The sequence below is a fragment of the Coregonus clupeaformis genome, chromosome 5, assembly GCF_020615455.1.
Source record: "Coregonus clupeaformis isolate EN_2021a chromosome 5, ASM2061545v1, whole genome shotgun sequence".
In the NCBI taxonomy this organism is placed as follows: domain Eukaryota; kingdom Metazoa; phylum Chordata; class Actinopteri; order Salmoniformes; family Salmonidae; genus Coregonus; species Coregonus clupeaformis.
In genome coordinates this window covers 10,911,603-10,983,691 of record NC_059196.1, presented here as the reverse complement: position 1 = coordinate 10,983,691, position 72,089 = coordinate 10,911,603, and the positions used below count along the sequence as shown (strand labels likewise).

The window sequence follows — 72,089 nt, the reverse complement described above, 5'->3', positions numbered from 1 at the left end:
GGTGACCAAGAACATGATGGTCACTCTGACAGAGCTCCAGAGTTCCTCTGTGGAGATGGGAGAACATTCCAGAAGGACAACCATCTCTGCAGCACTCCACCAATCAGGCATTTATGGTAGAGTGGCCATAGGAAGCCACTCCTCAGTAAAAGGCACATGACAGCGCGCTTGGAGTTTGCCAAAAGGCACCTAAAGGACTCTCAGACCATGAGAAACAAGATTCTCTGGTCTGATGAAACCCAGATTGAACTCCTTGGCCTGAATGCCAAGTGTCATGTCTGGAGGAAACCTGGCACCATCCCTACAGTGAAGCATGGTGGTGGCAGCATCATTCCTTGGATGTTTTTCAGCGGCAGGGACTGGGAGACTAGTCAGGATCGAGAGAAAGATGAACGGAGCAAAGTACAGAGAGATCCTTGATGAAAACCTGCTCAGGACATCAGACTGGGGCAAAGGTTCACCTTCCAACAGGACAATGACCCTAAGCACACAGCCAAGACAACACAGGAGTGGCTTCGGGACAAGTCTCTGAATGTCTTTGAGTGGCCAAGCCAGAGCCTGGACTTGAACCCAATCGAACATGTCTGAAGAGACCTGAAAATAGCTGTGTAGAGACACTCCCCATCCAACCTGACAGAGCTTGAGAGGATCGGCAGAGAAAAATGGGAGAAACTCCCCAAATATAGGTGTGCCAAGCTTGTAGCGTCATACCAAAGAAGAATCAAGGCTGTAATCGCTGCCAAAGGTGCTTCATCAAAGCGCTTAGTAAAGGGTCTGAATACTTATGCAAATGTGATATTACTCCCTTTTTTTTGTGCAAACAAATCTAAAAAACTGTTTTTGATTTGTCATCATAGGGTATTGTGTGTAGATTGATAAGGGAATTAAAACATAAAAAAGGCTTTATCGTAACAAAATGTGGAAAAAGTCAAGGGTTCCGAATGCGCTGTATATTCCGGTCATTGCTCGTTCTGATATTTCTTCATTTCTTTCTTTTTATTTTTGAGATTTGTGTGTACTGTTTTGTACTGTTAGATATTACTGCACTGTTGGAGCTAGAAACATAAGCATTTCGCTGCTCTTGCGATTACATCTACAACATATGTGTACGCGACCAATAAATTTAGATTTGATTTAGATTTCTTGTCATCACATGGCTGGAGAGTTATTTATAAACTAGAATCCATTCTTCAATGGAAGCTTCTCTAACATCTGGACAGTGCGGTGTCCCTCGGGGCAGTTGCCTTGGGCCGTTACTCATCTCTATTTTTCCAAATGATTTGCCACTGCTCTTACACGAAGCTAGAATGACTATGTACAGTCGTGGTCAAAAGTTTTGAGAATTACACAAATATTCATTTTCACAAAGTCTGCTGCCTCAGTTTTTATGATGGCAATTTGCATATACTCCAGAATGTTAGGAAGAGTGATCAGATGAATTGCAATTAATTGCAAAGTCCCTCTTTGCCATGAAAATGAACTTCATCCCCAAAAAACATTTCCACTGCATTTCAGCCCTGCCACAAAAGGACCAGCTGACATCATGTATTTAAAAGGAGGGTGGTGCTTGAAATCAATGTTCTTCCTCTGTTAACCATGGTTACCTGCAAGGAAACACATGGCGTCATCATTGCTTTGCACAAAAAAGGCTTCACAGGCAAGGATATTGCTGCTAGTAAGATTGCACCTAAATCAACAATTTCTCGGATCATCAAGATCTTCAAGGAGAGAGGTTAAATTGTTGTGAAAAAGGCTTCAGGGCGCCCAAGAAAGTCCAGCAAGCGCCAGGACCGTCTCCTAAAGTTGATTCAGCTGCGGGATCGGGGCACCACCAGTGCAGAGCTTGCTCAGGAATGGCAGCAGGCAGGTGTGAGTGCATCTGCACGCACAGTGAGGCGAAGACTTTTGGAGGATGGCCTGGTGTCAAGAAGGGCAGCGAGGAAGCCACTTCTCTCCAGGAAAAACATCAGGGACAGACTAATATTCTACAAAAGGTACAGGGATTGGACTGCTGAGGACTGGGGTAAAGTCATTTTCTCTGATGAATCCCCTTTCCGATTGTTTGGGGCATCCAGAAAAAAGTTTGTCCGGAGAAGACAAGGTGAGCGCTACCATCAGTCCTGTGTCATGCCAACAGTAAAGCATCCTGAGACCATTCATGTGTGGGGTTGCTTCTCAGCCAAGGGAGTGGGCTCACTCACAATTTTGCCTAAGAACACAGCCATGAATAAAGAATGGTACCAACACATCCTCCGAGAGCAAACTTCTCCCAACCATCCAAGAACAGTTTGGTGACGAACAATGCCTTTTCCAGCATGATGGAGCACCTTGCCATAAGGCAAAAGTGATAACTAAGTGGCTCGGGGAACAAAACATATACATTTTGGGTCCATGGCCAGGAAACTCCTCAGACCTTAATCCCATTGAGAACTTGTGGTCAATCCTCAAGAGGCTGGTGGACAAACAAAAACCCACAAATTCTGACAAACTCCAAGCATTGATTATGCAAGAATGGACTGTCATCAGTCAGGATGTGGCCCAGAAGTTAATTGACAGCATGCCAGTGCGGATGAAAAAGAAGGGTCAACATTGCAAATATTGACTCTTTGCATAAACTTAACGTAATTGTCAATAAAAGCCTTTGACACTTATGGAATGCTTGTAATTATACTTCAGTATAGCATAGTAACATCTGACAAAAATATCTAAAAACACTGAAGCAGCAAACTTTGTGAAGACCAATACTTGTGTCATTCTCAAAACTTTTGACCACGACTGTATGCAGAAGATTCCACACTCTTCATGTCACCACCCAAAGCCAGTTAGTTCACTGAAATTCTAAATAAGGAGTTACAGTCAGTCAGTATCAGAATGGGTGATTAATAATAAACTGGTCTTAAATACATCTAAAAGCAAAACATTGTATTTTGTTAAAAACGTTCTGTAAGACCTCAAATGGAGTTGTACATAAAGGGTGTGACCATTGAGCAAGTTTACTCCTAGGTAAGCCCTTTGGTATTCTGTAACATTGGATGGTTATGTTTTTTTTTTACACAGAAATCAGCTGTTCTAGTTGTTCAGGCTCTGGTCTTGTCCCATCTTAATTACTGTCTGGTATGGTCAAGTGCAGCAAAGAAAGACACAGCAAAGCTGCACCTTGCCCTTAACTCCACATAACATCAACAACATGCATGCCAGTCTGTCACGCCCTGGCTCTGGGACTCTGTTATGTTGAGCCAGGGTGTGTTGTTTCTATGTGTTTTGTGTGCTAGGGTTATATTCTAGTTCATTTGTTTCTATGTTGGCCGGTGTGGTTCTCAATCAGAGGCAACGTGTATCAGCTGTTGCTTGTTGTCTCTGATTGGGAACCATACTTAGGCAGCCTGTTTTCCACAGTGTGTTGTGGGATCTTGTTCCGTATTGTTTGTATTGTAACCAAGGACTTCACGTTTCATATCGTTTGTTGTTTTGTTCGTGTGATCATTCAAATTAAAAGTATGTTCGCATTCCACGCTGCGCCTTGGTCCTCTGTGTCCGACGAACGTGACAGAAGATCCCACCATAACTGGACCAAGCAGCGTGTCCAGGAGCCAACGCCAGAGGTGACTCTGATGAATATCAACCTCGACTGGGTCAAGCAGCGTGAGGAGGAGAGAGGCTGGACTTTGGAGCAGAGGAGCGAGAGCCTGGCGAGAGCCATGGAGGCCTGGCCCACGGGGAGGAGAGACACCCAGACATTTTTTAGGGGGGGGCTCACGCCGTGGACGACGGGGCAGCAGGAGGCCGGGATAGAGTGGTTCAGCGGGTTGGCAAAGGAGGCCGCCAGGTTACGGGAGTCACTAGTCACCAGGGGGAAGGAGAATGTAGAGGCACGGCGAGAGGTACTGGGGTGTGTTGCCAGTCCGGTCCGGCCCGTTCCTGATCCCCGCGTAGGGCCAGTGGTGTGTGTCCCAAGTACGGTCCGGCTTGTTCCTGTCCCTCGCACCGAGCCTGTGGTGCGCGTCGCCAGCCCGGTCCGGCATGTTCCTGCCCCTCGCACCAAGCCTGTGGTGCGCATCGCCAGCCCGGTCCGGTCTGTTCCTGCTCCCCGCACCAAGCCAATGGTGCGCGTCGCCAGCCCGGTTCGGCCCGTCCCTGCTCCCCGCACCAAGCCTGTGGTGCGCGTCGTCAGCCCGGTCCGGCCTGTTCCTGCTCCCCGCACCAAGCCAGTGGTGCGCTTCATCAGCCCGGTTCGGCCTGTCCCTGCTCCCCGCACCAAGCCTGTGGTGCGCGTCGTCAGCCCGGTCCGGCCTGTTCCTGCTCCCCGCACCAAGCCAGTGGTGCGTTTCGTCAGCCCGGTTCGGCCCGTCCCTGCTCCCCGCACCAAGCCTGTGGTGTGCGTCGTCAGCCCGGTCCGGCCTGTTCCTGCTCCCCGCACCAAGCAGTGGTGCGCTTCGTCAGCCCGGTTCGGCCTGTCCCTGCTCCCCGCACCAAGCCTGTGGTGCGCGTCGTCAGCCCGGTCCGGCCTGTTCCTGCTCCCCGCACCAAGCCTGTGGTGCGCGTCGTCAGTCGGGCACAGCCCGTGCCTGTTCCACCGGTGCCTGGTCCGGCACCGGTCAGCTGCTCCACTCCGGAGCTAGAGCAATCCCCTCCACCAGTGTTTAGTCCAGCTCCGGCCAGCAGGGCCAGACCGGACCAGGGGCGCTTTGGGGGGTTTGTTGGAGGGTGGGGGTCAAGCCCGGAGCCGGAACCGCCTCCGAGGAGGAATGCCCACCCGGCCCTCTCCTGTTCGGTTTATGTTTGGCACGGTCGCAGTCCGGGCCTTTGGGGGGGGGGGTAATGTCACGCCCTGGCTCTGGGACTATGTTATGTTGAGCCAGGGTGTGTTGTTTCTATGTGTTTTGTGTGCTAGGGTTATATTCTAGTTCATTTGTTTCTATGTTGGCCGGTGTGGTTCTCAATCAGAGGCAACGTGTATCAGCTGTTGCTTGTTGTCTCTGATTGGGAACCATACTTAGGCAGCCTGTTTTCCACAGTGTGTTGTGGGATCTTGTTCCGTATGGTTTGTATTGTAACCAAGGACTTCACGTTTCGTATCGTTTGTTGTTTAGCTCGTGTGATCATTCAAATTAAAAGTATGTTCGCATTCCACGCTGCGCCTTGGTCCTCTGTGTCCGACGAACGTGACACAGTCTTTCCTGGTTGAGGGTTGATGAGAGATGAACTGCTTCTCTTCTAGTTTTAATGATAAATATTATTGTGTTGAAAATTCCAGATTGTCTGCATAATCAAATAACACACAGCTCAGACACCCATACATACCCCACAAGACATGCCACCAGGAGTCTCTTCACAGTCCCCAAGTACAAAACGAATTCACGGCAACGCACTGTATTATACAGCACCATGATCGCATGGAACTCCCTTCCATCTCCAATTACTCAAGCAAATAGCAAAATTATATTGAAAAAAATGATAAAACAACATCTCATGGCACAATAGGGACTGTGAAATGACACACTATCAGAGACACACTATCACAGACACACTCTTTCACACTCTAACACACTCAATCTACACACACATTATTCTTTAGTTATTTGTTTGTATATCATTGTATTTTAAAGTTGTTTGACTGTTCTTGTCGATCAGTGTATCAGTGGTTTGTTACTTGTCTTGTTTTATGTTTTTGTGTGGACCTCAGGAAGAATAGCTGCTTCTTTGTAAAAAGCTAATGAGGATCCGAATAAACCAAACCAATACGGTGATGGAGTAGGGTGGCAGCAGGATGATTAGGTGTTGGAGAGGGTTTGATCCCTGCCATGACCAACTCAGTCATGGCTGAGTCATCCAGTGAGTACTGTTTTGGTCTGCTTGGAGGAAAATGCATGACTACTCCAATATGGTTTGCATGAGTAATCTTGTTATTACCCCTGACCTTTTGAACTTTCAAATGTGAGTTCCGACTCTTTAACTCTGCTTCCCCTAGTCTCTTCTCCATCTTCTCTCCTCACTCATCACACAGTCACTGTGACCAGCTACTGTCACTAATAAATAGACCAGCTACTATCACTAATAAAAACAGAGAGCCTTCCACCCTTGTCCTGAGGACAACTCTCACAAGATGCAGACAAAACAAATGGCTGGTCCCAACCATGACATCCCACATGATGAAAACCTAGACGGTCACATACGCTGATCTATTTTCCGCAGAGTGCAAATATATTGTGTTGGGATCTTTGCACAGTGTGATGGCTGGCTTCACTTTCGACACACTCACTCACCTAACAGGAAGGCCAGGCAGACCTGTAGCTAGCCACCTGTCTGTGACAGCTAGTGAGTCCTCCCCTATCTCCCACTTGCCAAAAGGATGAGAGGTTGAATAGAATCGGATCAAATCTGTCCAAGGACAACCTCTGGGAAGGTCCCAGCTTAATTTGTCTTCCCGCGGTGCAGCCATTGGCCTAATGCCATGTTTAAAGTGAATCTGAACTTTTACTCAAAACGTTCTCTCTCTCTCTCTCTCTCTCTTTCCCCTCCACCTTTTTTCTTTTAGTATTTAGGAAGGGGAAACACAGCGGATACAGTTGGTTTTCCTCAAACTGGGCAACCAGGAGATTGGCAGTGACAAAGCAAGCCATTAATGATTGCAGAGGAAATAGAGAAAGCCCAGAAATTACTTCAAAAAACAAGCTTCCAATTTGATGTTAAAATATTTACTTTTGTCCACCCGTGGGAGGTCTCAGTTTCCCGTCCTGCTCTGTCTCTGCGCGCCAGCGATAAATTAAATCCTTCTTCGTTGCATTAATCTGGAATCCCAGACACATTAGACCGGCCTGGTAACTGTTTTCAGTCCTCATACAAACGCAGGGGGTCACGCACGACATGTCAGATGGTGTTTATGTATCGGAGACAAATCTAGTGAACTGTTCTAATGTGGGGTAATACACTGGCCTGACCATGTGGGGAGGCCATGACGATATTAACATCGCTCTGAAACTCTGTGTTAGAGTCATTAATGGATATAGGCCTATTCCTTCATAGTGAGGCATACATCCATCAAAAAGACAGGGGGATGTCCAATACTCTATACCCTGCATTGTAACAGACATTAGGCAATCATTCTTAGCACCTCTCCATTACAGTTGTCTGTGTTGTGTTCAGTGCTTCACGCTGGTAATGGTCCAGATGATGTGAGTCAATATGTAAAGCTCTAGGGGGGAGCTTGTGAAAAGCACTTCAGAAATGCATTCCATTATTAATAACTCATAGCTGTAGTCCCCTGTTTTTCGCTTAAAAATCAATCTGTGGACACCTTAGGTCGAAATGGCTTGCATTGAAAAATAGCCCTGGTTCCCACGGACATAGTAGTATATGTTTTTAGCCTGTGTGACATAGGATGTGAAATCTGAAACCAGTTGAAGCTGGGATGTCCCTCCTACCATTTTATTCGCTCTTCCGACTGTCCATCAACTCCTGGCTGAACCCTACCTCACAGCCACTGACAAAGCACATGCCTGCAATCCTTACATCATAGCGCAGCAGTAGAGAGTGGTTTCAGAGATCAATTTACAGCCATTAATCTAAAATAAATTATAGATTTTAAACCAAAAACAATTTCTGTTTGTCATAGATGGACAATATTAATATGAGATGAAAGGCGAGTTCCTAACGAGTTATGTGAGACTTTCACAGTGATGGGGGTAGATGCTTTGATCAAGAGAGACCTTTACAAAATATGTACATTTTCTCTAACACTCAACATACAAATACTGTATATTTTACAGTTATAAGGAAGGTGAAATCTTAGTTAGTCATTTTAATCCTTAGTCATACAGTTTTGTTGAATAGGAAATATTAAATACTTTAAACTTTCATATTTGTATAATATTTGTACTGTGTACTTGAGCTTGTGTCCTCAAAAGTGACTAAACCTCAGCCATGTATAGCCATTTTTACCAGAAAGTTTAGATTGTAATGTTCTTGGAGTGTGCAGCATGAGTAGTTATTGTTTATGGCCCTCTCATGATAAATAATTACTTTTGGGGATCACATACGTTACATTTTCGATTACATTTAACTGGTTTTAATCAAACAAAGCAAGCAGCATCTAATTTGTGATTACACACAACATGAGTAGGGTAAATAAAGCCATGAGTGGAGTATGTGTTTATAGTGTCCTAACATATTGAATTAGGCTACATAAATCCACTTTCACCATAAATAAATGTTTCTTTCTTTTTCTTGGCATAAAACCGCCCTGGGACTTACTGCCCTCTTGTGTTAGGATTGGTTAACACACAATCATTTTGCTGTCAGGGTGGTCGAAATCACACTACTGGTATAAGGTATTGTATTTCAGGATTAATGAGAAAAGTTGTAACAAAATGCGGGAAATGTTTCACATACAGTTGTTTGTGTACCTTGACACTGTGTAAATATCTCAAGATGAAGAATATGCACACCTGCCAATCAGGGTTGGATAGCTTACATTCTACTATAAATGTAATCCATTAGTTACTACTTACCTTTCCAAAATTGTAATCAGTAACGTAACTTTTGGATTACCCAAACTCAGTAACATAATCTGAAAATTATGAAACACAGAGAGACGATCCATTTCTGATTGTCATTGGGTATAGGGTCTATGTAACTACAGCTGACAGACCTGAGTGGACCCGAATGGATCTGAAGACCGCTCTGCATAGCCTATAGCATATTTATTTTACGCTAATAAGGTGAATTTATTGACTTATAGAAGGCCTAGCCAACCTGTAAAGACCTATTTGTTAAGAATAATAGCAACTTGGCTGATAAACATACTTTTTTGGTCTGGTCGGGTCTAGGTCTGATGGTCGTCGGGTCCATTCAGGTTCGGGTCTGATTGTTCTCGGGTCCGTTTGACTCTGGGGCCCCCTTTTCTATGATAGATCCTTTCGGGTCCGGGTCTGATTGTTCTCGGGTCCGTTCGGGTCTTTTAAGACCCGATAAGACCTCTATAATAGGTTGATTAGGTTACATGCTTAGGTTCCGTGATTGCCATGGTGCCATGTGGTCGCCTAGGCAGAGAACTCTGCAATTTTTTGTATATATTTCATTATTTGTTTATATTATATATGTTTTTAATAAAAATGCAATTTATATTTTTGTTAACTTATTGAGGGTTGAACTGAAATATCTGGTGGTAACTCATGGAGAAAAGGCCAGTTTATTTGCTAGCTAGCTGGCTAATGGTATTTGAATGATGCATCACAGCACCAGCTTTTTGTTCCATATGTCCAAGCTCCTGCAGGATGTGGACTGCAATGTGAAAGAATGGCAGAGGCTCGACTCATTGGGGACTGTTCAAAACTACTTTCAAGGTGTGGTGGTCTTTTCTGGCACTTTTACAGTTGCCGAAGCATCACCCAGCCTAGCTGACAATCCAGCCTACCTACAGAGGACGAGGAAACTGCATGCCTGATGAAGAGTGCCGGGCCTGTCTACCCAGCTAACAATTCTAGGGAGAGAAAACGTTTTTGTGTGCAGTTTTCCGTTAGTTAGGGGGACACTCTATGTATGTTAGTAAAAACCTCCCGAGAACCTATTTAGCATGTTTTGGTGTTAGAGTTAACATTCCCTAAATGTCAAAAAGAACTTAGCCAGAAAGTGGTTGCCATGTTCTCAGAATATCCAAGACAGGTTTCATTGGAAAGTTGAAAGAACATTGCTGTGTCCAGTTTTCTGAGGGTTTGGTATTTTGCTATTGTATTAGGATCCCCATTAGCTTTTGCGAAAGCAGCAGCTACTCTTCCTGGGGTCCACACAAAACATGAAACATTACATATTACAGAACATTAATAGAAAAAAACAGCTCAAGGACAGAACAACATACATTTAAAAACGGCACACATAGCCTATATATCAATATACAGTTGAAGTCGAAGTTTACATACACCTTAGCCAAACACATTTAAACTCAGTTTTTCATAATTCCTGACATTTAATCCTAGTAAAAATTCCCTGTTTTAGGTCAGTTAGGATCACCACTTTATTTTAAGTGTGTGAAATGTCAGAATAATTGTAGAGAATTATTTAATTAAGCTTTTATTTATTTCATCACATTCCAGTGGGTCTGAAGTTTACATACACTCAATTAGTATTTGGTAGCATTGCCTTTAAATTGTTTCACTTGGGTCAAACGTTTCAGGTAGCCTTCCACAAGCTTCCCACAATAAGTTGGGTGAATTTTTGCCCATTCCTCCTGACAGAGCTGGTGTAACTGAGTCAGGTTTGTAGGCCTCCTTGCTCGTACACGCTTTTTCAGTTCTGCATACAAATGATTTATAGGATTGAGGTCAGGGCTTTGTGATGGCCACTCCAATACCTTGACTTTGTTGTCCTTAAGCCATTTTGCCACAACTTTGGAAGTATGCGTGGGGTCATTGGCCATTTGCGACCAAGCTTTAACTTCTTGACTGATGTCTTGAGAAGTTGCTTCAATATATCCACATAATTTTCCTTCCTCATGATGCCATCTATTTTGTGAAGTGCACCAGTCCCTCCTGCAGCAAAGCACCCTCACAGCATGATGCTGCCACCCCCGTGTTTCACGGTTGGGATGGGGTTCTTCGGCTTGCAATTACCCCCTTTTTCCTCCAAACATAACGATGGTCATTATGGCCAAACAGTTCTATTTTTGTTTCATCAGACCAGAGGACATTTCTCCAAAAAGTAAGATCTTTGTCCCCATGTGCAGTTGCAAATCGTAGTATGGCTTTTTTATGGCGGTTTTGGAGCAGTGGCTTCTTCCTTGCTGAGCGGCCTTTCAGGTTATGTCGATATAGGACTCGTTTTACTGTGGATATAGATACTTTTGTACCAGCATCTTCACAAGGTCCTTTGCTGTTGTTCTGGGATTGATTTGCACTTTTCGCTACAAAGCATGTTCATTTCTCGGAGAAAGAACGCGTCTCCTTCCTGAGCGGTATGACGGCTGCGTTGTTCCATGGTGTTTATACTTGCGTACTATTGTTTGTACAGATGAACGTGGTACCTTCAGGCATTTGGAAATTGATCCCAAGGATGAACCAGACTTGTGGAGGTCTACAACATTTTTCTGAGGTCTTGGGTGATTTCTTTTGATTTTCCCATGATGTCAAGCAAAGAGGCACTGAGTTTGAAGGTAGGCCTTGAAATACGTCCACAGGTACACCTCCAATTGACCCAAATTATGTCAATTAGCCTATCAGAAGCTTCTAAAGCCATGACATCATTTTATGGAATTTTCAAAGCTGTTTAAAGGCACAGTCAACTTAGTGTATGTAAACTTCTGACCCACTGGAATTGTGATACAGTGAATTATAAGTGAAATAATCTGTCTGTAAACAATTGTTGGAAAAATTACTTGTGTCATGCACAAAATAGATGTCCTAACCGACTTGCCAAAACTATAGTTTGTTAACAAGAAATGTGTAGAGTGGTTGAAGTGTATGTAAACTTCCGACTTCAACTGTATACTGTACAACCAAAATATCTAGGTCAAATAGGAGAAATATGTTGTGCCGTGAGGTGTTGCTTTACCTGTTTTTTGAAACCAGGTTTGCTGTTCATTTGAGCAATATGAGATGGAAGGGAGTTCCATGCAATATTGGCTCTATATAATACTGTACACTTTCTTGAATTTGTTCTAGATTTGGGGACTGTGAAAAGACCCCTGGTGGCATGTCTGGTGGGGTAAGTATGTGTGTCAGAGCTGTGTGTAAGTTGACTATGGAAACAATTTGGAATTTTCAACACATTAACGTTTCTCATAAAAAGAAGAAGTGATGCAGTCAGTCTCTCCTCAACTCATAGCCAAGAGAGACTGGCATGCATATTATTTATATTAGCCCTCTGATTACAATGAAGAGCAAGACATGCCGCTCTGTTCTGGGCCAGCTGCAGCTTATCTAGGTCTTTCTTTGCAGCACTTGATCACGTGACTGGACAATAATCAAAATAAGACAAAACTAGAGCCTGCAGGACTTGATTTTTGGAGTGTGGTGTCAAAAAAGCAGAGCATCTCTTTATAAGACCTCTCCGCATCTTCGCAACCATTTAATCTATATGTTTTGACCATGACAGTTTACAGTCTAAGGTAACACCAAGTAATTTAGTCTCATCAACTTGTTCAACAGACACATCATTCATTACCAGATTCAGCAGAGGTCTATAACATAGGGAATGATTTGTACCAAATAAAATGCTCTTAGTTTTAGAGATGTTCAGGCCCAGTTTATTACTGGCCACCCATTCCAAAAACTGACTGCAACTCCTTGTTCAGGGTTTCAGTGACTTCATTAGCTGTGGTTGCTGACACGTACACACCTAGTCATTCAAGGGCTTTTCTTAATTTTTACTATTTTCTACATTGTAGAATAAAAGTGAAGACATCAAAACTATGAAATAACACATATGGAATCATGTAGTAAACAAAAACGTGTTAAACAAATCAAAATATATTTTAGATTTTAGATTCTTCAAATGGCTGCCCTTTGCCTTGATAACAGCTTTGCACACTATTGGCATTCTCTCAACCAGCTTCAACTGGAATGCTTTTCCAACAGTCTTGAAGGAGTTCCCACATATGCTGAGCACTTGTTGGCTGCTTTTCCTTCACTCTGAGGTCCGACCAATCCCAAACCATCTCAATTAGGTTGAGGTAGGGGGATTGTGGAGGCCAGGTCATCTGAAGCAGCACTCCATCCTTCTTGGTAAAATAGCCCTTACACAGCCTGGAGGTGTGTTGGGTCATTGTCCTGTTGAAAAACAAATTATAGTCCCACTAAGCCCAAACCAGATGGGATGGCGTATCGCTGCAGAATGCTGTGGCAGCCATGCTGGTTAAGTGTGCCTTGAATTCTAAATAAATCACAGACAGTGTCACCAGCAAAGCACCCCCACACCAAAACGCCTCCTCCTCCATGCTTTACGGTGGGATATACACATGCGGAGATCATCCATTCCCCCACACCGTGTCTCACAAAGACACGGCGGTTGGAACCAAAAATCTCATATTTCCAACGGTCTAATGTCCATTGCTCGTGTATCTTGGCCCAAGCAAGTCTCTTCTTATTATTATTGGTGTCCTTTAGTAGTGCTTTCTTTGCAGAAATTCGACCATGAAGGCCAAAAGTACTCATTACATTTTGAATACTTAGCAGGACAGGAAAATTGTCAAATTCACACACTTATCAAGAGAACATCCCTGGTCATCCCTAATGCGTCTGATCTGGCGGATTCACTAAACCCAACACACATGCTTCGTTTGTAAATTATGTCTGAGTGTTGGAGCGTGCCCCTGGCAGCGTTCATGTCCGGGATAAGTTGTACTCCGGCAGCGTTCATGGCCAGGATAAGTTGTTTTCTCTTCTGACGCACAGCTTCAGGATAGTCCTTGTTGAGGATGATATACGTTCCTCTCAAGTCCTTGGCTCTTTCCAGAACAGCTACCTTGTCCTTGAACCTCACGAACTTGACCGCTATCGGCCTGGGCCTGTCACCTGGGCCGGTTGTGGGTTTTCCAGTCCTGTGGGCGCACTCCACCTCAATCTTCCTGTGGTCCATCTTCAGTTTCTCCAAGATCATTTCCCTTCGTCCAGGTCTCGTGGAGGTTCTGCAATTTCAGCCACAACCATGTTGTTCCCCCTTGATTATCCATTGAGATAATCTGATTTCTCCATCATTGTTTTCATGGATTCAAATACAGAACTGATGTCCTTGCTCAATGACTTACAGATTGCTGTCATCTTGACGTTTTCCTGTTTAAACTCATCAAGCTGACCCTAGGAGAACTGCAAACTGTTCTTCAGGTCTTGGACCTCACTGGTCTTTTATTATACTGAACAAAAATATAAACAAAACAAGCAACAATTTCAAAGATTTTACTGAGTTACAGTTCATAGAAGAAAATCAGTCAATTTTAATAAATTAATTAGGCCCTAATCTATGGATTGGGCAGGGGCGCAGCCATGGGTGGGCCTGGGAGGGCATAGGCCCACCCACTTGGGAGCCAGGTCCACCCACTGGGGAGCCATGCCCAGCCAATCAAAATGAGTTTTTCTCCACAAAATGACTTTATTACAGACAAACATACTCCTCAGCACCCCCCTCTCCTCAGATGATCCCGCAGGTGAAGAAGCCTGATGTGGTGGTCCTGGACTAGTGTGGTTACACGTGGTCTGCGTTTGTGAGGCCGGTTGGATGTACTGCCAAATTCTCTAAAACAACAACTTATGGTAGACAAATGAACGTTTAATTCTCTGGCAACAGCTCTGTTGGACATTCCTGCAGTCAGCATGCCAATTGCACATTCCCTCAAAGGTTGAGACTACTGTGGCATGGTATTGTGTGTCAACACTGCACATTTTAGAGTGGCCTTTTATTGTCCCCAGCACAAGATGCACCTGTGTGATGATCATGCTGTTTAATCAGATTCTTGATATGCCACAATTGTCAGGTGGATAGATTATCATGGCAAGTGAGAAATGCTCACTAACAGGGATGTAAACAAATTTGGGCAAAAATTTGACAGAAATAAGCTTTTTGTGCATATGGAACATTTCTGGGATCTTTTATTTCAGCTCAAGAAACATGGGACCAACACTTTACATGTTGCGTTTATTTTTGTTCAGTGTATATTTATATTCCGAACTCTTGACATTGCTCATTCTGATATGTCTTAATTGATGTATTACAATTTTTGGGACTTATGTGTATTGTTTTGTATATTTTTTGTTTTGTTTGTTTTTTCACCTTTATTTAACCAGGTAAGCCAGTAGAGAACAAGTTCTCATTTACAACTGCGACCTGGCCAAGATAAAGCAAGGCAGTGCGATTAAAACAACAACACAGAGTTACATATGGGGTAAACAAAACATAAAGTCAAAAATACAACAGAAAATATATATACAGTGTGTGCGAATGTAGTAAATTATGGAGGTAAGGCAATAAATAGGGGGATTGGAAGTGATGCAGACAATTACATTGATGGAAGTTACAATCTATCTGCAATATTAAGCTGATCTACCCCCACAAAAAATAAAAAATACAATAAAAAAATAAATAGGCCATAGTGCAAAATAGTTACAATTTCTTATTAACACTGGAATGATAGATGTGCAAATAGAGATACTGGGGTGCAAATTAGCAACCATATTTGTTAGGTATTACTGCACTGTTGGCACTAGAAACGTACATTTACATTACATTTTAGTCATTTAGCAGACACTCTTATCCAGAGCGACTTACAGTTAGTGAGTGCATACATTCTTTTTTATACTGGCCCCCCGTGGGAATCAAACCCACAACCCTGGCATTGCAAACATCATGCTCTACTGAGCTACATCCCTGCTGGCCATTCCCTCCCCTACCCTGGACCAATTGTACACCGCCCCATGGGTATCCCGGTTGCGGCCGGCTACGACAGAGCCTGGATTCGAACCAGGATCTCTAGTGGCACAGCTAGCACTGCGATGCAGAGCCTTAGACCACTGCACCACTCGGGGTACAAATGCAACTCATTTACACACCCCCGTACAGGACAAAGATTTAAGATCAAAGGCCTGATTACCTGCATGTCCACCAATGTTGTTTACATGTTGAAATGTCCTTGTGGTCTGTCTTACATAGGGAAAACCCGCAGAAGCCTTAAGACACAGATCTGTGAGCCCCGCAGCAATATACGGACAGGTGAGACAAAAAATCAGGTTGCTGTTCATTTTGTACAAGCTGGACATCCTATTAGTTCTCTGAGATACATTGGAATAGAAATGGTCAAGACGTCACGCAGGGGAGGGGACATTGAGAGGAAACTTCTTCAAAGGGAATCTTTCTGGATCCACAGGTTCAACACACTGTCTCCTCTTGACCTTAATGAGGAGTTTGACTTGAAACCGTTTTTATAGTTTCATTATGTCCAAATGGTGTGTGGTTTAAAAAAAAATCCTAATTGAACATTATGTGAATATTGTTTGTATGTTACTGTAAATATTGATTGCATTCCTTGTATATGATCATATATTTTGATACATTGAATGTTAATATTGTGAACCTATGTTATACATTTTTTACCTCCTGTTTCAGGAAGTGATGTCACTGAGTACTGCCCCTATATATAGGACCTTCCACCCCCACCTGGGATATGGATGCCTGATGAAGACCTAAGGGTCGAAACGTTGTTATAAATAAATATCACCTGGGAGCATGAGCAGCAGTGTGCGGCATTTTCCTTTCTGTACATGACCAAAAGTATGTGGCCACTTGCTTGTCAAACATCTCATTCCAAAATCATGGGCATTAAAATGGAGTTGGTCCCCTCTTTGCTGCTATAACACCCTCCACTCTTCTGGAAGGCTTTCTGCTAGATGTTGGAACATTGCTGCGGGGACTTGCTTCCGTTCAACCACAAGCATTAGTGAGGTTGGGCACTGATGTTGGGCGATTAGGCCTGGCTTGCAGTCGGCGTTCCAATTCATCCCAAAGGTGTTCGATGGGGTTGAGGTCAGGGCTAGACATGTTGGGCCTAGACATTTCCACTTCACAATAACAGCACTTATAGTTGATCGGGGAAGCTCTGGCAGGGCAGAAATTTTGACGAACTGACTTGTTGGAAAGGTGGCATCCTATGACGGTGCCACGTTGAAAGTCACTGAGCTCTTCAGTAAGGCCATTCTACTGCCAATGTTTGTCTATGGAGATTGCATGGCTGTGTGCTCGATTTTATACACCTGTCAGCAATGGGTGTGGCTGAAATAGCCAAATCCACTAATTTGAAGGTGTGTCCACATACTTTTGCATATATAGTGTATGTGTACACCACCAATAAAATTTGATTTGATTTGATTCCGCATAGGCTGGTTCTGGTATTTTTTCAATAATTGGTCTTTTGACCAATCAGATCAACTCTGAAAATCTCAGAATTGGGCTGCCTGTGTAAACGCAGACGTGTGGATTTCAAAAAGACAGTGTAGAGATGCTCAGCTATATTAAATTAATAAGTACTGATAATTGATGAGGTAGCGGAAATGTGGTCATTATTCTTGCTCAAGGGGTAATCCTACAGATTTCCATCTTTCAATGAGAAACTGATTTTAATTAGATTAGTTAGGGGTGTTGTGCCTGTTACCATATAATGAAATTAACAGACATTGCTAAGAATGTCAGAGTAGTGTGAGTACCCTGGCAGGTGTCAAACCCAGGCCACCAACACCAATGACGAATACCCTAACCACTGTCCCAATAAGGGATATCCCTAGGGCATGTGCTTATCAGGCCAGTATAGTTAGGACCTGTCCAGAAGCAAACCTTAACCCCTTCTCCTTAGGCACTTGTGTAGATCTGAAACAACTGGATAGGTGTAAGCAATAGGGTGAATGCACTTCTAAGTAAATCTCAGTTCTGTTAAAAGTAAAAACTATTTTATTGATCATGGTGATTCAGGATTAACATTAAAACAGGGTAAAATGCCCCACCAACAAAAGACCACTATACAGAAAGCTCTAAAATTGCTATAATAAGTCAATCAAATCAATGATGAGAGAATAGTCAGATTAACTGCTAACTAACGCAGACATGGTGGCGTAGCAGAAAGATTGGAAGGCCATGAACCTAAGAGGTTGTGAGTTCAAAAAGGGCCTTGATGGGCTCTGCAACAGTAACAAGGTGTGATGTGTAATGAAATCATTTTTGGGGTGGAGAATGTTTCTTTGGGACCATCAGGTGACGTTATGGAATATTCTCCAAACCCTCAGATAAATTGTCATATGAATGTTCTTGCAACGTTCCATGTTCTGTATATGTTTGGTGGGACGTTGATGGAATATTGTCCTAACCCTCAGAAAACTGGACACAGGAATGTTCTTGCAACTTTCCAATGAAACATGTCTAGAACATTAATATTGGCTATTCTGAGAACATGATAACCACGTTCTGGGTAAATTCTGTTTGACATTTAGGGAAGGTTCTCCTAACTCTAATGCCAAAACATGCTTAATAGGTTCTCAGGAGGTTTGCTAACATACATAGAATGTTCCTCTAACTAACGGAAAACTGGACACTCAAACATTACGGGTAACATTACAAAAACGTTCTCTCTCCCTAGAATTGTTAGCTGGGTTTACAGTGGCTACAAATATCAACATGCTGATATTTAGGATATTTATTTTTGCCTCCACTTAATCGGTTTCAAATGCTAATGAATATCCATGAAGAACAACTTATTGAAAATGTATTATTCAGCTCAACTGATCATACAATATCATTTTCATGAAGTTTAATTAATTTAGGTGCCATTGAAACTGTTCAGTTCCAGTAGGTGGAGACATTTTTGTCTCACCATTATATACACAGAGTACGCCAAACATTATGATTAAGTGCATAAAGAACTGTTCACACAAAGAACACCTGGAAGGCAGTTTGGCATTAGTTTATTTTTATTTTTATGTCTGTCATTTCATTGTGTTCACATAACACTGTCATAAGGACACTGTAAGAGTGACCCAAAAATCGAATCAATTCATTATTGTGAGTCTGTCCCAGAGAATTAGGAATTAGACTAGTAATGTAATAGTATATCTGTGGGCTGTCCCTTCTTGTGGGGAGATAAACAATTGACCCATTGATCTTCCCATCCCAGTGTTCTATTGATTCAATCACTGGTAGGCCTATTCAGAGTTCACCAACACTGCCATATGAGTCTATATGCAATGAGTTCAACTGGGATTTGTAGGTGGTGGAACTGAAAACAAAATTATTTGCTATTTTTCTCAAATCAAATCAGTTCAATTATCACTGTGTTGTCACCCTTGATGGTACATGATGCATGATTTTGATATTTTCAAAGTTAGTTATATCGTAATTACAGTATTGTCTGTCATCATTCTGTACAGTTGTGTGATGGTCACAAGTTGCCACAAAGTCATAAACCCCGCGTATTTCTACAATTTCTCTCTTTTTTTATGATAAAGCCAATTTTGACTTTGTGGCTGTGTTATCTAGTGGAAACCCAGTTGTGTCTACATGTCACAATTTGACATGGTTGATTGCAAGGGGCGATGATTTGCCAATGTGAATCACATTTTATTGTCAGACAGGGTTGCCAGGGTAGGGGAGGGAATGGCCGGCAGGGATGTAGCTCAGTTGATAGAGCATGGCGTTTGCAACGCCAGGGTTGTGGGTTCAATTCCCACAGGGGGCCAGTATGAAAAATAAAAAAATAATGTATGCACTCACTAACTGTAAATCGCTCTGGATTAGAGCGTCTGCTAAAATGTAATGTAAATGTAGACGAAAGTACTTACACCAAATGATCAGCAAGCATCATAATAATTTTCAGCAACATTTTAATACGCTGCAAATAGAAATAGAATATGGGAATTAGAAGTGTTCTATGTCAAACGTATTAGTGATCCTACGACCCTTCTATGTATTACATTTCTATTTGCAGCGTTCTGCGACGTTGCGTCTACTGAACATGCTCCTGGTCGTCACTAGTTACCATATCCACAAAGTAATAAACCCCGCCTATTTCTACAATTTCTCTTCTTCAAATCTGATTTTAAACCTAACCCTAAACTTAACCACATTTGCCTACCTAATGCCTAACCTTAAAATAAATGTCATGAATGTTTTCGATATAACTTTGTGGCTGTGGTAACTAGTGAAAACCCCCATGCCCCTGGATATGCGATGACGTAGCGACAACAAACAGTTGTTGGACTTGAGGAAGCTAACGTTAGCTAGCACAAGGACGAGGAGAGAAAACAGCATCTTTACATTCAAGCGCTTCTCGAGGAACGTCAGTAAGCGGCATGTCTGTTTTAAAATAACAATCAAAAAGGAGATTATTGCTCTACAGTTAAATAATTTGGGCACGAACGAAACATGCTCCGGACTATGACGCTTATTTTTTCCCTTGCCTAGTCGAGGATTGTGATGCGAGGTGCTCTGGTGAGACCGCGATCAATTATTTTAATTGAAATAGAATGATTGACTCGAAAACAAAGCATTTGGGTTTACCGATAGGTGCATAAAACTACACTGGTCTAGATGTCATTGTTGGGCAACTACTTTAGCTAGGTAGCTAGCTTTCTTCATGCACATGAAATAGTATGTTGCTAACGTAGTGGAGGCACCGTGGGCGACTTGTACAGTTTTAGCTAGCTAGCCAGGTAGCTGGTCACCCAAAATATAGGTATAACGTTAGTTAAATTCCATATCCACTTTTAGAGTGTGCTGACCAACAAAAGACAGAATATTGTAACAAAAAACGGCTATCTATGCACTTTATTGATATCTATCGTGGTTACCTAGCATTAAGTTAGCTAGCCAAACAAGTATAAACTAGATTGAGACTAGTTAGCAGGAGAATACATTGTTTCTTGGTTAGTAGGATTTGTCACAGTCGTTTGACACGAAGTGTTGCCTTTATCTCTTGATAATTTGACGATTTACTGGACCTGGACATGTGATATTGTACATTTATCAAAGGTTTTCTGAAATTACAATTGCAGGCTATAAATATTTTGAGCTGCAGGCACGCATCACGTATCAAACCAGTCACATTTGCTTGCTTGAAAGTTGTCAATAATGTGCGAAATTATCTCTTGAAATAGTTGTTTTATAGCTTGTCAATTACGCTAACACACAAAATGCACTTATATTGTCATTGTTGACAAAGTTGTAAACAATCTTGAAGAAAGCACTTATTTTACAAATTATGTTAGCTATTGAAGGATCAAAGACCAGCATTCAAAGGCTAGACTGAAATCTACCCAGAAGGCATCACTTTAAATATATTTTGTCAAGTGCAGAGTTCTCGAATCCAGTCAATTGCAAACACTATCTTCCTGGAAATGAAAATATGAATGTCGAGGCGCAAGCTCTAGATTTGTGCAATGTCAAAACGAAGAATAATATCGATGACAATACTACCAATAACTCGGAAGAGATCATACCCCGGATCTCGGAACTGATGGATGGAGACTTGTGTAAACAAGGCATTAGCACCGAGGCCGCCAACATGTCCTCTCTAGCCAGGCTCACAGACAACCCGCGAAGGGAGGACAACCACCGGTCAAAAGAGACACTAGAAATCGACGAAGTGAATGGGAATAAGAACAACAGCGTCCCAGATACCCCTGCAATAGTCCGTTCTGACTTCGACGTTTCTAATGACGACCAACGCCAAGAGGAGAGTATCAAGGATACAACACCATCGGCCCTCATGTTTGTTATTGAGGAAGGGGATGATTGTGGGGATATGGACATCGGTGTGGATTTGAGCCTGGATGAAAGTGGCATGTTGGAGTCAGAACCTACGGACCAGGGACCATCCCTAGCAGAGGAGACATCCTCAAGCGGTACCAATACAGATTCATCAACCCCAGATGCTGTCACCGACAAGGAACCTGAGGAACCCTCAGAAAAGGAGGACTCGCCACCTGTCACTGCCCCAGGAGAGGTCCTCTCTCCAGCCCTGGATGAGGGGGATGATCAACACAAAAATGGCAAGAGGGTGACTTTTCCTTCAGATGCGGATATTGTCTCTGGAGCAGTGGAGCCCAAGGATCCTTGGAGACATGGTAATTTCTCACACAATTTTTAAAGCTATATCTGCTTATGTGACTCTTTCATATATTTTTAGGCCTTGTTTGTATGGTGTCCTTAGCCTTGCTGTGACCTCAAGCTGGGGATGCCATACAGTGCAGACTGGTGCTCTTGAACTCTCTGACTGGCAAAGAGGGACACTGTCATGGAGTACCTTTCTGTTGTCCCTGGTCTAATAGAGGGTTTTTACACTCACTAGACTTTGCACTTTTAGTGTTGGATTGTAGGGTTGTCGTGATACTCGGAGGTATCTGGCAAGGAAACAACATGAAGCGGATGCAGTTTCTTGATGAAAACAGTCGTGATGATAGAAACAAACAGGATTAGGTTGTCACCTAGAGTTACATTTGTTTATTTTGCAAGCTATAGCACCGACAATTTTACATAAAGTAGGTTTTTATTGGGCCATAGAGTTTAGTCTAATTGTTTTTTTTGTATTTTTTTTGCCATGGAATATCAGATAGTGGTATCGTGACAACCCTATTGGATTGTTTAATTCTCTCTTGCTTCTGAGCCCCCAGGTTCATCTCTGCCTTCCATGGCAACCATTAGACCCCAACCTGCGATCACACCATTATCAATTTCATCCCCAGGCAATAAATTTACATTTTAGTCATTTAGTAGACGCTCTTATCCAGAGTGACTTACAGTAGTGAGTACCTAGGGCCTATACAAATCTGTCAGACCCCCTTGTCAAAATGAATAATTTAATTATCTTACACAGATGGCTTGACACATGAGAAGACAAGGTGGGGACCAATGCTAATTCAACACCCAGGAAATGCTTGGTCACTGATGTCTTCAGGACTAAAAAAAAACCACTGTAGTTGGTGTCATCTCTGTTTTCTTTGTCATACATTTGATAATGGTTCCACATGAGTTTCTCCACCAGCTCAAAATTAAGTGAGTTCACTTAGACGTCTGTGTGTCTACCTCGTGAGTCAGACCAGGCACTCCTTAAAGGTATGCCGTTTTTAGTAGTGGGCACTGTTTATTTAGTGAAAACGCCTCAGTATTAGCCTATGTTGTTGTATGTGATATTCCTTCCATCTGCTATGGGGATAGAGGTGTACAAATTCTGAATGGACAATTTGTCTTCCAGTTTTGTTTCTGTTTTGCATACAGAACAAGTCATGTAGGACTCCCAGTCACAAGCGTTTGTATGCCTGTGGGTTGATTTTTTTTTTATAAGGATGCTGCAGTTTCTCTTTATTGAACATTTCCTGTAGGCACTGCAAGCACTTGCAGACTAGGTGCATTAATGTTAGGCGGGGAAGGTGGGGGTGGGGAGATTTCAGAGAATGCAAAAAAAGCAAGCAAGGTTGACATGCATTTTCAATCTCAATGTTCAATTGAATTGAAGTGATCTGGATAACGTCATAGTATTTTAACACCAAAACAAACCTACTCAGACAGTCCTGTCCAATGAGGGTCTAGTGAATGACATTTTACTATGTCACTAACTCAACACAGTTCGATTTGTTTCACGAGTTCCCAGATAGGGTATTTCTATTCATGTTCTCCTAATTCGTGCAAATCAATTTCACATGAAAGCATATTAATGCGTCGCCTATTCCTCTCTCTGATAAGATACCGTTGCACAAACATCCTTATCTAGGCCTGCACCAGCACTGGTACCAGGCAGGATTAGTTAGCTGTGTTTTCTCTGACTCTTGGTACATTTAGCAATCTAGCTAGCCAGCTATCTAGCGATTGGCATTAGCGGCTAACACTAATTATTTGAGCAACACCGTGCTAAGAAAAGACAAACTAGCAGATAGTTTGCAGACAATAAGATACACAAACTAATAGTGTATAGAACGCTTGTGGAAAGCAGCACATCACCAACATTGGTGCATCCAGCTGACCATGCAGAATGAACTGCAAGAAAGTACTTGTGACTCTGTTGTCAAGCAACTGCTCTCTCCTTGAGTGACGGGGCAGGGCTTGGTGTGGTTAGTGGCATGCCGAGGGAGAGAGATGACTGAAGTAGCAGACGGAGTAAACCATAAAAACGGACATTATACGCGCCGGAGTTTCGTATCACATTTAACAAACCAAACATTGAAATACCGTTATAGAAGGTAAAGTAAAAACTTGAACTGGTCCGTGCTTCAATACCGGTATATAGTAAAATACCGTATACCGCCCAGCCCTAAGTGGTAGATAAAACTCAGGCCAGTGTTAAATTAGTTTTAATCATGATGATAACCCATCTATAGTAAGTGAATCAAAGTCGTGCTGTTGAAGGGTGCTGCAGAAGACTGAGTGATGTTGCCTACTGATGTTTTACTCCCTCAAAACGTTCATTATTTCAATTTTCACCACCTGAAACATCCAGATCTAGACATCCCAGGAAGTTTGATGCAAAGGCCTAGTATTCATAACAAGCGTGCAGTGTGCTCAATCCCCTCCTAGTATCCTTGTCTGTCTTCATCTTTCCTCCTTCTTCTTTGATATTGCATGAAGGAGTAAGCCTAGCCCAGATCTCTCTCTCTCTCTCACGCTCTCACTCTCTCTGTGTGTGTGTGTGTCTTGGTTCAGCTGTCTTTCCCGGGGTCATGTTCACTCGTGGAGAAGTGTGTCTGAGCGGGTGTGATAGGCAGTGTGTGAACCAACCGAGGCCCAGGAAATGAAACGTATCTCCATCCCGCCCCCCAAGCCTCTTCATGGTTCACTTAGACTCATCATCGCCACAATGGATCCGGACTGGAGACTTCCGTGACTCACAGGTCTAGGATCAGCTCTTCACGGCCCAAACCTCATCTTAGCAGTCAGGAAGAGCAAACCTGGCCTCAAACGGGTGCTTAGTGCTGCTCTCTCCACCTGGATCAGACCCAGAGATGGGATGAACTAAACTGTAGGCTGTTATTTCCATAATGGTTTCAGCCTGGTTGTAATAGTAGCTACAAATCATGAAATTAAATAGCCTAGCCTTTCCTTGTTGTCTTACTTGACATGTTCAGAATGGTCACAGTTTATGTGGCCTCTAGGATAACAGTGTCTGCGACGCTTGGCTAGTGCAAAGCATTAAAGATGTGGCTAGATCACTATGCAGTTTGCCATTGAAATACAAATCCACTGAGTATTGTAGAGACTAGCCTCGATAACGTTGAAGGTTAATTTTAGTCTGAACAAATTGATAGACGACACTACTCCCAACATAGTGTTGTTTGTTTGTCACCCTGCAGTGAGATTGTACAAGGAGTCCTAGCCTCTTTGTTCTGTAGCACTTGTCCCTTCTCTTCAGTCCTGGCTGAGGAAATTATGCAACATGTGCCCAGATTCCTGAACTTCCCAGCATGACTCTTAGCAGCTTTGCTTCCTCTCCTTCCTCCTTATTCCCCCTCCCTTTCCCTCTCCTTCGCTCTCTCATCCTTCCCCTTTCCCTCTCTCGTCCATCCTTTCTCCTTCTCTCGGGCATACATGGGAAAACCATGTGTTGACTCCTTACATCAGTGGTTCCCAACCTTTGTCAGTTATTGTACCACCAACTGAATTTAGCTCTGCCCGGAGTACCCCTGAAGTACCCCCTCAAGTGCATAATTATTTTTTTTACCAGTAAGCCTACAGTCTCAGTCTTCTCAACTACCCCTGTGGATAGGCCAAATACCCCCAGGGGTCCTAGTAACCCTGGTTGGGAACCACTTCCTTACATTATGCAAGAAGCATGTGGGCTACTGTTGGTTCTTCTATTGAAGTATTATACAAATGAGATTAGTTGATCATTGTAAACATTCTGATTCTGTAAACAAGGAAGATAAATCCCTGAGATTTATTTGTATTTTTTAAAAGATATTATCTAAGCTATACTGCATTTTGTTATAAGTGAAAGCATTTTTCCTTGAAGAAAATAATACGTAGAAAGCTGCATAGCCTACGTGTGATCTCATGTCAAAACACAGAAGGCCCACTTGGAAATTGGCACCAGTAATCAACTGACCCTTGAAGTCTGATTAACCTCTTTAGAGACGTTAGGCTATGTGATGTGCCTCTGGACCAAAGTTGGACCTGACAGGCATAACTCTTGGTTGTTGAGCCTAGGCCAACGCTTTTACTTGGCTGCTGTTTGTAGTGTGTTTGTGTACTGTCTGTCCTGCTCTGCCTCTGCAGTTTGGGGTCATGACATGAACCCTGCCCTTTAACTGTGTGTCTGTCTGAACTTCAGTCATGGACCTTGGGACTGCAGTTTACAGGGGGGAGCTGCTCTGCTCCACTTATGAAAACATACCTCTAGGAGTTTGCAGTATTTAGGATGAAGACCTTGTTATTGTCCCAAAAAACGGTATTCTTCGGCCACCTCCTCCTTCATTATTTTTACCTTTGGAAACTATAGGCTATTGAAACACAATGTTTTGCCTGAGAGATGGCTAGCTTTCCACATAAAACACCTATCACCCCTCTTATCTGTTTTAAACAGGGCTGGCTGGCGCTCATCACAAAATGCCTGCTCACTTATAAATAGACAGGGCCCTGTGGAGAGCCAGTTCATTTGTACTGTTTTTAGCCCATGGTATCATAATCCCTCTGTGCCTGACAATGCCTCAGCTACAGGGTTGCTGTTCAGTGGCATCGCAGTTACAGTGAAGCTGTCTTGAAATTGAAATGTTGCTTGTTGTCGCCACAATTAATGACAGATTAACACGTCACTAAAATTGAAGAAAATATTTATCTTGCCTCCTCAGGAGGAGATGGCTCTTATAACCTGTTATAATGACACATGTTAATTCACTTATAACGGATGTTATGAAGTTAAATTGGTGTAAAATGCAACAGTTTGCCTGCATCTAAAGGTGAATTCGCCCGACATGGGCACTTTCTCACTCAGGCAGGGAGAGAAACAGAAGTGTGTCCATTTCCCCCGCGTTAGCCTCTCCGCTAAGTGCCCTCTGTTAATTATTGACTAGCAGGCTAGCCCTAAATTAGCACGGAATCGTTTCATAATCCCATTCCATGTGGTTCTGGAGCACTTGATTCCCTGCTGCTGGATTCACATTGTTACCAAATCCAGGACTGCTGACTTCTCGGGCCCCCCTCCAACTTTCTCCCTCCTGAAGCGCCGTTGTGGTTGTGTTGGTTTCTTCTGGACATTATGTGCTTGTTTCTCACAGTCATGTGTGTCCCTGAGTGAGTGAGTCAGTGAGTGAGTGGGGCCAGTCGTGGTCCAGGGGGAAAAGCAGCACTCAGTCTGAGATGGTCAGTCAGCTCCTGGCCTTGGATCAGCCCAGGGATGCCAGTCCAGGTGCTCTCAGGTGGGGTGGATTTTAGAAACTGATCTTCCTTATTTTTTTCTTCCTCATTGTCAAGCTTGGATAAACATAACCTAAACAAAATGATCATATGTGTGTGCTGGGTGGCTTCCTATTAGGCTTGGGCGGTATACTGGATACCGGGGTATTTGGAAATAGCCACGGGATGGTTTTTCAATTCCCTCAATACAGTTGAAACTATTTAATACATTTTCAATAAATTGTTATATTTGTTGCTACTTTTTAAGTAAATACTTGCAGGTCATTTGTGCAATACATTAGGAGATAAAGCGGATCGTGTTCATTTCGCCTGTCACATTATTTGACATTATGAAGCTTACCGTAGTTCTCCAGAACAGTTCAACTCACGTGGTTGTTTGTAAACAGCACAACGGGTGAAAGTGGGAGCTGGTGAGTCCAGCTCTTTATTGACTGGCCATGTTTTATATTATAAGACAACCTTGTTTTTTTGCTTCAACCAAGTGATCAGGGACGTGCAACTATAGTTTTCCGTCACAGAAAATACATTAGTGCAACACATTTGGCAGAAAATAGCTTCATTTTCATCAGATGACAACATAAGTGCGTCGAGTAAATGAGCTTACAATGAAAAAGCAAGGTCTTTTTTTGCAAAAATAATGCATGGCCATCATATTTCTAATGTTTATCATAGAAAGAATATAGCCAGCTACACTGAACAAAAATATAAATGCAACATGTAAAGTGTTGGTCCCATGTTTCATTAGCTGAAATAAAATATCCCAGAAATGTTCCATATGCACGAAAAGCTTATTTCTCTAAAATGTTGTGCACAAATTTGTTTACATCCCTGTTAGTGAGCATTTCTTCTTTGCCAAGATAATTCATCCAACTGACAGGTGTAGCATATCAATAAGCTGATTAAACAGCATGATCATTACATAGGTGCACCTTGTGGGCACTCTAAAATGTGCAGTTTTGTCACACAACACAATGAATTTGGCAGCACGTCCAACTGGCAGACCACGTGTAACCACGCCAGCCCAGGACCTCCACATCCGGCTTCTTCACCTGTGGGAACGTCTTGAGACCCGCCACCCGGACAGCTGATGAAACTGTGGGTTTGCACAACCGAAGAATTTCTGCACAAACTGTCAGAAACCGTCTCAGGAAAGCTCATCCGCGTGCTCGTCATCCTCACCAGGGTCTTGACCTGACTGCAGTTCGGTGTCGTAACCGGCTTCAGTGGGCAAATGCTCACCTTCGATGGCCGTTGGCACGCTGGAGAAGTGTGCTCTTTGCAGATGAATCCCGGTTTCAACTGTCCTGGGCAGATGGCAGACAGCGTGTATGGCGTCTTGTGGGTGAGCGGTTTGCTGACGTCATCGTTGTGAACAGAGTGCCCCATAGTGGCTGTGGGGTTATGGTATTGGCAGGCATAAACTACGAACAATGAACATAATTGCATTTTGTCGATGGTAATTTTAATGCACAGAGATACTGTGATGAGATCCTGAGGCCCATTGTCGTGCCATTCATCCACCACCATCACCTCATGTTTCAGCATAATAATGCACAGCCCCATGTCGCAAGGATCTGTACACAATTCCAGTCCCAGTTCTTCCATGGCCACTATCCAGCAACTTCGCACAGCCATTGAAGAGGAGTGGGACAACATTACACAGGCCACAATCAACAGCCTGATCAACTCTATGCGAAGGAGATGTGTCACGCTGCATGAGGCAAATGGTGGTCACACCAGATACTGACTGGTTTTCTGATCCACACCCCTACCTTTTTTCAAGGTGTCTGTGATCAACTGATGCATATCTGTATTCCCAGTCATGTGAAATCCATAGAGGCATAGGGCGTAATGTTTTTTTTCAATTGACATATTTCTTTATGTGAACTGTAACTCAACTGTAACCCCATGTAGCTCAGTTGGTAGAGCATGGCGTTTACAACGCCAGGGTTGTGGGTTCGATACCCACGGGGGGCCAGTATGAAAAAAAAAATGTATGCACTCACTAACTGTAAGTCGCTCTGGATAAGGGCGTATGCTAAATGACAAAAATGTCAATGCAAAATCTGAAATTGTTGCATGTTGCGGCGTTTATATTTTTGTTCAGTGTACATTTGCTATTGTTTGGCTTAAAGTTAATATTGCATTTTACTGGAGAAATGTATGCTGCCTACACAGAGAAAATGAGCTACACTGTCAGGCAGAGTGCTGTCTGCTGATAGAATGCCGTTAGAGAAGTGCAATTGAAGCACAAAATTAGTTTGTCGAGCAGAAATTAAGGTAAGAAGCATTTTAGATACGCGTTTACAAAACGCAGCAAGATATTTGTGTTGTCTTTCTTTTTTCCTTTGTGAAAAAAGCAGAATTCTGCATTAAAATTCTAAGTTTAACTTGCAAGTTATCTAAGTAAGTGGCTGAATAAATAAGGTGACGGGGCATCATATTGTGTTAGCTTCCTGCCGTGTTTGAGAAGTCAAAGCCCTTTTGGATGAGTTATCTGTATCTTGATTTCCTTGCGTTTTTTCTCCTCTCCATTCTCAGCCCGTCTGCTCCTCCGCAATCTTCTTCGAGCAGAGCAGGCGGGCCCGTTGCCCTAGCGACTCCAGACTCCACACTGACACAGCATGTATACATGCTGCTCCAGAGCCAGTGCTGCTGTTCCATCGTACAAGCATGCGTCAACTTTGTTCATTTCAAATCAAATTTTATTTGTCACACACACGTGTTTAGCAGATGTTATTGCGGGTGTAGCGAAATGCTTGTGCACAATGTGTCTCGTTCACATTCGCTTGTAAATGTCCAAATTCACCAAAAATGACATTCGGTGGCTCCTACCTATATATGTATAACTTTATGAGCTTGATTGCCTTTCTTTGCAATTCTTATTTTTTTTCTTCGTTTTCCCCCGTTAGCATATTTCGCTAGCAGCCTCCATGGATATTCGCTATTCCTTGTGCTAATTTTGTAAGCATTCTGGTAATAGACGCCCAATGGGCTTTTTTCCGTTTTATGGCGCCCCCTTGTGTACTAAGCTGGTAATACCGTAAAACCCGGGATGAGCGGACGGTATGACAATATTAAAAATCTAGATAAGCCCAACCCTAGTTTCTGCTATGTGAAATAGCTTAACAACTACCTCCACAGGTGTTTCAGATGTATTCAGGTATCCATCCACCTATCTTTCCTCCCATGTGGAGCTGTAGGGGGCTCCCTGCTTTGTGAGTTGTTTATTGTCCACCCTGACCCTCCCCCAGCAGTAGTGCTGACCTCATTTAGTCAACTGGTCGATTGTTTGGTCGATAGGCTGTTGGTCGCCCAATATTTTTTGTTTTGTCGAGCAGTTGCAATTATATATCTATTTTTTTATGGCATACGAGACAGCTGTCTGATTCACGCCTGTCTGTAGACTAATCCATTGTGATGGCACGCAAGTAGTACATTTGACCGTTAATTCCCATAATTTCTAATCTACAATGTTTGTTTGATTACAGTAATTTCTGTTAATGCATTCAATATATTATTATTGTTATTACAGTCTTTTACCGTTCTCATTGTCGGAGTGGACACGTATGAGGACCGCACAAACTAGGCAACACTTGTGTGGAACAAGTTTTAGTTTATTTCATTCCATTTACGAGTTGTCAATTTATTTTTAAAGCTCCTGTCAATCTTGAGTAAGGACGTGCACCTGATTATGCATAGAAGTAGGCCTAGGCTACCAGAGCTCACTGGCGCCGGAATATTTTATACAATGTTTGCAAGCACGAGCTTCAGGCCAGACCCAAGTTAATAGTTGATACAATGTTTCAAGTTCCTTGCTGATAGGCCATGCGTAGCCAATGTGATTTATAGGATATTTATTTTTATCAGGATATTTTCTACCTGCAGGCTGCAATGTTTTTATTTGTTGACTTTATGGGACTCCCAATCACGGCCGGATTGTGATACAGCCTGGAATCGAACCAGGGTCTGTAGTCACTAGCACTGAGATGCAGTGTCTATTAAAGAACCTGTGATGTTGCATGCTGCAGTGTTGCATGAATTTTCTCTGAGTGACAAGTGCAGTTCCTCATCAGTTGTGCATAGCTCTGCTCTTCCTCTCCTCGTCTCCTTTTCGTCCTTTGTCAACCTTGATCATTAAAGACCACCATGCCGATTGGCTTAGCATGTCACCATGTCATCAACACCCTGAGTCACAGTCAATCAGTGTTCACCCTTCAGCCACAAATGATTAGCTCAGGTGACTTTCACTTTCCATGGTGCCCTGACTATCAGTCATTGAAGCATTCATGCTTTCTCTACCACGCTAATTTGTGACGGTCATTATAGAAAGGTTATATTAATTGACATCCGAGACCATAGTTATCTTTCAGAAGAGATTATTTACCACAGAACATCAAAAGTAATATGCTGTTATCTTGAAAGCAGCATTCAGTCGCTCTCTCTCCTTCTCCTCCCTTCCATTTGATCACAATCCGGCCGTGATTGGGAGTCCCATAGGGCGGCACACAATTGGCCCTGCATCGTCCGGGGTAGGCCGTCATTGTAAATAAGAATTTGTTCTTAACTGACTTGTCTAGTTAAATAAAGATCAAATTAAAATAAAAGCGTACCACTCTTCATATCAAGCATAGTGGTGGCTGCCTCATGTTATGGGTATGCTTCTCATTGGCAAGGACTAGGGAGTTTTTTGGGGGGATAAAATTTAACAGAATTGAGCTAAGCACAGGTGAAAACCTGGTTCAGTCTGCTTTCCAACAGACACTGGGAGACAAATTCACCTTTCAGCAAGACAGTAACCTAAAACACAAGGCCAAATATACACTGGAGTTGCTTACCAAGAAGACCGTGAATGTTCCTGAGTGGCCGAGTTACAGTTTTGACTTAAATCTGCTTGAAAATCTATGGCAAGACTTGAAAATGGCTGTCTAGCAATGATCAACAACCAACTTAACAGAGCTTGAATAATATTTTTAAGAATAATGTACAAATATTGTATAGTCCAGGTGTGCAAAAATCTTAGGGACTTACCCGGAAAGACTCACAGCTGTAATCGCTGCCAAAGGTGATTCTAACGCGTTAACTCAGGATGTGAATACTTATGGAAATGAGATTTCTGTATTTCATTTTCAATAAATCTGCGCACACAAAAAAAAACATGCTTTCAATTTGTCATTATGGGGTATTGTGTGTAGATGGGTGAGAAAGAAAATCAGTTTGATTCCATTTTGAATTCAGGCTGCAACACAACAAAATGTGGAATAAGTCAAGGGGTATGAAAACTTTCTGAAGGTACTGTAGGTTTCTGAGTAGATGACTACTGCAGAATATACAATCCACACACAGACTGGCCCAGAGTCATGGACAGTGCATTTGGAAAGTATTCATTTTTTAAAAACATTTAAGTCATTTAGCAGACACTCTTATCCAGACCGACTTACAAATTGGTGCATTCAACTTAGGATAACCAGTGGGACAACCACCACTGGGGGAGGGGGGGTGTAGAAGGATTACTGTTATACTATTCCAGGTATTCCTTAAAGAGGTAGGGTTTCAAGTGTCTCCGGAAGGTGGTCAGTGACTCCGCTGTCCTGGCGTCGTGGGGGAGCTTGTTCCACCATTGTGGTGCCAGAGCAGCAAATAGCTTTGACTGGGCTGAGCGGGAACTGTGCTTCTTCTGATCAGAGCCTGAAGGTAAGGATGTGCCATTCCCCTCACAGCTCCGTAGGCAAGCACCGTGGTTTTGTAGGAGATGCGAGCTTCAACTGGAAGCCAGTGGAGTGTGCGGAGGAGCGGGGTGACGTGAGAGAACTTGGGAAGGTTGAACACCAGAAGGGCTGCAGCGTTCTGGATAAGTTGTAGGGGTTTAATGGCACAGGCAGGGAGCCCAGCCAACAGCGAGTTGCAGTAATCCAGACGGGAGATGACAAGTGCCTGGATTAGAACCTGTGCCGCTTTCTGTGTAAGGTAGGGTCGTACTCTGCGAATATTGTAGAGCATGAACCTGCAGGATTGGGTCACCGCTTTGATGTTAGCGGAGAACGACAGGGTGTTGTCCAGGGTCACACCAAGGTTCTTTGCACTCTGGGAGGAGGACACAATGGAGTTGTCTACCGTGATGGCCAGATCATGGAGCGGTTAGTCCTTCCCCGGGAGGAAGAGCAGCTCCGTCTTGCCGAGGTTCAGCTTGAGGTGGTGATCCGACATCCACACTGATATGTCTGCCAGACATGCAGAGATGTGATTTGCCACCTGGTTATCAGAAGGGGGAAAGGAGAAAATGAATTGTGTGTCTGCGTAGCAATGATAGGCGAGACCATGTGAGGATATGACAAAGCCAAGTGACTTGGTGTATAGAGAGAAAAGGAGAGGGCCTAGACTGAGCCCTGGGGGACACCAGTGGGGAGAGCACGTGGAGCGGAGACAGATTCTCGCCACGCCACCTGGTAGGATCGACCTGTCAGGTAGGACGCAATCCAAGAGTGGCAGCGCCGGAGATGCCCAACTCGGAGAGGGTGGAGAGAAGGATCTGATGGTTCACAGTATCAAAGGCAGCAGATAGGTCTAGAAGGATAAGAGCAGAGGAGAGAGAGTTAGCTTTAGCAGTGCGGAGAGCCTCCGTGACACAGAATAGCAGTCTCAGTTGAAATACCTGACTGGTTTGGATCAAGAAGGTCATTCTGAGAGAGATAGCAGGAGAGTTGGCTAGATACGGCACGCTCAAGAGTTTTGGAGAGAGAAGAAAGAAGGGATACTGGTCTGTAGTAGTTCACATCGGAGGGATCGAGTGTTGGTTTTTTGAGGGGTGCAACTCTCGCTCTCTTGAAGACGGAAGGGACATAGCCAGTGGTCAAGGATGAGTTGATGAGCGAGGTGAGGTAAGGGAGAAGATCTCCGGAAATGGTCTGGAGAAGAGAGGAGGGGATAGGGTCAAGCGGACAGGTTGTTGGGCAGCCGGCCGTCACAAGTCGCAAGATTTCATCTGGAGAGAGAGGGGAGAAAGAAGTCAAAGCATAGGGTAGGGCAGTGTGAGCAGGACCAGCGGTGTCATTTGACTTAATAAATGAGGATCGGATGTCGTCAACCTTCTTTTCAAAATGGTTGACGAAGTCATCCACAGAGAGGGAGGAGGGAGGGGGAGGAGGATTCGGCAGAGAGGAGAAGGTGGCAAAGAGCTTCCTAGGGTTAGAGGCAGAGGCTTGAAATTTAGAGTGGTAGAAAGTGGCTTTAGCAGCAGAAACAGAGGAAGAAAATGTAGAGAGGAGGGAGTGAAAAGATGACTGGTCCGCAAGGAGTCTAGTTTTCCTCCATTTCTTCTCGGCTGCCCAGAGCCCTGTTCTGTGAGCTCGCAATGAGTCGTCAAGCCACGGAGCAGGAGGGGAGGACCGAGCCGGCCGGGAGGATAGGGGACATAGAGAGTCAAAAGATGCAGAAAGGGAGGAGAGGAGGGTTGAGGAGGCATAATCAGGAGATCGGAGGGAGAAGGATTTAGCAGAGGGAAGAGATGATAGGATGGAAGAGGAGAGAGTAGCGGGAGAGAGAGAGCGAAGGTTGCGACGGCACATTACCATCTGAGAAGGGGCAGAGTGAGTAGTGTTGGAGGAGAGCGAGAGCGAAAAGGATTAAAAAGTAGTGGTCAGGAGTTGCAGTGAGATTAGTAGAAGAACAGAATCTAGTAAAGATGAGGTCAAGCGTATTGCCTGCCTGTAAGTAGGGGGGGACGGTGAGAGGGTGAGGTCAAAAGAGGAAAGGAGTGGAAAGAAGGAGGCAGAGAGAAATGAGTCAAAGGTAGACGTAGGGAGGTTAAAGTCACCCAGAACTGTGAGGGGTGAGCCATCCTCAGGAAAGGAACTTATCAAGGCGTCAAGCTCATTTGATGAACTCTCCAAGGGAACCTGGAGGGCGATAAATGGTAAGGATGTTAAGCTTGAATGGGCTAGTGACTGTGACAGCATGGAATTCAAATGAGGAGATAGACAGATGGGTCAGGGGGAAAAGAGAGAATGTCCACTTGGGAGAGATGAGGATTCCTGTGCCACCGCCGCGCTGACCAGATGCTCTCGGGGTATGCGAGAACACATGATCAGACGAGGAAAGAGCAGTAGGAGTAGCAGTGTTTTCTGTGGTAATCCATGTTTCCGTCAGCGCCAAGAAGTCGAGGGACTGGAGGGTCGCATAGGCTGAGATGAACTCTGCCTTGTTGGCCACAGAACGGCAGTTCCAGAGGCTGCCGGAGACCTGGAACTCCACGTGGGTCATGCGCGCAGGGACCACCAGATTAGAGTGGCAGCAGCCACGCGGTGTGTAGCGTTTGTATGGCCTGTGCAGAGAGGAGAGAACAGGGATAGACAGACACATAGTTGACAGGCTACAGAAAAGGCTACAATAATGCAAAAGAGATCAGAATAAAATTAACTAAACATCTGGGGAAGCGAGAGAGCGGGACCTCCCTCACTTACCTTTCACTGAAACACTCAAATATAACTCTTCCACTTTAGAAATTATAATTGTTGTAAACTACAGCGGTTCAATGTTTTCTAGGAATAGACTCTAACTTAGTTTATTCAGCTAGCTAACTTGGTACAGTATTCTTCCGTGAAAACCGCCCAGGGCACCGTACAGTGAGGGAAATAAGTATTTGACCCCCTCTCAATCAGAAAGATTTCTAGGCTCCCAGGTGTCTTTTATACAGGTAACGAGCTGAGATTAGGAGCACACTCTTAAAGGGAGTGCTTCTAATCTCAGCTTGTTACCTGTATAAAAGACACCTGTACACAAGCAATCAATCAATCAGATTCCAAACTCTCCACCATGGCCAAGACCAAAGAGCTCTCCAAGGATGTCATGGACAAGATTGTAGACTTACACAAGGCTGGAATGGGCTACAAGACCATCGCCAAGCAGCTTGGTGAGAAGGTGACCACAGTTGGTGCGATTATTCGAAAATGGAAGAAACACAAAAGAACTGTCAATCTCCCTCGGCCTGGGGCTCCATGCAAGATCTCACCTCGTGGAGTTGCAATGATCATGAGAACGGTGAGGAATCAGCCCAGAACTACACAGGAGGATCTTGTCAATGATCTCAAGGCAGCTGGGACCATAGTCACCAAGAAAACAATTGGTAACACCCTATGCCGTGAAGGACTGAAATCCTGCAGCGCACGCAAGGTCCCCCTGCTCAAGAAAGCACATATACAGGCCCATCTGAAGTTTGCCAATGAACATCTGAATGATTCAGAGGAGAGCTGGGTGAAAGTGTTGTGGTCAGATGAGACCAAAATCGAGCTCTTTGGCATCAACTCAACTCGCCGTGTTTGGAGGAGGAGGAATGCTGCTTATGACCCCAAGAACACCATCCCCACCGTCAAACATGGAGGTGGAAACATTATGCTTTGGGGGTGTTTTTTCTCCTAAGCGGAAAGGACAACTTCACCGCATCAAAGGGACGATGGACGGGGCCATGTACTGTCAAATCTTGGGTGAGAACCTTCCCTCAGCCAGGGCATTGAAAATGGGTCGTGGATGGGTATTCCAGCATGACAATGACCCAAAACACACGGCCAAGGCAACAAAGGAGTGGCTCAAGAAGAAGCACATTAAGGTCCTGGAGTGGCCTAGCCAGTCTCCAGACCTTAATCCCATAGAAAATCTGTGGAGGGAGCTGAAGGTTCGAGTTGCCAAAAACATGAATGACTTGGAGAAGATCTGCAAAGAGGAGTGGGACAAAATCCCTCCTGAGATGTGTGCAATCCTGGTGGCCAACTAAAAGAAATGTCTGACCTCTGTGATTGCCAACAAGGGTTTTGCCACCAAGTACTAAGTCATGTTTTGCAGAGGGGTCAAATACTTATTTCCCTCATTAAAATGCAAATCAATTCATAACATTTTTGACATGTGTTTTTCTGGATTTTTTAAATGTTATTCTGTCTCTCACTGTTCAAATAAACCTACCATTAAAATTATAGACTGATCATGTCTTTGTCAGTGGGCAAACGTACAAAATCAGCAGGGGATCAAATACATTTTTCCCTCACTGTATCCTATGACGCCATAGCTAACTAGCATGCTAGCATCCAATAACACACGGTTTAGCACCAATACTTGGTTACAACAAACTACCAATAGTGTGTTAACACACTAAACAGATCAATCGTGTCCGTGTCTAGTTCCTTTCATAACGCAGAAATAATTAAACGTTGGCTAGCTAGCAAAAAGTCAGTCATGCTAGCTACACAAGTGGACTACACATCTCGAATGTTCAGAAAGTGAAGCTTTACGTTGCAAAATTCTCATTGACTTAAATTATATTGTATTTAGTTGCTACAGTACTGCTAGCTGGTAGTGTTGGCTAGCAAGCAATGGCTGCGGTGTTGGCTTTGTTTGAGAAACAGCGTCACTGCGAACGAATGTAGCTGGCTAGCTAACCTCGATAGTTTCTCTACACTACACCTTTATCTTTGATACAAAGACAACTATGTAGCTAGCTAACATTACACTAATCAAATCGTTCCATTGTAATGTAATGTGTGTCATATTACCTGCAGAGCGAAGTACAGAATGACTATTCAGACCCGTTGGCTTTTTCCACATTTTGTTACATTACAGCCTTATTCTAAAATGGATTAAAGAAAAAATGATGTGGAACAATCTACACACAATACCCCTTAATGACAAAGCGAAAACAGGTTTTTAGAAATGTTTGCAAATGTATAGAAAAAAAAATACTTATTTACGTAAGTATTCAGACCCTTTTCTATCGAAATTGAGCTCAGGTGCATCCTGTTTCCATTGATCGTCCTTGAGATGTTTCTACAACTTGATTGGAATCCACTTGTGGTAAATTCAATTGATTGGACATGATTTGGAAAGGCACACACCTGTCTATAAGGTCCCACAGTTGACAGTGCATGTCAGAGCAAAAAACAAGCCATGAGGTCAAAGGAATTGTCCGTACAGCTCCGAGACAGGATTGTGTCGAGTCACAGATCAGGGGAAGGGTACAAAAAAAAATCTGCAGCATTGAAGATCCCCAAGAACATAGTGGCCATCATTCTTAAATGGAAGCAGTTTGGAACCACCAAGGCTCTTCCTAGAGCTGGCCGCCTGGCCAAACTGAGCAATCGGGGGAGAAGGGCCTTGGTCAGGGAGGTGACCAAGAACCTGATGGTCACTCAGACAGAGCTCCAGAGTTCCTCTATGGAGATGGGAGAACCTTCCAGAAGGACAACCATCTCTGCAGCACTCCACAAATCAGGCCTTTATGGTAGAGTGGTAAGACTGAAGCTACTCCTCAGTAAAAGGCTCATAACAGCCCGCTTGGAGTTTGCCAAAAGGCACCTAAAGGACTCTCAGACCATGAGAAACAAGATTCTCTGGTCTGATGAAACCAAGATTGAACTCTTTGGCCTGAATGCCAAGCGTCACGTCTGGAGGAAACCTGGCACCATCCCTACGGTGAAGCATGGTGGTGGCAGCATCATGCTGTGGGGATGTATTTCAGAAGCGGGGACTGGGAAACTAGTCAGGTTCGAGGGAAAGATTAATGGAGCAAAGTTCAGAAATCCTTGATGAAAACCTGCTCCAGAGCGCTCAGGACCTCAGACTGGGGCAAAGGTTCGTCTTCCAACAGGACAACGACCCTAAGCACACAGCCAAGACAACACAGGAGTGGCTTCGGGACAAGTCTCTGAATGTCCTTGAGTGGCCCAGCCAGAGCCCGGACTTGAACCCAATCGAACATCTCTGGAGAGACCTGAAAATAGCTGTGCAGCGACGCTCCCCATCCAACATGACAGAGCTTGAGAGGATCTGCAGAGAAGAATGGGAGAAACTCCCCAAATACAGCTGTGCCAAGCTTGTAGTATCATAACCAAGAAGGCTCGAGGCTTTAATCGCTGCCAAAGGTGCTTCAACAAAGTACTGAGTAAAAGGTCTTAATCCTTATGTAAATGTGATATTTCAGTTGTAAAAAATTATAACCTGTTTTCGCTTTGTTGTTATGCGGTATTGTGTGTAGATTGATGAGTAACACAATAGGGACTGCTCCTCTCCGTTCAGGCCCAAGGAGAAGCGAGCGGGTTCTGCCTGTTTCACCAGGGCTGAGTTTAATGGCCTCTAATTGTATGAGTCCTCTTCATATGTCAAGGATTATCCTTAGCTAAGTTATGTGCGTGCGTGTGCCCGCGTGAGTGTGTGTTAGTGGATAGGCTGACTCATAGGGTGGCCCTTAGGATATGATCTGATTTTTATGATTTTATTAGGATCCCCAGTAGCCGACGCCAATGGCGACAACTAGTCTTTCTGGGGTCTGACATAATGAAAAAGACATTACAGACAAAAATACTTTACAATTTACATGCATTTAAAACATGAACAGTCATTACAGACTTATATATAAACCATTTAATTAAAAAAATAAAGACCTGGTGAGGTAGGGGGTGTGGGAAAGGCTGACATTTTTGGTTGGTTTGACCACTTGGGATTTTATGTCAGTGCAACATAGCAAGCTATGTCCCATTATTGGACACAGTATATTACTTTCAGCTTGACTCTTCACTGTGCTTTGTCTCTCCTCTTCAGTTGTGTTCAAAGGCATGTTTTTTGAAAGCCACATTTTCCTGCACTTGTTGAAGCCTGATCTTTTACTACGAAGAATCTTATGAGACTGTACTCTCCCTTTTGGCCTGTTCTTTCGTTCTAGTTCTACCAACCTGTCTAGCTAGTGCAAAGGGAGCAGGGCCAAGTGTCTAACCCTTACTAGGGCTAATTCTATGCCGCTCCCTCAGGAGAACTGCCTGCCTTCTACCCTCCTCTTTCTCAGTGCCCTACCTGTATTCCCTCCATTCTTCACCCCTGCCTCACTTCCACGTCTGCTTACCCTCTTTGTTCTCCTTCTACCTTTTCTGTTCCCTCCTCCCCCCTGTTTTTCTCCCCTTGAATTCTGTGCTGTCAGCAGTGCTGTCAGAGTTTAGCGGAGCTCCTCGGTCTCCGTCCTTCGTTCCTTCCTTTCTACCTTACACACCTGCCTGACTGACTCTCGTTCAGTCCTCTCCATGATGCAGTGGCCATACCGTTTTTAAATTACTGCTATCCTCCCTCGTTCCCCTATCCGGTTTCTCTCATTCACCTCTGTACTCTGCCATATATGCCTACAGTGTGTGTGCCGGGCGGACAGTGTAGTGATGGTACCATGTCTCTATGCCTTCAGAAAGTATTCACACCCCTTTACTTTTTCCACGTACAGCCTGAATTTAAGATGGATGAAATTGGTAATTTTTTTGTCACTGGCCTACACACAATACCCCATAATGTCAAAGTGGAATTGTGTTCGTATTTGTGAACCCATTGATGGCAAAGAAACCCCTCTTGACTTCAACCTGTTGTGCGATGGTGTATGAAAATGGTATGTTACTGTTCTTTTTGCTGATGATTGCATCCAAAACATTGGCTCATCGAGGGCTGTGAAATGCCGATCGGAAAGTTCCCGCTGAAAAGTGCCTGTTGCCAAACACCCGAGGGTGGATAGCACTTGGATGTGCACCAGAATGGCATGTTTGCCTTTCTAAAGTAGGTCTTTCATTCTCTCAAAAATCCTATAAGATTGGTTTTGGGAAACAATATCTGATGAGCCAATCTGTATTTTCTTCAAAAAAGTCCCACCTGCTCTAAAAACTCACTGTACTAAATGCAGCGTGTTGCAAATCTTCTAACAGAGCAGTATCAGCAATCTCTCATTCGTTTCCCATTATCTCAGTCTTTTATAGTATTTCAACAGTGGTTTCACTTTCACACGTGCCTCTAATTTAACAAATGACTGTACTTAATATGGATTGTTATCGTAACAAATGCACTGATGTGGTCTGCCAATATAATTAATGTTCCATGAATTTACAATAAAATAGAACAAATTATTGAGTTATTACTCTCACAATTTCAACATATATTTTCCCCATTCTACACTTGACAAGCAGTTCCCTTATTCCACCACTGTGCGTACGTATGGTCATGGCTGTGTGTAAATGTATGCACACTCTCAAGCAAATGTTCATATTGATAAATCTCACACTTTGAGTGGAAATGATCCCCAGCATGGTTTACTCACAGATTTGTGCCTACGCATGAACGATAAATGAGACCCCAGGTGTGCAAAGCTCTTAGAGACTTACCCAAAAAGACTCACCGCTGTAATCGCTGCCAAAGGTGATTTTAACGTATTGACTCTGGGTTGAATACTTATCTAATCAAGATACTTTTGTATATATAGTGTATGTGGACACCCCTTCAAATTAGTGGATTCGGCTATTTCAGCCACACCCGTTGCTGACAGGTGTATAAAATCAAGCACACAGCCATGCAATCTCCATAGACAAACATTAGCAGTAGAATGGCCTTACTGAAGAGCTCAGTGAATTTCAACGTGGCACTGTCATAGGAGACTCAAGTCAGTTCGTCAAATTTCTACCCTGCTAGAGCTTCCCCGGTCAACTGTAAGTGCTGTTATTGTGAAGTGGAAACGTGTAGGAGCAACAACGGCTCAGCCGCTAAGTGGTAGGCCAAACAAGTTCACAGAACGGGACCAGCGAGTGCTGTAGCGTGTAAAAATGGTCTGTCCTCGGTTGCAACACTCACTACCAAGTTCCAAACTGCCTCTGGAAGCAAAGTCAGCACAATAACTGTTTGTCGGGAGCTTCATGAAATGGGTTTCCATGGCCGAGCAGCCGCACACAAGCCTAACATGCTGACTAGACCGGGCACGCGCGTGTGTCCGTCATCACGCGCATCTTGATTTTGTCCATCCACACCAGATGCAATCAGGACACGCAGGTTGAAATATCAAAACGAACTCTGAACCAACTATATTAATTTGGGGACAGGTCGAAACGCATGAAACATTCATGGCAATTTAGCTAGCTAGCTTGCTGTTGCTAGCTAATTTGTCCTGGGATATAAACATTGGGTTGTTATTTTACAAGGTCCTCTATTCTGACAATGAATCCACAGATGAAAGGGTAAACCTAGTTAGTTTCTAGTAATATCTCCTCCTTCAGTCTTCTGCTTCTTCTTCTTCGGACTTTATATGGCGGTTGGCAACCAACTTTTAGGTGCATTACGACCACCAACTGGACAGGTGTGGACCTCTTTCAATCACCCAAGTGGGTATATGCTCCTAAAAACAAATGAGGAGATGGGAGATGGGAGAGGCGGGGACTTGCAGCAGTTCAAAAATAGAACCAAGTTCAATTTTACCGCCTGCCTACGCGCGCGAGCAGTTTGGATGAAATTATTGAATAACATGTACAGTACCAGTCAAAAGTTTGGACACATTCAAGGGTTTTCCTTAATTTTTACTATTTTCTACATTGTAGAATAATAGTGAAGACAAACTATGAAATAACACATGGAATCATGTAGTAACCAAAAAAGTGTTAAACAAATCAAAATATATTTTATATTTGAGATTCTTCAAAATAGCCACCCTTTGGCTTGATGACAGCTTTGCACACTCTTGGCATTCTCTCAACCAGCTTCACCTGGGCTGCTTTTCCTTCACTCTGCTGTCCAACTCATCCCAAACCATCTCAATTGGGTTGAGGTCGGGTAATTGTGGAGGCCAGGTCATCTGATGCAGCACTCAATCACTCTTCTTCGTGGTCAAATAGGCCTTACACAGCCTGGAGGTGTGTTGGGTCATTGTCTTGTTGAAAAACAAATGATAGTCCCACTAAGCGCAAACCAGATGGGACGACGTATCGCTGCAGAATGCTGTGGTAGCAATGCTGGTTAAGTGTGCCTTGAATTCTAAATAATTCACTGACGGTGTCACCAGCAAAGCACCCCCACACCATCACACCTCCTCCTCCATGCTTTACGGTGGGAACCACACATGCGGAGATCATCCGTTCACCTACTCTGCGTCTCAAAGACACGGCGGTTGGAACCAAAAATCTCACATTTGGACTCATCAGACCAAAGGACAGATTTCCACCGGTCTAATGTCCATTGCTCGTGTTTCTTGGCCCAAGCAAGTCTCTTCTTCTTATTGGTGTCCTTTTAGTAGTGGTTTCTTTGCAGCATTTCGACCATGAAGGCCTGATTCACACAGTCTCCTCTGAACAGTTGATGTTGAGATGTGTCTGTTACTTGAACTCTGAAGCATTTATTGGGGCTGCAATTTCTGAGGCGCAGTTAACTCTAATGAACTTATCCTCTGCAGCAGAGGTAACTCTGTGTCTTCCTTTCCTGTGGCGGTCCTCATGAGAGCCAGTTTCATCATAATGCTTGATGGTTTTTGCGACTGCACTTGAAGAAACTTTCAAAGTTCTTAATTATTTCCGGATTGACTGACCTTCATGTCTTAAAGTAATGATGGACTGTCGTTTCTCTTTGCTTATTTGAGCTGTTCTTGCCATAATATGGACTTGGTGTTTTACAAAATAGGGCTAGCTTCTGTATACCAACCCTACCTTGTCACAACACAACTGATTGGCTGAAACACATTAAATTCCATAAATTAACTTTTAACAAGGCACACTTGTTAATTGAAATGCATTCCAGGTGACTACCTCATGAAGCTGGTTGAGAGAATGCCAAGTGTGCAAAGCTGTCATCAAGGCAAAGGTTGGCTATTTTGAAGAATCTCAAATATAAAATATATTTGGTTACTACATGATTCCATATGTGTTATTTATAGTTTTGATGTCTTCACTATTATTCTACATTGTAGAAAAGTAAAAATAAAGAAAAGCCCTTGAATGAGTAGGTGTGTCCAAACTTTTGACTGGTACTGTATGTGTACATTTATTTTGCAATGCCCGTGCACGTAACACGAGCGGTGTGGTCAGCATGTAAGATCATCATGCGCAATTCCAAGTGTCGGCTGGAGTGGTGTAAAGCTCGCCGCCATTGGACTCTGGAGCAGTGGAAACGCGTTCTCTGGAGTGATGAATCACGCTTCACCATCTGGCAGTCCGACGGACGAATCTGGGTTTGGCGGATGCCAGGAAAATGCTACCTGCCCAAATGCATAGTGCCAACTGTAAAGTTTGGAGGAATAATGGTCTGGGGCTGTTTTTCATGTTTGAGGCTATAGGTCCTTTAGTTCCAGTGAAGGGAAATCTTAACGCTACAGCATTCAATGACATTCTAGACGATTCTGTGCTTCCAACTTTGTGTCAACAGTTTGGGGAAGGCCCTTTACTGTTTCAGCATGACAGCATGACAAGGCATGACGAGGTCCGTACAGAAATGGTTTGTCGAGATCGGTGTGGAAGAACTTGACTGGCCTGCATAGAGCCCTGACCTCAACCCCATCGAACACCTTTGGGTAGAATTGGAATGCCGACTGCGAGCCAGGACTAATCGCCCAACATTAGCGCCCAATCTCACTAATGCTCCTGTGGCTGAATGGAAGCAAGTCCCTGCAGCAATGTTCCAACATCTAGTGGAAAGCCTTCCCAGAAGAGTGGATGCTGTTATAGCAGCAAAAGGGGAACAACGCCATATTAATGCCCATGATTTGGTAATTAGATGTTCAACGAACAGGTGTCCACATACTTATGGTCATGTAGTGTATATTAGTGTTTTATTTTTCATAAATACTATCATTTCTTTAAGAGTATTCTTCCATTTTGACAGTGTTTAGTGTAGATCATTGGAAAAAAAGACATCCATTTTAATTCCAATTCGTAACACAACGAAATGTGGAAAAAGTCCAGGGGTGTGAATACTTTCTGAAGGCACTGTACATAAACTAATGAAAATGCTATTGTGTTCATTGAAATTCATTTTATTTCATATTCTGTTACCTAGGAGCTTAATAAACACAACCAAATGATTATTTTTGCAATAGCATATATTAAATGTATTTTTTAGACTGTTTGAATGTTGATGTCCAAAATCAATGTCAATGGCTTGAAGCGGTCCCTCAAGGCCTTTCTAGTGTTAATTTACGTGTTGTAGGCCTATTGATTAGAATCAGCAAGCTAAGGCTCGGCAGCAGCACTTGCGGTAACTTGTGCACTCCATGACGGCTTCTTGAAGGCTGGCCAATACCTACAGTAGTGTTGTAATAGCATAGCAGCCCCAGAGACTGACTGTACAGGTTCTCTCATATCTTTTGTTCACTCCTCGCCTGGCCACCACCTCACCACTGAGGTGAATTCTGTCGTTGTTTATAACATGTAGCCCAATCAGGGACCGTCTGTTGATGAATGTTAGCTTGAGCTCACAAAATATGGTTCATTGGCTCAAATACCTGCGTTTGTGGCATACATTTAAATAAGCCTAACTCTGAATAACAAAGAAAAGGAATGAATAAGAAAGCATCAAACTCCTTGAACATTGATTGTCATACATTTTTTTAGACAACTTATCTTTCAGAACAGCGCCGACGAACCCAAGGTATTTTTTTAAAATTGCCTTTGTGCAGCCAGGTGCTTTACAAACAGGTTATTAATGTTGGCTATAGGTAATCCTAGTGATAATACGTTTGGGTTGTGCCTGCTGCCTGCACATTTTTTATCTTTAAGGAGGGGTAAAATTGTGTATTTGGCACAGTTTGGCTTGTCCTCAGAGCTCAGACAGACAGCATCTCCCTTTCAAACTGTATGTTGGTTTTAGGTAGACTTAGCCTACCATTTAACATAATGCAAGAGGAGGCCTACAATGTAGATTGTAGACAGCGGAGAGTGCCAAAAGCTGCGTAAAATGTCAGAAAACAGTTATCTCGTTCACCTCTCCAATGTTGGATGATCACGGGCATTTTTGCAGCAGACACTCCATTGTCTGGCTTGTTTTAAAAGCTTCATTTCCCATTTTGTCCAAATCGCATTTTATTTGAATGTGACTTATTGGTCTAAGCATATCTTTCATGATCAACTTTCAAATGAATGTAGGAGGCCAGTAACATAGTTATATCTCAGAAAGTTATGTTTGTGAATAGCTTAAATAAAAACATGGTATGGTAATAATGAGACAGAGAACCAACAATTGCAAGATAGAAAAATAGAATGGGAAGTTTAAACAAACCTTTTAAGTTTCTGGCCTCCACCTGACCAATGTTTTAGGAAAATAAATTGTGTGCTGCTGGAAAATCCTTGCAAACCAAACAGCCAATAATATAGGCCTACACTAGACTACTATCAATAAAATGTGAAGTAAAAGTTACTTGTACAAGTTAAACAGATATGTATATTATTGTGGAAGTGTTTTAATCATAGCCTTGAATTGCACAACGGGCATTACATAAGTTCCCACAGCAGCGTTTCAATCAGCGGGGATAAAAAATGTCACCTATAAAAAGAATATCACATATTTGGATAGGCTACAAATTACAAAATAAAGAAAGTAAAGAAAAATAAGAATGAAATTAACTAAATTGCAGTGTAAATAAGACTACAGAATAGTCTAGCCTACATTTATTTTGAATAAGACACGTCTGTGAATACAGGCTCTGAAAATTTTACAAAAAGTGCAATGAAGAACCTGTTGGACTATTTTAATTTTCATTATATTAACCTACCTAAAGGTTTCTGGCAAGGAACACAAGCATGTTCACCTTTTCTGGCTTTAATAGACTGCGGAGTGGGGTAACAATATCGCCTGCTGTAGGCCTACTGAAAACACGTTCATACGGAACGCTTTTTGCACAGATGTAGAGGTATTTGAGGGTGACATTGGCCAAGAGCGGAAAGCGACCCTCATTCCCTCGCTACCATGCCCAGTGGGTCATCATCTCCTCCGATTCCATTTCAGAGTAGCTAGGTAGGATGTGAGCTCTGCGCTGGCCCGCTGTTGCGCACTGTGACTGCTTAGCTCTTCGAAGAAGACTGCCCAGTGATGGCTTCTATGGTGAACGTGCGCACTCGATCTCAGTTGAAATTGTCCGAAATCGGAAAGGGTCTCGTATCACACTGTAGGCCTACAACGTTTGGTTCAAAGTTATCGTTACCACATATTACCATATGATTGGTTTATATTTATTTAATTATTTGCACATAAGAAAATACAGATTTCCACATTAGTCTAATGATTAGACTTTAATCAGTGGGTTGTGCATGACACAGGCCGCATTACAGATTGTTTACTGCATTGCTAGGCAACGCAAGGACTTAATAGATGATACAATTGTATATCAACAATGTTTGGACAGGTCGATGGGATAATGTGTCATTCCAGACATCACCCAACCCTATTGTGCTGCTTAAAGGTGAATTAATGCTCTGCTGTTGCAGTAAAACCCACAGATTACTGGGGGAGGGAGAAGTCCAGACTTTATGGCCACTGTAGCTTGTATTGCACCTCTTTTCCTGCTTCTATTTACCTTGAGCTGGATCTGGCCAGGGAGCTATATGGTACACACTGTGCCCCTGGCTTCTCAACAGAACACTCTCCCACTCCTACTCCAGTTCCTTACTTGCTGAGGCCTAGCTCTCTACTGTACTGAGTAACAAAGTGATCATGATTATTCAGAATATCGTGTGTGTGCATGTTCTTGAGAACCAGGGGAGATTCTCCAGCTCTGGGCTATGGGAATGTGCTACCTTCTTGCGCCTCACGTCTCTCTTTCCCCCTCCGGAAAGAATTTACACTCACCCCTGCTCTACAACAACCCTGTAAGCAATGTCTAATGCTTTTCCCAAGGACATGTTGTACACATAAGCATATACACACACACACACACACACACACACACAGAGCGTTGACAGGAGCTGACGTGTACCTCAGTGTGAGCCTCAGTTCTCAGGGCTGTTGCCACAGGCAGCGCTGAACCGAAAGGGTTAGTGTGCAGGGTGTAATTGGGGTTAACAATTGAACACTAAAAAACATGTAGCACTAATAATAGATTTGTTTTGAAGGGAGATACTTGATCTCTGTTTGTTAGTTTGAGGAGATCTCATAAGAGGCGGGCGACGATTGAGACTGTTTTATTGAGTTGGTGCCTGCCCTGGATGCCAGCCAGGTGGTTCTAATACAATCCAGCCCCTCCTGGATCAACAGGTCTGTGTACACACACACACACCCGAGGTAGACAAGGCAAGCACACGCACGTAGCCTACACTCTTTCTTTCTCGCTCTGTCTCACACACACACACACTCACACGTTCACTCACCCTATCTTCAGAGACATTTTGTTTTGACTGCTTTTTAAAGCCGTGTCCCTGTGTTGTCTGCTCTGCCGTATCCACATCAGTCCTGTTATAGCCCAGCCTCAGCCTTTTGCTCTGTGTGTGACTGAGCGGAAGGTGTGATGCATAAGCAGTGCAGCTCTGTCTTTGTGCTTCCAAGGCCCTTTAGTGCAGCCTGCCAGGGTGTTCTTACAGTCTGTGTCTGAAGGCAGGCAGAGCGGAGCCTCATGATACTGATCCCTGGTCTGTCTGGCCTAGTTGCAGGTAGTTAGAATTGGCTCGGGAAAAAGAGGACTGTCGGTCAAAGGTGTTTTGTGTACATGCATTAGAGGGAAAGCGTAACGCCTGCACTATTAGGTGTCGAGAAACATATACACACACACACACACACACACACACACACACTTTCCCCAATGTCTGTTTCTATCTCTGTAACACAGTGTTGTTGTCCAGTGGTGCTCCCTGGTCATGAGTTATTTGGGCTGTGATTGGAGCAGATCACACAGCAGTGTGTGTGTGTGTGTGTTGGGGAACACTGAATATGTGTCTCTACCGCAGACAGACAAAGCCACAGTGTGTGACTCCCGCTAGCAGATCACTTACACACACCCTCTCATACTCGCACTGCCAACTGTACAGGCTCACATCTGTTAGACACACACCGGCCTACACCCTGTGTATATGGACATGCACACAGACTAACATGTTCGCACACATCCATGTTCTCTCTCTCTGTCTCTTAAACACACACACACGTAGACACAGTAAGCCTAACTGTGCGATATATCCCCTGGCGACTCATTGCTATTATTAGTCTCTTGACCATGAAGGGGTTAGAATGACTGATAAAGCCTCAGGTTTCCTAGAAGCCACTAGGACACAGTGTAATCTGCGTGTTGTGGATTCATTTCAATGGGCTTGATGGGTTACGATCCCACACTACGAAAATGCCACTGCAGCGCCTGAATGTCTATGTTTGAACCATACTGTATGGAGTCAAACCGCACGGCGTCCCTGTGCACTGCATTTCTATCTTCAACACAATCTTTAGCCTGGTCCCAGATCTGTTTGTGCTTTTGCATGATCCATTGTCATTGGGCGAGCTGAACATGACTATTCCATTAGGAGTTGGCAGGAGAGCAGAAGCAGACTGGCACCCAGGCTAGGATGACTGGCCTGTCACTCGGGAGTCAGATGAAGGGTGGGGAGGAGAGGAGAGAGGGAGGAAGGGTAGAGGGGACAATTTGTCTCACCTTAGCATAGGTAGCCAAACTGCTGATCTCGGCACAAAATATCAGACCTTTATTCATTGTGCGCGCACACACACTCACAGCATATGCATACACTTGAGACACACACACCTGTCCTTTTGTCTGCATTTCTCTCATTAGTCTCTCTGAGCTGAAACAACGGGGCTGAAGCTGCACCCGAGTCATCTGACCAGTTAGCCCTGAGAGAGGGTCTGGGGTGGCAGTGCCTCTCACACACACGTGCTGGACTCTTTAGAAAGCTGCAGTACAGAGGCACCTTGGGGGGTCTCCATGTTGTACCGCTCTCTCCACTGAGAAGCCAGATGCAGTCTGAACACTCACACCAGCCATTTATAGAGAGTGGATCTGGTTGGCTTCGTTCCTGTCCATTTGCTAAGCAGATTGCAAATCCTGTGTACTTACTGTGTCTCAAAATACCACATGCTCTCCTTCTGTATGACTCACTGTGCCACCAAGGAAGATGTTTTTAATGTGTGAAATCACTGAATGTTTTCGCCAGTTGCAAATGTTTTATATAGAGGTGAGAACGTAGCTAGGTAATGTGAGAATGTAATGTCAACATGTTGTCAGTCGTACTGTGCTATAATGTCTGTGACGCAAACTGATGTCATCAACAGGCCACTTTTTTAGTATTGTCGTGTGTGTGTGTGTGTGTGTGTGTAGTCATGTGTCTCACCTTGTTGCTCCAACTCTTGTTTTCCAGCCCAGAATGTGACGGTGGATGAGATTCTCTCTGCCTACAGACAGGCCTGCGTGAAACTCAACTGTAAACCCATCCCCAAAGTGCTCAAACAGATGCAGGTAAACCTGAATGAAATACACACACACACATATAGCGATAGATACAGTGGGGAAAAAAAGTATTTAGTCAGCCACCAATTGTGCAAGTTCTCCCACTTAAAAAGATGAGAGAGGCCTGTAATTTTCATCATAGGTACACGTCAACTATGACAGACAAAATGAGAAAAAAAAATCCAGAAAATCACATTGTAGGATTTTTAATGAATTTATTTGCAAATTATGGTGGAAAATAAGTATTTGGTCAATAACAAAAGTTTCTCAATACTTTGTTATATACCCTTTGTTGGCAATGACACAGGTCAAACGTTTTCTGTAAGTCTTCACAAGGTTTTCACACACTGTTGCTGGTATTTTGGCCCATTCCTCCATGCAGATCTCCTCTAGAGCAGTGATGTTTTGGGGCTGTCGCTGGGCAACACAGACTTTCAACTCCCTCCAAAGATTTTCTATGGGGTTGAGATCAGGAGACTGGCTAGGCCACTCCAGGACCTTGAAATGCTTCTTACGAAGCCACTCCTTCATTGCCCGGGCGGTGTGTTTGGGATCATTGTCATGCTGAAAGACCCAGCCACGCTTAATCTTCAATGCCCTTGCTGATGGAAGGAGGTTTTCACTCAAAATCTCACGATACATGGCCCCATTCATTCGTTCCTTTACACGGATCAGTCGTCCTGGTCCCTTTGCAGAAAAACAGCCCCAAAGCATGATGTTTCCACCCCCATACTTCACAGTAGGTATGGTGTTCTTTGGATGCAACTCAGCATTCTTTGTCCTCCAAACACGACGAGTTGAGTTTTTACCAAAAAGTTCTATTTTGGTTTCATCTGACCATATGACATTCTCCCAATCCTCTTCTGGATCATCCAAATGCACTCTAGCAAACTTCAGACAGGCCTGGACATTTACTGGCTTAAGCAGGCGGGACACGTCTTGCACTGCAGGATTTGAGTCCCTGGCGGCGTAGTGTGTTACTGATGGTAGGCTTTGTTACTTTGGTCCCAGCTCTCTGCAGGTCATTCACTAGGTCCCCCCGTGTGGTTCTGGGATTTTTGCTCACCGTTCTTGTGATCATTTTGACCCTACGGGGTGAGATCTTGCGTGGAGCCCCAGATCGAGGGAGATTATCAGTGGTCTTGTATGTCTTCCATTTCCTAATAATTGTTCCCACAGTTGATTTCTTCAAACCAAGCTGCTTACCTATTGCAGATTCAGTCTTCCCAGCCTGGTGCAGGTCTACAATTTTGTTTCTGGTGTCCTTTGTCAGCTCTTTGGTCTTGGCCATAGTGGAGTTTGGAGTGTGACTGTTTGAGGATGTGGACAGGTGTCTTTTATACTGATAACAAGTTCAAACAGATGCCATTAATACAGGTAACGAGTGGAGGACAGAGGAGCCTCTTAAAGAAGAAGTTACAGGTCTGTGAGAGCCAGAAATCTTGCTTGTTTGTAGGTGACCAAATACTTATTTTCCACCATAATTTGCAAATAAATTCATAAAAAATCCTACAATGTGATTTTCTGGATTTTTTTCTTCTCAATTTGTCTTTCATAGTTGACGTGTACCTATGATGAAAATTACAGGCCTCTCTCATCTTTTTAAGTGGGAGAACTTGCACAAATAGTGGCTGACTAAATACTTTTTTGCCCCACTGTATATAGAGAGGGAATTTTTTTTTACTATCCACACAAGTTGCCCCATATCTAAGGAAGAAACACACAGGTTAGCCCGAACAAAGTGTAGGCTTTAAATAATTTATGTGGATCCTCAATAACACACACACACACACACACACACACACACACACACACACACACACACACACACTCATTCTCCATGCCACTACTTCAGTAGCCTGATAACAGCACTGAAACACTAGATTTAATTCAGGCTTTATTAGCTTTGGAGTCCTGTTGTGGAGCTGGATTAGGCCTACATCTGGACTTTAAATCCCCAACACCATCACCACCTCATCAAAATCTGGTACTAGTGAAACCCTCTCACCCCTCATCACCCCTGGCACCCAATCAAACACCACCTGACCTCAAACCACCCTGCTGGGGCAGCTCACTCACACCCACCATGGGGATTGTCATGTTGCTAGCTGGGCTTTGCTGACAGCAGCAGGGGGATTTATGTGCTGTGTCTGTCTTGTTTGTTGATGTCTGTTGTTTTCCGTTCGCTCGGTCATGTGCTCTTATCCCTAAGAATAAGTAGCTCCTGAGATCTGATAGGGAATGCCTCTACTCTGATGCCTCGTGTGTGTGTGTGTGTGTATGTGCCCACTCATGAACGTGTTAACGCATAAGTGGGCATTGTTTGTTTTCATTCAGTTGAAAGCCTGTTATGCAGAGACTTTTCTTTGTCTTGGCAACAGAACTGGAATGAATGGAGAAACCTGTGAAAGGCCTATTTCACCTTAAGTGTCTGGGCTGAATAAGGGGAATGTATAACAGATTATGACACGGACCGTGGCTGTTTGTACTTGGCTTATCGCTGTCATACAATCACAGATGGAATGGAATGACGGATGGTAATGAAGAGTGAAACGGAGGCCCAGCCATAAGTAGCAGAAGAGATGGGGAGTGTGTGAGCCTTCTACTGTAAGTTGCCACGGTTTCCTGCCCAGCGACCACACACTCCAGCATGTCTCCTTCTGCCGTGCCGTGTCATTGGAAAGTTTGAGTATTTACGGAAGTGCTTACTCCTCAAGACCAACCCCAGAACTCTGGCCACCCATCCACTCACCCTTAGCACACAGGCATTCTCAAACACACACCCTTGCACAGTACAAACAAACATACACACACTTAAGCTAAAGCGGCCTTCTGGAAACATTCTGTTGATGGTCAATAGCCTTCTGTTGATGGTCAATACACACCCTGTTGCTTGCATACAGAAGTATGGGCTAATGTTTTAATACCCACAGTAGCTTCCCTAAAGTCTCATGAACAGGTTTGTCTTTCTCTGTTGTGTGTCTTGTCTTAGCAAGACAACGGGCTTCAGGGTGTGTGCGTGCGTCTGGGATGGCGGTGTATATATGCAGTGGGTGAGGATGAGCTCATAGGGAAGAGTCACAGAGGGTGAGTGACGGAAGGGCTGGCAACAGGATGGGGAGTGCATGTACACATCATCACTGTCGGATGTTTGCAGTTTGCACTGCCACATGCCACTGCCCCCACACACCACACACACACACACGTACTCTACAAACACACATTTTTGGTGAAATAATTGCCTCCCTCTTTCCTTCTCTCTCAACCCATTGTACTGTCGCCTGGCTATTCATCCTCCTGCACCTCTCTCTCTTCCTCGCAAAAAAAACCTTGCTCAATCCGCCTCCTCTCTCTCTCTCTCTCTCTCTTTTGCTCTCTCTTGCTTGTGTGTGGGTTTGTGTGTGTGATGGAGGCTCAGGAAATCTCCCGTCACCCCACTCAGGCGGTGTTTAGTCATTGGGGAGAGAGAGGGGGTAACATCACGCACACTTGTGGAAAGACTCATCACTGCGCTAAGCTGGCCTTAAATAAAGCCTGGGTAACTTTCCGCTGTGGGGGTTAACAGCCAGTGAATACACCGTCGTCAGTGTGTTGGCTGCTGGTCTGCTCTGATCCATGGCCCGGTTTTTCTGCTTAGTCATCCTTGAAAAAAAACGGCTGTATAAACATACCCGTCAAACAAAATGGCTGCCCAGAAAGAGGCGTTTTAGTGTTTTTTTCCCCTTCCCTGTAAATGCACTCTTTATTTAGTGTGTACTGCGCACGTGGTGTCCGGCCAGGGGCCTACAAGTTACCTACATTAAGTGTGTGTGTGTGTGTGTGTGTGTTTAAGGGGCTCTAGCCTATTCGGCGGCTGTGTGTGGAATACCTGAGCCTCAGTATCCCCAGCCAGAGCCCCGGGGCTTAGAAGCTTGGCAGCCCTGTGTCACATTTCTCCCTCCGCTGCTCCCCCCTCCGCACAAGGACATTCAATCTCCCTCTCTGTCACACACACAACTATAGATGTATACGCACATGTACACACACTCAAGAATACACACACTCATAAGGACACAGATTTTCACTTTGGCATACTCGTGACTCATTCAAGTGTATAGGCCTACACACAGGCTCATTATTCAGGTACAGACATACCTGCAGCCACACAGTCCTATTGTATCCTATTGTGGAGGCCTGTGCACTGCCGTATCGGGTTCCCTTTCCATAGTTTTTCCCTCTCCCCTCTCAGAGACACACACATAATCACCCCAGGTAGGAGAGTGGAGGACCTACCAATCCCAGAACGCCACGGAGTCACACAGAGTGCAGGACGCACACACCGTCAGCCCCAGAAAGTTGTTCACTCAGATTAATGTATCTGTACCTGAATTGGTGACACACACACACACTATTCAGTACCTCAATGGGTCTCACGTGTCTTCACTGTGTGCTGCTCACACACACTCACCTTTGCGCTCACACTCACACTCAGTCACATTCACATGCTTCTGGCAACATAGTGTATATTGTACTAATGACTATGTATTCTTCATGACGGGTGACTAAACCAGCTGTAGTAATAGTACAATGACTATTTAATTTGCTCCAGAAGGCTGTGTTTGTCTGGGCTGCGGTGTCTGTCGGTATCGCCTACAGACGGTCAAACCCACCTGAAGGCTGTAGGACCAGGGGGACTATTTGCTTTGGAATGTTTTCCAAAACAAACAGGGAGCAAATAGAAAGGTCATTGTTTTTCTTGACTTGGTCTGTAGTTTCTCACACGAATGGCTGTCTGGCTGGGCTATATTCAACTCAAAGTCAGATCCTAGCAGAGCTTCAGGGCCATGATCCCGTGTAGCTCAGTTGGTAGAGCATGGCGCTTGCAACACCAGGGTTGTGGGTTCGATTCCCACGGAGGGCCAGTATGAAAAAATGTATGCACTCACTAACTGTAAGTCGCTCTGGATAAGAGCGTCTGCTAAATGACTAAAATGTAAATGTAAAATGATCCGTTCTCAGCTATCTAGCACTGCTGTTACTTGGACAGACTTGGCTGTATTTTTCATCTGCATTTTTAAGTATTGACATTAACATTAGAGCGGATGGCCCTAATGTTGGTCTTGGTTGTGTAGATCACATACCCTGAAAATACACTGCGGTGTACTTTGCTTTTGATATGAGGACACGTCTGTTTAGCTAATGTTATCAGCGGTGGCTATCTGACGAGCAGCCGGTGGCGGGGGAGGTGAGGTTATTGAGTGCATGTTCACTGTGCCGTGCAGCGCAGTGGGATTTGCTGGGGGGGCAATGGGGGTTGGCGGGGGGCTAGGAAAGGGTGGATTGGAATAGCCTCCTCTATTCCGGTCAACCCCCCCCCCCACAGTGGTGTAATATTCCTCCCTATGGGGGGAATATAATTATTTGAATGCAGCGGCATTATAACACTAACTGTGCAGAATAGAATTGGTTGTTGTGGAGTGAGAACACACACGTCACATAAACAGCCTTGTGGGGTGTGTAGAGATGTGACTGAGGGCAATACCCGCCACAGGCATCTATAACACACTGTAATCACAATGTGTACAGCTCAGGTTTCCTGGACCTGCTACATTTCAGATGGCACTATTTCCCTTGTCCTTTGATGTCTTGCATCTTATTGGCGCAAAATGGCTGCCGTGCGTCAGGCAGGTGAGTGTTACAACACACAAAGACACACTGAGTGTGAACGGGAAGAATCACCCTTTACCTATATAGAGATCTGGGACATTCAACAGATAAAGACACTGGATATTATTATTGGCCCACTATCATACTATGACACTGGTCCAGATAAGAGAAGAAATGCTTTGTCTGCCGTTTTCCTGTCTGTTCAGGCAGGTCTTTGCTTGACGTTGTATTCTGCTGACGCAAGAGCGTGCACACACACACACACACACACACACACACTTTAATCCCATTGAGCAATCGTGTCCCGCTGACCTGTTCTTTGTATCAACGGTTTAGGTCTGTGTACACAGGAGCAGTTTTTCATTTACATGGGTTCAAATTGGTCCCCTTTTTATGTGATGAAAGTCAAGTCTGTCTCTATGGTGACATTGACCTACTGTGCTGTCTCTCTTAATGATTGGGTTTGTGTGTCTGACTGAGGGTTGTTCTGTTTCACTGTGTTTCTTAGGAGCTGAAAGACCTAACTCAACGAAATGAATGCCTGGACCTTAAAGGTAAGCCTATACTAAAACACACACACACACACACACACACACACACACAAAGACACGCACACACAGACGCACAGGTCTTACTTTAGGCGTAACAGTGTGTGTCCCTCCAGGTGAGAAGCTGGACTATAAGACGTGTGAGTCTCTGGAGGAGGTGTTCAAGAGGGTCCAGTTTAAAGTGGTGGACCTGGAGCAGACCAACCTGGATGAAGACGTACGTTTATCCACACTCTTTACTCTCTCTGCCCTCTTCTCCCTTCCCGGTTTTCCCCTCCCCTCCTCCTATCTTCCATTTGTTACCTTCTTTCCTCTCCTCCTATTTCCCCGTCCTCTCATTCCCCCTCTCTGTTTTCCTCTCCCTCTCTCCTCTGACAGGATGTGCAGTGTTTCCCAGGGTGGTGTGATTACTCTAGAGCTCTGCGAGTGTAAACACCATTAGAGAGGGTTGGGTTGAGACACAGACAGACAGGCGGCGCTCTACTGTAGACCAGAGGGACACAAACCGACTCTGCTGAGTCTGACCACTTCTTATTTCCTCAAACAACAGATTTGTAGGCTTGGCTCCATGAGCTACTCACTCACGTACAGTAAATGCACATATGCACACACGTCTTATCCATGCTTACACAGGCTATACTATAGACCTATACGCAAGTGTACATTCATGCGTGCATGCACGCAGAGAGTACAGTGCATGCACCCATTCGCTATCCACATAAGCATGTATATGCATGCATAGATGCACCGACAGTACTTAACAAGTACGTCTTGGTATAAATGCTGGCGCACCCCCACACTTGAGTAGCACACTCACTGACTGCCCTGGAAATGTCACTGAACTGACTTGGTGATCTCACTCACACTCACTCATTAAAGACCTTATTTGTAGTGGCTCTACCATGGAGTCTCCCCCCAAGGCAGGGGGTCATTATAGGGAGGGGGAGGAGAGATGGTCGGGTTGAGATGGGGACAGTGGGTGTGCTGGGCTGGCTGTGGATGACCCTACCTGGGCGACAGAGGGAAAGGGAGCGAAAGAGTGGGTGAATGAGAGAGGCAGTGGTTGTGACCGAGCCATGGACCAGCCCAGTCTCTCTGTAGTGTGTTGTGTTATTCTTTTCCAGCTGCCTCACTTCATCAGGCTCACTGTTAATGAGACTTACTGGGCTGTCCTCCATTCTTATCAGTTAGTGTTGTAGCTACACCAGCCAGCCAGGGTCCTCCATCAGGACTTATTTGTTTCTTTACTTTTGGACGGTCCTCGTCATGGTTCTGGTCAGATAGAATCTGGGGTAACATTGTCTTATCTCTACCGCGTTGTCTGCTTATTTAATCAAAGACAATGTTTTGTTTGATTTGATTTGCATGAATAATTCCACAGGCACAGTATTATTTGCATGAATAATTCCACAGTTTCTAATGGTTTCTGGAGGGTTGAGGAAAGGTTCCCTGTGCTGCCCTGGCCCCAGTCATGTGATGTTTCCTAGACTGAGGTCGACATGCAGTCTGCAGCCAGCCAGATACTTACCCACCGGACTCATGACTTGACTATTTCTGCTATTTCAGGCGAATAGGCCTATGTCTGTAGATGATCTTCTACTCACAAGACTCGCCTGCTCATGAGGATGGAGTAGTTAGGATACAAGGCCAGTGTAAAGTGTGGCCTAACGTTTGTTCCTCTCATCTGTCTCTTCTCTCTTCCTCCCAGGGTGCATCAGCTCTCTTTGACATGATTGAGTACTATGAGTCGGCAACACACCTCAACATTTCCTTCAACAAGCACATAGGCACCCGTGGCTGGCAGGCCGCAGCCCACATGATGAGGAAGGTGAGAGGTCTTGACCTCTGGGCAGGGGGTCACTGGGGTCAGAGCAAAACAGAGGATGTGATGCATGATGTTATCACCACTGTTTGATATGGATTTTCTAAATGTTTAAAGTTTTATTAGTCGTATGTACAGGATACACATGGTATATGCCATCCAACGAAATGTTTACTTGCAGGTTCCTTCTCGACAATGCAACAACAATAAGAAATAATACTATATAAGAATACGAACATAAAGTAAATGGCTCAGTCGAATAGAATAAAAATTTTAGCATACAGTGCCTTCGGAAAGTATTCAGACCCCTTTACTTTTTCCACATTCTGTTAGGTTACAGCTTTATTCTAAAATGGATTCAATAGTTTTTTTCCCCTCATCAATCTACATACAATACCCCATAATGACAAAGCAAAAACAGATTTTTAGAATGTTTTACTAATTTATTAAAAATAAAAAAACTGAAATATTACATTTACATAAGTATTGAGACCCTTTAATCAGTACTTTGTTGAAGCACCTTTGGCAGCGATTACAGCCTCGAGTCTTCTTGGGTATGACGCTACAAGCTTGGTACATCTGTATTTGGGGAGTTTCTCCCATTCTTCTCTGCAGATCCTCTCAAGCTCTGTCAGGTTGGATGGGGGAGTGTTGCTGCACTGCTATTTTCAGGTCTCTCCAGAGATGTTCGATCGGGTTCAAGTCCGGGCTCTGGCTGGGCCACTCAAGGTCATTCAGAGACTTGTCCTGAAGCCACTCCTGCGTTGTCTTGGCTGTGTGCTTAGGGTCGTTGTCCTGTTGGAAGGTGAACGTTCACCCCAGTCTGAGGTCCTGAGAGCTCTGGAGCAGGTTTTCATCAAGGATCTCTCTGTACTTTGCTCAGTTCATCTTTGCCTCGATCCTGACTAGTCTCCCAGTCCCTGCCGCTGAAAAACATCCCCACAGCATGATTTTGCCACCACCATGCTTCACCGTAGGGATGGTGCCAGGTTTCCTCCAGACGTGAAGCTTGGCATTCAGGCCAAAGAGTTCAATCTTGGTTTTATCAGACCGGAGAGTCTTGTTTCTCATGGTCTGAGAGTCCTTTAGGTGCCTTTTGGCAAACTCCAAGAGGGCTGTCATGAGCCTTTTACTGAGGAGTGGCTTCCGTCTGGCCACTCTACCATAAAGGCCTGAGTGCTGCAGAGATGGTTGTCCTTCTGGAAGGTTCTCCCATCTCCACAGAGGAACTCTAGAGCTCTGTCAGAGTGACCATCAGGTTCTTGGTCACCTCCCTGACCAAGGCCCTTCTCCCCCGATTGCACAGTTTGGCCGGGCGGCCAGCTCTAGGAATGATCTTGGCGGTTCCAAACTTCTTCCATTTAAGAATGAGGGAGGCCACTGTGTTCTTGGGGACCTTCAATGCTGCAGACATTTTTTGGTGCCCTTCCCCAGATCTGTGACTTGACACAATCCTGTCTCGGAGCTCTAAGGACAATTCCTTGGACCTCATTGCTTGGTTTTTGCTCTGACATGCACTGTCAACTGTGGGACCTTTATATAGACAGGTGTGTGCCTTTCCAAATCATGTCCAATCAATTGAATTTACCACAGGTGGACTCCATTCAAGTTGTAGAAACATCTCAAGGATGATCAATGGAAACAGGATGCAGCTGAGCTCAATTTCGAGTCTCATAGCAAAGGGTCTAAATACCTATGTTATTTGTATATATTTGCAAACATTTCTAAAAACCTGTTTTCGCTTTGTCCTTATGGGGAATTTTGTGTAGATTGCTGAGGATTTTTATTTATTTAACCCATTTTAGAATACGGCTGTAACGTAACAAAATGTGGAACAAGTAAAGGGGTCTGAATACCTGAGTGGCGCAGTGGTCTAAGGCACTGCATCGCAGTGCTAGCTGTGCCACTAGAGATCCTGATTCGAATCCAGGCTCTGTCGTAGCCGGCTGCGACCGGGAGACCCATGGGGCGGTGCACAATTGGCCCAGCATCGTCCAGGGTAGGGGTGGGAATGGCCGGCAGGGATGTAGCTCAGTTGGTAGAGCATGGCGTTTGCAACGCCAGGGTTGTGGGTTCAATTCCCACGGGGGGTATGAAAAATACAAAATAATGTATGCACTAACTGTAAGTCGCTCTGGATAAGAGCGTCTGCTAAAATGACTAAAATGTCAATGTAAAAAAAATACTTTACGAAGGCACTGTAAGTATAAAACAGGAAGACACAATTTATAGTCCAATATTTAGACTTTTGGGGATTGGGGGGCAAGTGTTTAAATTGTGTAGTATTTAGCAATCATAATAAGCAAGTGATGGGGTTTTAAAAATGACACTGAGTAGAATTGAGCAGCATGTTTAGTGTATTTAATGCGTTTAGATCAACTGTATTTGCAACGTAGCCTATCCCCTGAGTTGATGAAACATAGTGAGTCATTAACACTAAATAGAAATAGAAATCCATCTCCACTGGGTATGTATGATGATGAGACTTGCCTGCAGTCTCCACTGAAGCACCCCCTGGGGCAGCAATCGAATGCTCAGGCATGCAGGAGGTTTTGTCATTTATATTTTTAGTGCACATACACAAATGTGCTTTTTGGCTTGTGTGTTTTGTATAGCAGATGGGGATCTGTGAAACTCCCTCCTCAGCCCCTTGCGCAGTTAAAGGCCTTTTTCAATAGCGTGACGGGTAGAGACGCTTCAGGAGGGTGCAAGGCACAGGTCCTGACTTCGAGCCTCTTTGAGCCGAATCACGGGGAAGCAGCGTGACGTCCTTTGCGTTTGCAGAGGTACTATACATGCCTTGTTGTGTGTACAGGTGTGTCTGGATATGGCTATCCATCATCGCTGCATGGGCGTAGCACGTATTTGTTAGAGAATAATGTCTCTTTCCAGTGACAGCCAAGTGGAATGCTCTTAACTGGCGCTGTGACGCGAGTCATCACTATCAGAGCTCCGATTACAGATTACGGGAAGTTCCTGGATTATGGAAGAGAGGTCAGGCCATAGTTAAACCCGGAGGAGAGGGGGGGGGGTTGTGTTCCCACTCCCAGGGCTGCTGGGAGGATTATCCAATATATTTTCGAAAGACATCCTCTGTACGAGCGTGTTTGTGCACAAATGGGTGTTCAGATATAATAATAATAATAATAATAATTTGGTGGGCGCTTATATTTGTCCTATTTCACAAGTGTGTATTATGTGCAAATTTGAATTGTGTTTTTTGCATATCCCAACTTCCTCTAAGACACCCTCGGAGAATGGGGTCACGACCAGCACCCCTGGAGCAATTAGGGTTAAGTGCCTTTCTCAAGGGCACATCAACATATTTTTCCACCTTGTCAGCTCGGAGATTCGAACTTGCAACCTTTCGGTTACAGGCCCAATGCGCTAACCACTAGGCTACCTGCCGCCCATATTAGCCACAGCTTACAGTACGTGTGCTGCAGATCGCAGGCCTCCCGAAGACACAAGCAAAACTGTCTGCTGTTATGGGTTAGCATGTCTACACAGAGGAGACCATGTTTTTTCTAGCTCTGATTGTAAGAAGAATGTGTCAGTGACTCATGAGGACGTCTGTATGAGATCTAGAAAATGAGGCTCCTTTCTTTGTACTCACAAATCAATAAAATAAAGTGGTTTTACGTATCTGTAAAGCACTTTGACAACTGCGGATGTAAAAAGGGCTTTATATAGTCAATTTGACTTGAAATTTGATTTGAACATTTCTGCAAATGTTTTCTGTCCTCAGACGAGCTCTCTGCAGTACCTGGATGCCCGCAACACGCCCCTGCTGGACCACTCTGCCCCGTTTGTGGCACGGGCGCTCCGCATCAGCGGCAGTCTGGCTGTGCTGCACCTGGAGAACGCTGGGCTCTCTGGACGACCACTCATGCTGCTGGGTAACAGGACGGGAAGAGGGGAAGCAGGGAGTCATCACTGTGTTAAACGAGAAGTTTTGCCTCCATTTCCTCATCCTTCACTCATTTGTCTCTCTCTCTCTCTCTCCCTCTCATCCCCCCCTCTCTCATCCCCCCCTCTCTCATCCCTCCCTCTCTCACCCCCCTCTCTCATCCCCCCTCTCTCATCCCAACCTCTCTCATCCCAACCTCTCTCATCTCTCCCTCTCTCCAGCCACGGCTCTGAAGATGAACATGAACCTGCGGGAGCTGTACTTGGCTGATAACAAGCTGAACGGCCTGCAGGACTCAGCACAGCTGGGAAACCTGCTCAAGTTCAACTGCAACATCCAGATACTGGATCTCCGCAACAACCACATACTGGACTCTGGTAGGGATACAGCTCGCTGCTATCATCTCACCTGCCTCTTCACTCTGTTTCTCTCCCAGTCCTCTCTAGCTCTCTCTCTTTCTCTCCCTGTCTGAACCTTTCTTTCTCACTCAATTTCTCTCTCATTCTCTCTCTCTCTGTGTTTCTCGTCTGTTTCTCTCCCTGTCTGAACCTCTCTCTCTGTTTCTCATCTGTTTCTCTCACCTTCTCTATCGCATCATGACAACCTCATACCCCAGTGTTGAGTTTTCCGTCTTGCAGTCCAAAATACTAAAATAGTTGCTCTCCGTCTCTCCTTTCCTTGTAACAAATAATCTGGACATGTTTTGAAGAACGGAAGAACAGCATTCTCTAACCACAAATGTCATTTTAATCACAAACTAACCCCCACGCTCAACCATTACCCCTAACCTTCCTCTCGATCTCTCTCTACCTCTCCCTCTGTGTGGTGTGCAGGCCTGGCCTATGTCTGTGAAGGACTGAAGGAACAGAGGAAAGGCCTGGTCACCCTGGTGCTCTGGAACAACCAGCTAACACACAACGGCATGGGCTACCTCGCAGCTGCACTGGTAAACACACACACCACAAAATGAGATGCTTCGGCTCTGCACTGATGTGCACGCATTCATGGGGTTGAGGAAACTGTGGTTTGCATGTGCTCCCTGGACTCTGCTGATGAAGCAGTCCTGTGTTTGTCTGGAGCCTGCCTCACATCTCCCTGTGGAACCATAGACATGCGTTGGCAGTTACATTGGACACCATTCTGCACATGAAGTTCATAACACGGTCGTGGCAAGTTAATTGAACTCACGCTAAAGAATCCCACCCACATGGCTAATGTTACTGACGGTCAGTCAGGTTTTACTTCCTGTGATGTCAGCAGCAGTGCAATGTAACTCTTTGGTTTGCCCTTTCCCTCCCACTGCTGTCTCCCCCAGCCTGTCTCGGCTCGTCCTATCAGGACAGAGAAGCTGGGTACAGGCCATTATCACTGATCCTGGTGCCAGGAGAACTGGGCCTAGCTTTAAAAAGCCCAGTGCAGTCAACATTCTGAGAGAACGTCTGCACTGTGCCTTTAATTAGGCATGGTAGTGATGTCTATATCTAGGCCTGTCAGTCAGCGGGAGGGTGACTCATGCACATTGTGGTGCTGCTCCCAACAGGCTGTTTATCCTTGACATAGAGAAAGATAATGTTTTGACCGTGTGGAGGACTTAGTTATCAGGCCTGAGGTGAGTGTTTTTAGGGCTGGGTGGATGATATTGTGAATATACTGTATATAACCCAACTTGCATGAAGCGTAGTCGTACCCCCAGATGGACAGGTTTGGTACGACTGATACTTCCTACCTCACCATATCAAAATACAGAAATGAGCTGCTCTTTAAGAACTGAGGAACCTAGAATGATGTCCCTTTGGGGGGTGGAATACTGAGGCCTTCTGGGAATGTTGGCACATAAACACGGGATTCCGGGTCTTCGGAGAGGCCTGTCTGCTAGCGTTCCCATCACGGACTGAATCCAGTGGTGCAGAACACACGCTCTGGACATTCCTCTAAAACTCATGCAAGAGATCCCATGACTGCCTCTGCTGCACTGTCATAATGGGAGATACATATATACATGTAGGCAGCATGTACAATACATTGTTTTTACTATATATATATAGTACCAGTCTCAAGTTTGGACACACCTACTCATTCAAGGGTTTTTCTTTATTTTTACTATTTTCTACATTGTATAATAATAGTTAAGACATCAGAACTATAAAATAACACACATGGAATCATGTAGTAACCAAAGTGTTAAACAAATCCAAATATATTTTATATTTGAGATTCTTCCAAGTAGGAACTCTGGAGCTCTGTCTGAGTGACCATCGGGTTCTTGGTCACCTCCCTGACCAAGGCCCTTCTCCCCCGATTGCTCAGTTTGGCCGGGCGGACAGCTCTAGGAAGAGTCTTGGTGGTTCCAAACTACTTCCATTTAAGAATGATGGAGGCCACTGTGTTCTTGGGGACCTTCAATGCTGGAGAAATTTTTTGGTACCCTTCCCCAGATCTGTGCCTCGACACAATCCTGTCTCGGAGCTCTACTGACAATTCGACCTCATGGCTTGGTTTTTGCTCTGACATGTACTGTCAACTGTGAAACCTTATATAGACAGGTGTGTGCCTTTCCAAATCATGTCCAACCAATTGAATTTACCACGTGGACTCCAATCAAGTCGTAGAAACGTCTCAGGGATGATCATTGGAAACAGGATGCACCTGCGCTCAATTTCGAGTCTCATAGCAAAGGATCTGAATACGTATGTATTCAAGGTATTTCATTTTTTTTATTTTTAATACATTTGCAAACATTTATAAAAACCTGTTTTTGCTTTGTTAATATGTGGTATTGTGTGCAGATTGATGAGGAAAAAAATGTATATAATTCATTTTAGAATAAGGCTGTAACATAACAAAATGTGGAAAAAGTCAAGGGGTCTCAATAGTTTCCAAATGCACTGTATGTACGCTACATGACCAAAAGTATGTGGACACCTGCTCGTTGAACATCGTATTAATATGGTGTTGGTCCCCCCTTTGCTGCTATAACAGCCACAACTCTTCTGGGAAGGCTTTCCACTAGATGTTGGAACATTGATGCGGGGCCTGGCTCGCCGTCGGCATTCCAATTCTTCCCAACGGTGTTCGATGGGATTGAGGTCAGGGCTCTGTGCAGGCCAGTCAAGTTCTTCTACACCAATCTCAACAAACTATTTCTGTACGGACCTCGCTTTGTGCACGGGGGCTTTGTCATGCTGAAACAGGAAAGGGCCTTCCCCAAACCGTTGCCACAAAGTTGGAAGCACAGAATCGTCTAGAATGTCATTGTATGCTGGAGCTTTAAGATTTCCCTTCACTGGAACTAGCCCGAACAATGAAAAACATCCCAGACCATTATTCCTCCTCCTCCAAACTTTACAGTTGGCACTATGCATTGGGGCAGGTAGCGTTCTCCTGGCATCCGCCAAACCCAGATTTGTCAGTCAGACTGCCAGATGGTGAAGCGTGATTCATTACTCCAGAAAATGCGTCCAATGGCGGCAAGCTTTACACCACTCCAGCCGACGCTTGGCATTGCGCATGGTGACGTTGCTTCCAGAGGCAGTTTGGAACTCGGTAGTAAGTGTTGCAACCGAGGACAGACGTTTTAACGCGCTACGTGCTTCAGCACTCGGCGGTCCCATTCTGTGAGCTTGTGTGGCCTACCACTTCCCGGCTGAGCCGTTGTTGCTCCTAGACGTTTCCACTTCACAAAAACAACGCTTACAGTTGACCGGGGCAGCTCTAGCAGGGCAGAAATTTTATGAACTGACTTGTTAGAAAGGTGGCATCCTAGGACGGTGCCACGTTGAAAGTCACTGAGGTCTTCAGTAAGGCCATTCTACTCCCAATGTTTGTCTATGGAGATTGCATGGCTGTGTGCTCAACAACGTGTGGGGCTGAAATAGCCGAATCCACTCTTTAAGGGTTGTGTATATATAGTGTGTGTGTGTATATATACATATACATTTTCAAAGTGATGGATACAGCCATCTATTGGTAGTGTGTTGTACATTGCATCATACGTAACAGTATATTTGCTGCCCCCTATCCCATGCTATGTGTAAAACCTGTTTCTCGCTCTCGCTCGCTCTCTCTCTCTCTCGCTCTCTAGCCCTGTACCCAGAGTTTGGAGACCCTAAATCTGGGCCATAACTCTGTGGGGAACGAGGGCGTCCACAAGCTGAAGGACGGTCTGATCACCAACCGCTCGGTGCTCAGGCTGGGCCTGGCGTCCACCAAGCTGTCCTGCGAGGGTGGGTGTGTCCTTATTTTGCTATTTACAGCTATTACAATCATTTTGGTTTAAAATAAAACACTCATTGTGTATGTAAATGGAGGTGTTAGTGTGTGAAAAGGCATTGAGCTGAGCCCTGTATCTCCTCCTCCCCCGTTCTGTATGTCAGGTGCCGTGGCGGTGGCAGAGTTCATCGCTGAGAGCCCCCGGCTGCTGCGTCTGGACCTGAGGGAGAATGAGATCAAGACGGGGGGCCTGATGGCCCTCTCCCTGGCCCTCAAAGTCAACACCTCCCTCCTACGCCTTGACCTGGACCGAGAGCCCAAGAAAGAGACTGTGAGAGAGGGGGAAGTGGGGAAGGGGAGGTGATGGGGAAAAGTACAGAGAGGAGGGGGGACTGTATGCAAGTTGTCCTTTGTAATAAATTGTCAAGATGAATTGTGTTGTCTAAGGAAAATAAATGGAAAAATGAATTTGTAGGGATGGGGGGAGTAGGGTTGGAGTAGACCGGGAACATCAACGTAGAAAGCCCTGATCTCTCCTAGTTCTCATCCCTCTGTGTTGTCCGTCTGTCTCCCAGGTGAAGAGCTTCATCGATACGCAGCGTTCCCTGCTGGCTGAGATCCAGAATGGCTGCAAGCGGAACTTCATCTTAGCCAAGGAGAAGGAGGAGACCGAGCAGCAGATGCATTCGGCCTCCATGGCCGACATCGCCACCGAGGACAGAACCATAGAGGAAGAGGAGGATGGAGCTGATTCCGGCGAGCATGTTGAAAAAGATGGGCAAGACAATGAGTGTGAGGAAGGAGTGAAAGACACTGAGAGCCTGACTGACAGCCAATCGGCAGCGAGCTCTGAGGGAGTGGTGTTGCCTTTGCTGTTGGAGTCAGACTCGGACACAGACGACGATGAGGAGGAAGAGGTGGTTCTCTCTAAAGCTCCTTCAGTCTCCCCCGCCCCCAAACACACTGGCCCTTCACTCCGGGCAGCGACAACTCAGCACCCCCTCAGTGCCTCACAGACGCCCCCCACCCCCTCTGCCCCACCAGCTACGGCGGCTGTCATTTCAGGGATCACTGTCACAGAGTCCACGGGGCCCCCCGGTACACCTCCCTCGCCGGGCCGCTGTATCTCTGTGTCGAGCCCCGGGAGGGGCCACAAGATCTTCATGGTGACCAGAGTAGAAAGCCCCCCTGACCAGCAGCAGTTCCAGGTCCTGGGGAAGATTGGCTTGACCAAGCCCCAGCCCTCCAAGGACCCAGTGGTATCACTAGTGAAGGAAACCACACAACCCCCTTCACAACCCCCACAGGAGGAGGCGAGAACAGAACAGACACAACCCCAGAACACGCCCACACCACTGACACAGGAGGAGGTGACACAGAGCCTGGCAGAACACACACAACTCCAGACCACGCCCACACCACTGACACAGGAGCTGGTCCAGAGTTCAGACGAACCACAGACAATCGATCCTAAACAGATGGAGCCGAGTCCTGATGCGCCAGAGCAACCCCCTTCAGAGGAGACCGTAGTAGAGACTCCCAAAGACCCGGCTGAGACGCTAGAACTACCATCCAACCTCCTAACCCAGCCCACAGAGGAGGAAGTAGAGGGCGTTCTAGACAGTTCACAACCTGTACTGGCGGAGCAGAGCCCAGTAACCGCAGCCCAACCATCACACACACCCTCCCTTCCTACAGAAGAAGTAGCAGCAGCAACACAAGCATCACCCCAACAGATAGAGGAGCTGGTAGAGACAACTACAGAGCCCCAGCTAGAACAATCTGCTGTTGAGCAGCAGTCCACGCAAGCTGTGCTGGAAGGAGAGGAGGAGGTGATGGTTGTGGAAAAGGAGGAGAGTGAGGACCCAGTAGAAGAGACACTTTGTGAACAGTCTCAAACCAACAGAGAGGAGGAAGATGAGATGCAGTCGGAAAGGCTTCCACAGCAGGAACAGAGTCCGGAACAGACTAGTGACACAGTTCATCAACCGTTAGCGCCTCAGCTAGCTACACAGACTAACACTAAGCCCCTGGGGAGTCTGCTTCTAACAGCACCGCTCCCGTCACAGCCTGAAACAGTGCAGCCAGACTCTGAGCTTCTGCCCCCACAACAGGAACCGGCAGAGACACTTCCACAGGCACAGCAACAGGTGGCGCCAGCGAGTCCCTCGGAGCAGGGAGCCACGGAGAGTGTAGCAGGAGCAGAACAGGAACTGTATCTGTCAGAGGAGCAGCAGCAGCAACTAGCACAACAGGCACTTCCTGTGCAGGTGGAACAGCAGCAACAACAACATCCTGTTCTAGAGGAACTACAGCAGCAGCCTCTTCAACCAGAGGGTCAATCACAGACCACCCTTCCCGCCGAGCCCTCACCTGTTCCAGCCGAGACAGACACTTCCCGGGAGGTGGAGGGCCGTAGCTCCCCTCCCAAGGTAGAGGAGTCCCCAGACGAGAGCTCCACGGACGAGGGGGAGAGCGTGGGGGGAGTGGAGGAGGTGGTGGGCTCAGCCCTGCCCAACGGCCTGAAGCCAGAGTTCGCCCTTCACCTGCTGGACCCAGAGGGCCCCAAGGCTGGGCGTGGCAGCTGTGTGATGGAGAACGGTGAGGAACACCCTGTCTGTAGTGGGACAACAGGGGTGTGACCGACACATGCATACACTTTACAAATAGTACACTCGCAGACACACACACACACACACACACAGTCTGACAGAAAGTGTGTGTGTATTTTCCAGTGAGTGTGACAGCAGAACTGAGCTGTGGTCAGGACCTGGAGGAGCTGTTGCTGGAGGCCAGCCTGGAGACTGGGAGAAACTCACCATAGTCATGGTACACCTACACTAACTCATCTCCTGGATCTCTTTACAATGTACAGTACACACACACTAGACACATTTGTGGCATTTTATTATTTGACATAGATCGGCCAATGTGTGCTCTAATGTTGACCGTCTCTGTTTCTTCTGCAGTGGTCCTGTAGGAGAGAGGAACACAGGACTCGTATTGTCTGTGTCTCGGTGACTCGTCTTGTTGCTCCTACCATTTTTTTGTTGTCGTTACCACGAACTCATCACCTCCACCTCTCTATGAAGACGGAGGACCAGTTGTCATCTAAGTAATACACCTAGATTTTTTTTTTTTTAAGACACACAAAAAAAAAAAATTGAGCTTCATCACAGCATATAAGGAATTCACTACAACTTCAACCGAAACACACACGCACTATATTGTAAAGAAAGTTAAAAAGAAGAATGGAAGAAAATCTCATTAACCTTTTGCCTATCACAACATTCCGTCAATCAGGAAACCACACTGCAGGGAGTTGGGGGGAGGGAGATGAGAAAGAGGTAGAGAGAAAACGAGAGGGAAGGAGGGGGTTTATCACTGCGCTAACCAAAGACATAGGACACACTGCTCACCCCCTGCTCCACCCCGACATGTGTTCCTGAGGGTGCACACAGACACAAAACCTGCTGGAGGAATGAGTGTGCACAGCTGTGTGTGTGACAGTGTGGGGCCCAGACATGAGGACCCACTGGCTTTTAGTGTGTCATTCTCTGACAATGACAGTTGGGCACAGAGGGTTTTATAACCAAGGAAGGCGTCACAGGGAAAGGCATTTGTTTTGTGTGTGTTTGTGTGTTACAGTTTTATCTGTCCCCCCACCTCGTAAGGGATCTCTGCCAAAGTGACCGCTTTCTTTTCTGTTCCTTCCTCTCTGTTCACTTTGGGCCCCTCAGGAATCGTCCCCTCCAGTGTCTCTCCAGTAACATTCTGGAACACCCAAACCATCTGTCATCTGCCAAAAGCACACTGTCTGTCACAAATTATTTTGGGTTTCCTTTAAGAATCAGATAGCGGAGTTACTCTAATCTAAAGCTTTCTGGAAACCTCTGTAAATGTTGGATAACAAAATGTCTGCCTTGACGGAGTAATGCAGTTCATTACGGAGAAAGTCTACCCTTTTTTCAATTTCTTTTCTCAACTGGACAGTTATCACAGACATTCTTTTCCAGATGGATTTTTGGTTTGTCTGACCAGAGTGATTAAATGTAGTGTGACACTCAATAGGAGTATAAAGAAAAAAGCAGTTCTGACTGTCTCTTACTCTCTCTCAAGTCCTCCCTCTTTCTTTGTCTTTTGCTGGTACAACTCTGTGCCATCTTATTTCCCAACTCAACACAGGATAAATGTTGCCTTCGACTCTGCTAGGTTTAATTTCATCTCTTGTTTTGCTGCTTGGAGAAATCAGTTGTTTGTATTTATTTTATAGTTATGAGCCTTTTGTTCCTGTGATTTATTTTCTCCCCTTCTCTCCATCTTTTTATTAGTTATTTTTCATGGGGTTTGCTTTTAAAGATTTCCCCTTTTTGGTGTATATTTCAGATTCAAATTAGAGCAATTATTACGTTGAACGTTTTTTTTTTTTTTTTTTTGGGGGAATATGGGTTAAATTAGACTATGCTGGGTGGAGGGATCAACAGATATGGCAAGAGGGAGGGGGGAGAGTGCAGTTACGAAATAAACAAAAAAGGACGTTTTCCTAAGGAGGAGCAGCGTGAGTGATGGTTCACATCACCCTGATAACACACTGACTGAGAGACTGTCCCTGTGTTGAGACTTCATCTCAAACACTACTAGGCTAAGCTACCTGATGGCCACCTGGGGGCGCTGGGGCTATTGGTGTTTTCCTTTCTACATATATATATTACCCAACAGCAGCTACTGCTAAAGACTCTTGTAGGCCAGGAGGACATTGATATGAACACAAAGAGGTGGGTGAAAGTTTGAGTGAACACAGGGGTCCCTCTGTCTTATACCATCTGGGGACATACGTGAGCCTGAATGCCCAACACTGAACCTATGGGCCTGGTACCAAGGGCCCTATTCAACTGGAATCTAGAAGATTCCAGGTTAAGGCAAAAAGGTGCTTTCTTACAGTGCAAGAAGAATACAGGTTTGTCTCAGCCGCGGGATCCTCTGTATATAGGTTTTGTTTGAATAGAGCCCCTTGTCTCAATCACTGTTCTGTCTCCGCTGGTCAACCAGGTAGTTTTTCAGCTCAAATCATCATTGCTGTGCTGTCCCCACTATTTGTAATGCTTTAATTTTTTGTCATTTTTAATTATTAGTTAAATTAATCGAAATGTGCTGGTAATCACAAAGATATGTATGGCAAATGTTTGGTTCCTCTCTCTCTCAAATAAATGCATGTAATGACTAAATGAAGTGACTGGGAGTGTTTCACTGAAAATACTCTCTTTGGGAACTGCATTGATTTATTGGATATTCTGCATGGAAATGATTGGGAATTTTCAGAAAATATTTAATTTGACGGACCATCATATTTAGGACAAAGTACTGTAGGTCTGAAAGTCTGTTCTGCACTGCTATTCCGCTGGTTAGTATCATCCCATCACCAAGCAAATTAAATGCTGCTAGTGTTTCCATAATGTTTCTCTACGGTTCTTTTTGTTGTTGTTGTATGTTTAAGTGAATTCGCCAATGGCTATATTCTATGTATTCAAATGCAGAGAAGAGGAATTTATTGGTCAAGATGGCATGGACCTAAAACTGCTTTCTATAAGAGGAAGGAAATGGTATGGCTTCAACTGACAATGTCACAGCACAGCAGTTTTATAGAGACTCAAGTTAAGATGTCTTTGTAGGAGGCCTTTGGTAGTGTTTCATAGGCCTGCTCCAAGAGGGTTCTAACCTACGTTTACCAAATTCTGGAGCTTTGAGACATTAGAACCAGACTAGAAAGAAAAGGAATGCAGGGATGGATAGAGTGAGAGACAAAATGACTTATCACCTTTGTTGGTATCAGGTTGGTATGATGTTCTCTGGTGACGTCATGGATATGGAATAAGAATACTGTGTATCTCAATGGGTGTTGTCTTGAGGGGG

The 72,089-nt window shown here is 44.6% G+C and overlaps 1 protein-coding gene across 3 annotated transcripts; it reads left to right on the top strand.

Moving 5' to 3' along the window:
* The first annotated feature begins 19,586 nt into the window (after nt 1-19,586).
* On the top strand, nt 19,587-69,355 carry LOC121560385 (protein phosphatase 1 regulatory subunit 37). Of its 3 annotated transcripts, none has more exons than XM_041873385.2 (13): nt 19,587-21,581; nt 49,956-50,053; nt 56,199-56,244; nt 56,355-56,455; nt 57,947-58,066; nt 61,809-61,959; nt 62,192-62,347; nt 62,804-62,916; nt 66,052-66,193; nt 66,344-66,510; nt 66,755-68,780; nt 68,915-69,048; nt 69,149-69,355. In XM_041873385.2, exons 1-12 carry the CDS (start codon nt 20,861-20,863, stop codon nt 69,001-69,003), a joined length of 3,930 nt encoding a protein of 1,309 aa, XP_041729319.2. In that variant the 5' UTR covers nt 19,587-20,860; the 3' UTR covers nt 69,004-69,048; nt 69,149-69,355. The 3 variants fall into 3 exon arrangements, with proteins under 3 accessions (XP_041729319.2, XP_041729315.2, XP_041729322.1); XM_041873381.2 differs by having other exon boundaries at nt 19,588-21,581; nt 68,915-69,008; XM_041873388.2 differs by lacking the exon at nt 19,587-21,581 and adding an exon at nt 26,561-26,858 and having other exon boundaries at nt 68,915-69,008.
* The last annotated feature ends 2,734 nt before the right edge of the window (nt 69,356-72,089 follow it).

Coding starts and splice junctions, on each gene's coding strand:
- LOC121560385 (XM_041873385.2), top strand. CDS start 20,861: ATGAATGTCGAGGCGCAAGCTCTAGATTTGTGCAATGTCAAAACGAAG. Junction 58,067..61,808: donor CAGCCCACATGATGAGGAAG/GTGAGAGGTCTT, acceptor TTCTGTCCTCAG/ACGAGCTCTCTGCAGTACCT. Junction 62,348..62,803: donor CAACCACATACTGGACTCTG/GTAGGGATACAG, acceptor TGTGGTGTGCAG/GCCTGGCCTATGTCTGTGAA.